Source organism: Oryza glaberrima, chromosome 2 (assembly GCF_000147395.1).
Source record: "Oryza glaberrima chromosome 2, OglaRS2, whole genome shotgun sequence".
NCBI classification, from domain to species: Eukaryota; Viridiplantae; Streptophyta; class Magnoliopsida; order Poales; family Poaceae; genus Oryza; species Oryza glaberrima.
Genome location: NC_068327.1, coordinates 14,569,084 through 14,640,311, shown reverse-complemented (window position 1 = coordinate 14,640,311; position 71,228 = coordinate 14,569,084). Strand labels below are relative to the sequence as shown.

Sequence of the window (71,228 nt, the reverse complement as noted above, 5' to 3'; positions counted from 1 at the left end):
TCTTTCAAATATAATATGGTTGGATTTATCATGTGACATGTCTGTGTGTTCCTCACCTTATCATGTCTATTTTGCAGTAAAACCATGTGTCACTAACTTATTTCAGTCAATCAAATGCACTACAATTCAGGGTTGTAAGCACAAATGAACCAACTAGGTAACAAGTAACATGGAGTCCCTAAGTCCATCGCAAACACAGTAATAAGATGTGTGCAAGATTTATGTTCCATACTTATTTCATAGCTAAGAAATTTAGAACGAAGCACTCAGCTAGTCAGCTTCCAATCAGGTACGCAGCATCCCAGCTCCACAACCCCAACAAGGCAGTCAAATTCCTCCATGGAATGAAGCAGCTGGAGGTAGCAAGTTTTACTAGGGAGTTCAGTGCTTCAATGAGGCAGTAGCAATGCACTTAAAATATTGTTGGTGACGACTGGCCACAAGACCACGCTGTGGCAGGCCTTGTGCAATGGGTGTCAAAAATGTTAGACTTCAAAACATGTTTGTTGCTACAAATATGTTATCCTTTTGCAATTTGTTCTCTAAAGTGTTGCAATTGCAACTATTCCTTCTCAATGATACAATGTTGCCCAGTAGATATTAGCTAGACTTTTTACATTTGTTGAACCAAGGGGGCATTTTGCTGCAATTTTGTTATATAAATGTTGCCGTTCAATGATTTAGAGGCACACAGTAGGATGCCTAAGACTAAATCACTCAGGGGACGATGCGACAGGAACAACTTCCTTCAGACATTTGTCAAGTCCTTCTAGTTCCAATGTAGGAAAAAAGCTAAGAGGAATCAAGGTCAACCATGAGCATCGGATTTAATCTTCTGGAAATAAAACTATGACTACATTTCCTACCCATCTGCAGGCTTGCCAAAAAAAATTACTACCATTTTTTCCCTTTATTTCATGGTTGTGCAGAAAGATGCACTTTCCGGTGACAGCAGGTCATTTGTTTTCAGGAAGCAGCAGCATGTATTTGACAAATCTCTTCAAAGGCAGCAACCATTCTGCTACCCTCCAAGCATGCAATCATCACATCCAAATATATTCAACTAGCTTAGGGGGTCACTGGTGGAAACCTGGGAGCGTTGGTTTGCAAATGCATCTGTATGACAACATGCATGCAACATTTGATCGTTTTGGGTCAATGGTGAGTGGGTAAGAGCACAGATACAGTTCTTGCTCTTGAAAAGGCTCCTTAGAGACGTACTAGTTCAAATAGCTGCATGCTAACATTGATTTTTTGTGGATGAGTGAGCACAATCACTACAAAACATTGTGCAGGTGTAACAGATGCAGCAAACTGTTTCAATTTCCTTAGCAAAAGCTAGCCTGGTAAAGTGAACATTATAATTTGACAGATATTATGTACTAGACAACAATGTTGATCAGATACATAAAAATAGGTTACAAATTCAAGTGAACTGTGGAGGGAGCGAACAAAATGAACCGTTATTATAATGAAAAAGAAAAGGTGAGATTGCACAATTTGTAGCTTTTATCTCCATCCAACAGGAGATAGATTTAGCAAATAGCAGTGGACCGTTATTGAAAACAAATTGCACCATAATTGTAGGAAGTTCCTAAAGATTTATCTACAGGTTACAGCATAGCTAAATATATCCTAACTAAGAGACTATTTATTCAAGGAAGACACATATAACCCTTTTACATATGTGATGCTGTTTTGGTGCCACTCATAAGGTGTGACAACATGATATTATCAACTACTTTCTAGAGGCTTCTTTCACTAAACAAATTACAAGAACTGGACAAAAGCACCGATATCTTAAATTGTAATAACTGAGAGACTACTTGATTAATCATGATATCTTAAATCCCAAATGAATGCAAGTTATGAAGAGAAGAAAAGGTTAACACTGACCTCTGAACAGAGCTCCTCAATCTCATGACGGAGCTTCAGGACATACTCTGAGCTAACATCCATGTTGTTCAGCGCAGTTGCAATCTCCTCACCAGTCTTCTGAACACCAACACCACCAAGAAAGAGCTTTGCACCCAAGTTTGGTTCCCTCATCCTCCATTGCAGTGCTTCCTGGTACTCATTGCTCAGTAGGCTCGCCGCCCCACCAAGCACTGCAAAAATTGAGTTTATACTTGCAGTGGATGCTGCTCTTCGGCAGCAACTCTGCAGTACGAAGAACACATCATCCACCATTGACGTTGTGAGACCATCAGGCACTGGTTCATCAATCCGGATGGCTTTCCTTACATTCTCAACCATGAAGAATTCTTCCAGGATCACATAAAACCCAGTTAAATCCTGCACCATTTTATTGAAGCTACCATTCCGGAAGGACTTCATCGCTTGTGGCCCCAGCTCAGGTTTGACATCTCGCAATCCACGAATCTTATTCACCATAAATTCAGTATAGTCTTCACCAAGCTGTGTCAGTGACAGAATCTCCTCAAGATAGAGCTCGACCTCCCTGGGGTCAGGCCCTTCATTGCCCCCTGCAGCATTGGCCACAGAACTCACCACAGAGAGGAGGTTCTTGGTATATGAGTTTATATCCGAGGCAAGATGTGCAAGTTTCCTGTAATCAGCATATCGGCGCAGTATCTGTGTGCCCCGGGAATCACACTCCTCCTGCAGCTCAATGATGGCATAGGCAACACCATCCTCACCTCTGAGTTCACGAAGCACAGCATCATTCTCCTCAACGGCCAGGACAATGTCCTTGAAGAGACGGGTAAGGCAGCCAACAAAATCAGGCCGCTCTGAAGTAGGCTGTGTTGCAGAGGTTAACTCAGCTAGGTGCTCGAAGTCGGCACGAGCGCGCAGGGCGACGACCTTCTTGAGGTAGGCGACATAGACCTGCAATCCCTCATCAGCGAGAGCGAGGAGAGGGAAGAGGCGGACGAGGCGGAGAACGGCGGGATGGTCCAGCGCGTCCACAGCATCCGCCAGCCTTCGGCGCGCGAGCCCCTCCAGCCTGCGCTTGATGTCCAGAAGGTCGCGGCGGAGGTCGTCATCGGTGGGGAACCGGGCGTCGATGGCGAGGAAGTCGTGCGCGGCGGTGGCAGCGGCCGTGAGATCATCCGCCGCCAGAGCACGGCGTGCGGCGTCGAGCGCGCGGGACCTATCGAGCGCCGCCTCGGCGCGCGCGAGGGCGGCCTCCGCCCTGGAGTGCGCGGCGTCGAGGTGGCGCACGCGGGAGGAGAGCGCCTCGGCCAGCGCGGCGGTGGAGGAGGAGGAGTCCCTGAGCGCGGCGGCGTCGGAGGCGGCGAGCGAGAGGAGCGGCGGGGCGGAGCGGAGAAGGGAGGCGGCGGCACGGTCGAGGTCGGGGCGGCGGGCGAGGAGCGCGTCGAGGCGGGCGTCGAGGGCGCGCTGGTAGGCGACGCACTCGTGGAGGAGGCGGGTGGCGGCGCCGGCGTCGGTGAGGGCGCGGAGGGCGACGAGGGAGGCCGGGTCGCCGAAGTCGAGGGACGGGGCGGTGTCGGTGGAGGCGTCGGGGGGCAGCGCGGCATCGGGGCGTGGGGAGCGCGGGATGGGCAAGGGGTAGGACGCCACAGCCATGCCGGCCAGCCGCGGCGCCGGGGATCGCCGAGATCTCGGTGGGTAATTCGCGGGATCTGGGTGCTCTCCTCTCGGTGCTCTCTACTGTGGCCTGCCTGTGGGAGGCCTAGGGGGGTAGTTTGCCGGGCTGCGGGTGAAGGGCATTTCTGCGGGGAAAATTAATTTGCCTTCGAATGTTTCATTGTTAAGCAAACTGTTTTTATTTAAATCTAGGTTGCGAGCTATTATATTCCACATTGTGAGAGCATCTCTAGCAGGGGTACTAAACACAGCCCCTAAAGAAATTTTGAGAGGTGAAACAAAAAAAATTCAGATCCAACAAAGCCCCTACTAAAGGCCCTAAAATAGGAAGGCCTCCAAATTATCCCCTCAAGTCCCCAGGCCTACGGGCCTTCTCCCTGGCCCCTATTCCACGCGCAGGAGAGAAATCCCACAGCCGCCGAGCCGCGCGCTCTTTTTTTTTTTTTGCGCGAAAACTTCTGCTAGCGCCGCCGCTAAATCCTCTCTTCCGCATGCGCACCGCCTGGATCAGCGCCGTCCTCTCCAACTAGCCAACTCCTTCCTCGCCGCACTCCTCCCTGGCGGATCATCTCCCTGGCCGGCAACCTCCTCCCTGGCAGCCTCCTGCCCTACCGGCCACCTCCCTGCCCGGCGGCCTCCTCCCTGGCGCCCTCCCTCTCGGCTGCCAGCCCGCCCGACGCCCTCCTCCCCGGCAGACCACCTCCACGTCCTGCGCCCTTCTCCCCGTCCGGCAATAGTCGAAGGTATTTTTTTTCTTTTTCCAATGGATTTGTGGATGCAATTAGATAAGACTTGTTCTTTGTTGAGATTTAGCTTGCCAGGGCGATAAAATGGATGTGTGTATTTAGAAATCTATGGTTGGAGCAAGTATTTTAATCTGTTCACTTGTTCAGAGATAAGCATGCAAAAATTTATGTTCTTTTCAGATATTAGTAGGGGAAATTAATTGGTGAGAAAGAATCTGGTGGTGATCACTTTGTTGTATTTTAGTGATCATAAAAAAAATCGACAATACCACAACTCAGTAGGCAGGGGGAATGATAAATTGGGTAGAGCTAATATGGTTTTGGGCAAAGCTCCTTCCCTTTCTATTACTGAAAAAATGAATAGTTCTTGATGCACTCTGTAAATGAATAGTTCTTCCGTGCACTGAAATCTCTAGACTACTTACATTGCACCTGTTCTGCAACAGTGCATATGCATGACTTTAAGACACTGTGCCACCTGAAATCTTGTGATCGTATTCTAGTTATATGCAGGTTCTTCGAGCAGGCTGGTACAAAAAGAGAAAAAAAAAGCTGCTTTGGGGTGCTATATGGTTTTCTTTTTAATTCAATTTTGTAGAGCTCTACCATAATCTGTTCTAAATTCTAATGATTGGAAAAATTTGCTACCATTATGCATTCTACCAACATATATTAGCTAGTATCTGCCAGTTTTCCTGAGATTGATTGGAGAAGTTGTTAATTTATCTACTTATTGCAATGACTAGATTGTGATGGCAAGTGAATGTGATTCCTTTGTGCGCACGATGTCCGAAGAGACCCATGTTGAGGCATATTCCTTGCCAATGCAAAATGAAGACCTTCATACTTCAACAAATGGTGCAAAAGGAAGAGCCAAAAGATCAAGCAACTTTAATCGTAAGGAGGACATTCAACTATGCATTTCATGGCAAAGCATTAGCTCGGATCCTATTATTGGCAATGAGCAACCAGGGAAGGCATATTGGCAAAGGATTGCAGAGCACTACCATGCTAACCGTGATTTTGAGTCTAATAGGAATGCATTCTCTCTTGAGCACCGTTGGGGTAACATTCAGAAGGAAGTAAGCAAGTTTCAGGGCTGCTACGAACAAATTGAGCGTCGACATCCAAGTGGCATACCACATCAAGAGCTTGTAAGTTAAATTTTTTATTCATTATTATTAATAACAATCTTGTATGTATGTGAACTAGCACTTGAATTTTGCTATAGGTTCTTGAAGCCGAGGCATTGTACTCATCCAATGCACCAAAGAATAGGGCATTTCAGTTTAATCATTGTTGGTTCAAGTTGAGGAATTCTCCAAAGTTTCAAACTCTAGAATCCCACAAGAGGCCAAGGTCTAGGAAGTCTTCGACCCCAATTGAGAGTGCTGGTGAAGAAGATGAAGAAGGTGATGATGCTAGGAAGAGTACAACTCCTGATTTATCACAGCCAAGTGCTAAAAAGAGACCAATGGGTAGGAAGGAAGCAAAGGAGCAGTTGAAGAATGGAGGAGAAGATGGACCATACAAGGAGGCGATGAAAGATTTGCTTGACGCCAAAGAAAAAGAAGCTAAAGTGAAAGAAGAGAGATGGAAGGAAACTAAGGAGATTCAAGAGCACAAGCTCTTATTTGCTGAGCGTAAGTTAGTGTGGGATCAAGAACAGAAGATCATGTTTTGTGATGTTTCCACCTTGGAACCGGATGTGAGAACATATGTGTTGGCTATGAGGGCACAAATTGCAGCTTCAAAGGTGGCTGCCCTCAATGGTGGATTTGATGGTAGTAGTGGCTTTGGAGATGAGTTTGGTGGTGGTAATTGAGAAGTTTGAGCACTTCGATGGAATAAGTTGGATCATATTGGATGATCCACATGTCCTTTGCTAGTAGGATATGTCATTTCCACGATTGGTTCTTGGAGTCCTTTTGTGTTAATTTTTGCAATTATCTAAGTGTCATTTGCTAGTAGGATATATATTACTTTTAGATTTGTTATTTTTATGATCGAACCATTCATTCTTGTAGGATGTGTTATTTTTAAATTATATAATGCATCTCTGCAAAATAAAAATAATGCATCACTGGGTTCACATAGCATATTGTGGTGATATGGAGACAGACAATGACATGTTAGTGAGCAATTTTTGTTTTCATTGGTGAATTATAAATCTTGGTTGCGTGTTGTTGTATATGGCATTGTGCGTACACCATATTTACATGTTTGAAACTTTTGATTTTCGATTTGAATTGTGGTGTTTGAAATTGTAAATTTAACTATGGTTAAATTATGCACGTTAGAAATATTTATGTTTAATTATTGTGGTGTTAAACATAGTGTAAAAAGGGATTGCATGCTAAAATAAAAGAGAAACAATAGTAGGGGCTAAGAAATAGGGGCTATTGCTAGAGTTGGAGGTATTTTTTGGGTCCTTGGGAGATGGGGGCAGCCCTCATTTAACTTTTAGGGGCTTTAAAATAAGGCCTATTGCTGGAGATGCTCTAATGTTATGAATATAGAACTAACCATCTACGACTCCCTGTTAGGATGTATGAGTAATTTTTAAGGCCTCCTTTAAATTATATGAATAAAGAAAACAAAGAAATAGAAAAAACGCAGTATTCTGACTAGAATAGAAGTGTTAAACTGATGATTGCAAAACATATAAAAACACAGGAATGACCGCTTGATTGGACCGTAGGAAAAACATAAGAATCGGATGAGAGAGATACACTCAAAGTAAATTTTCCAAGAGCTTTGAGCTCTTGCTGAGTTTCTTTCAAAATCTCTATAGGATTATTCATTCCATAGGAATTTCAAATGATTAGAAATGATTCAATCCTTTAATTAAAAGACATTTATAGAAATTTTTCCTATAGAATTGAAATCATCCCAAAATTCCTATATATTTCCTCTAAATCAAAGGGACCCTAAGTGAGTACCATTTACAACCAACTCCCTTTATTTCATATTATAAGTCGTTTGACCTTTTTCTTAGTCAAAATTCTTTAGCTTTGACCAAATTTATAGGAAACAAATTAGCAACATCCACGACATGAAATTAATTTTATTAAATTTAATATTAAATATATTTTGATAATATGTTTGTTTTGTATTGGAAATATTAGTATGTTTTTCTACAAACTTGGTTAAACTTTAAGAAGTTTGACTAAGAATAAAATCAAACGGCTTATAATACGAAACGAAGGGGGTACTCAAATAAAAACAGTTTGCTTAACACTTACTCCCTCCATCCCATAAAACCAACCTATAATTGAATGGGACATTATTGACGGTTATTAAGTACCAGTTTCAACTGCCAACTAGCACAACTAATAAAGGGAAACTTAGGGCCTGTTTGGGGGAGCATCTTGCTGCTGCAGCTTCTCTCAAAATCAGAAGCTCCCCCAAACAGTCCAGCTTTTGGTCCAGATTCTGAGAAGCTGTAGTTGTAGAATCTAGAAAATGAACTAGAAGCCAGAAGCTGGAAAACCCAGCTTTTCCAAATTCTCAGAAGTTAACTACCAACCAGCTGCTTCTCAGAATCTTAAGCTCCCCCAAATAGGCCCTTAGCATGTCTTACACGCATACCAATAATAAATAATGTAGTTGTATTAGGATGGGAAAATTAATGTGGATGCATGAATTATACGCCAAAGTGAAGGAGAAATTAAGCCGGCATGCAAAGAAAAACACCTCCAGTGAATCACGTGCAACCACACGGATTTAGGGGCCCTCAAGTCAGCTCAAACCGACTCAAAGTGGGACCAAACACCCGGGTACCTTCATAGGGGCCCACATGTCAGTCCCTCACCAATGTTGGTGAGCAGAGTGGTTGGATGGGTTCGGCCGAACCAATCTTGGTGCACCTGACACCCATCTTCCACATGGCGACTCCTCAGCGCTCCCCAATGACGGTTATGCGCAGTTAGCGGCCCCTAACTGCCATACAACCGTCATTACAAGGCTATAAATAGAGCTTCTCTCCCTCACATGCAACACACACCTCATGGAGCAATTCACTCTTCCGCTTTATATTCTCTATAGTTTTTAGTAGGAATTAAGCTTAGGAGTTTCAATCCTATAGTCTTCTTGGAGTTCTGGGTATGTCTCTAGTACTCTCTTCTTTGTGTAAGATTATAGTCGAATTAATAGTATTATATTCTTTATTTATATATGCTCATATTTTATTTTATATAATTCTTTATTGAGTATATTTCCTATGAGTAGTATATACTTTGTATATTTGTTTCATCCTAGGCTAGTCGATCCATGCTAAAGTAACGGTCCAATGACCTTCATAGGTTGCTCTAGCTCTAACTTGTTCATCCCCTAGGGGAGATAGTGATATTGTTTACTAGCATAAACGTGGTGTTTAGGCTAGATAAATATCGTTGGATGTGGGTGTATCCCACGGAAAGTCAGGTAGGCGGCAAGTGGTGATAGCCATGTCCATCCTTTGTATTCCTCTACGTTCGGGTATGACATAAGAGTGCATAAATGCCATAACTACGTTGGCAGACTAGCAGTGAGAGGTTTCTCTATAGTACCTGGGTGCCTGGAACTATATCCTACGTTGTAAGTATGTATATGTTAAGTATATGCGACATGATTAGTTTTGAAGTACAATTGTATCGTAATATCCTTAGGCTATTCCTACTAGACAATCTTTAGAGATGAATCTCTTGTGTGTGTACCTATCAAACCTTATCATGAACCCTATCTAGATTGCGGAAATATAAATACGATACCCTTGGGAATACTCATGGGTGAAATGCTACAACGATATCTGTGCACTTGCGGATTTATCTGTGATAATAAGAAATATCAATAGACATATCTAGTACAACGGATATAGACATACTCCTGTCCAGATTCGCTGTACTAAATATGTCCCATCCAATACTAGGTTGGTTTTTTATGGGATGGAGGGAGTATATTAATTTGTAGTGGTACACCCACAAAGTAAAATTTATAACTCTAACATGTAATATATTATAGTACGCTACTTGCACATGAATTATAACACAAGTTAGATAACATAATCTAATCTTAGGATGTGTTTGGTTGGAAGGATATAATTAAATAAAAATGTCCATGCAACTTTTATATGTGTTTGGTAAGAGTGAATGGGATGGTCAGGAGAGCTAAAGAGCTAAAATTGGATTATTCTATGAAGATGTTGGAACTCATTCGATAAAATTGACTCGATATCCATGTCCCAGGGTCTGTTTGGCACAGCTCCAGCTCCACCTCTCCTAGATCCCAGCCAAACAGTTTCAACTCCACCTAAAATGGGAGCGGAGCTAGGTGGAGCGCTCTCATAAAATGAGGCTGTTATACAACTCCACCCTAGACTTAACTCCTGAAACTAAATTTAGGAGTTAGAGTTCTACCAACAGGCCCCTAATTTTGATTATTAATAATTGATTAATAATAAGTATTACATGTTGTTAGTTAATAATTAACTTGTGAAAATTAATGTCGATTAGACATAATTAGTCAATTTTATTATTAACTAGTATAGATTATGGCAAGAATAATTATAATTAACATAGAATAATTAGTAGTTTATGTTTTCATTCAATCCGTCCTCTTCTAAAAAAATGAATGGCCATATCCACCCTATCAAAAGAAAAAAAAAGATTACTATATCCCTTATAATATGGATGCCCATATCCTATCTACAATCTTGATCATGAACTAAAGACACCCTTTTATACTCTTTGCATTTCAAAATATGGTTCTCTAATGTTTGTTGCAAGAAATAGATATGTAAATTTTGTGAACAATGTTACTATCACTTTGTCGGATGAAGAAATGACCAAAATAAAAGTTGTATGTCTTGATGAGTTCTACAACTTTTATGTTCATGACTTTTTCAGCTGAAATTATTTACTACAAAATATCATTTGAAGTTTTGAAATTCAAATTTTAGTTGATAAAACAAATTCACAAGAAAAAATGACCAAAATAATAGCATAAAAAACACAATAAAATGATAGAGCATGATTTTAGAAACATTTAGGAAAAAGAATCATCCAATTTAGAGTTCATATGAGTGAGATAAACTAGTTTCAAATTTTAAAATTTTATTTTCGCATACGGCTCCTTAAGACACCCGTATGGAAAAATTGATTTTTCTATGTGGGCTCTTAAGTGGTCCGCATGCAAAAATGAGCTTATTTTGGCGTCTTAAGGAGTCGTATGTGAAAACACCGACGCGGCAAGTTGTGGTCCGTTTGCAAAAATCATAGGGTCTCATACACAAAAATCTTTTGTGTAGTAGTGATGGGTTTTTATATTCCGATTAATATTCATCACCGTATTCATTTCGCTTATTCGCTTCGTATTTCTATTCGATAATATTCGATTTCGTTTTCATATCCGGGTTTTCGATTCCGAAAAAAATTATGAAAACGAGTATGGTAAAGCTAGTTTTTGATCGTATTCAATCCATTTTCATCCCTATATATTATTTTATATTATTACTTGCATGTGGCAGCCCTTAGTTTGGTTGAGTTTGTTTCCTCTTTTTGCAGCAATTCAATTTAGAAACTCCTGTCTTCTAGTCAAGCCACATACGCGTAAAGCAAATTCTAAACTCCCTCCTATCCTACCAAAACTTTAGTTTCATGCTTCGCACTAACATGATATCATTTTTTGAACTTATCTGACATGACAACAATATTTCCATCACTCTTACTGTAGGCTAACAAAAAATGCACTTTACAAAGTTTAAAAAGGGATATCTATGTATTGGACAACCCACCAACCACATAAAACCGAATTAAAGATGCTCCACATGTACTTTATTGCATCATCTTGCTAAAAGAAATAGATATACCTCATGACTCTAATTAAACACGTCATTCTGCATAGATAGATAAGGTAATATTTTCCTTTTTTATATATTCTCCTTTGTTTTGGGTATATAAATCCTCCTCCTCCTACATAGCTAGTCATCAGTATTGAGAAGCTAGCAGGTGACTACCATGGCATCCATGTCTACCATTGTACCACTATGTCTTAGCCTCCTCCTCTTCTTTCAAGTATCGATCGCACAATTTTCATTTGGTGGAGGCCCACTATATAGCTCACATGGGTTTAGGGGTGACTCAGTGAGCCAACACCAATGTCGTTTTGAGCATCTCGCCGCTCTCGAGGTGACTCACCGAGACAGATCTGAAGCCGGCTTTATTGAGTACTACAACACCGAGGTACGCAACGAGTTCCATTGTGCTGGAGTGAGTGTGAGGCGCTTGGTCATTGAGAATAGGGGCTTGGCTCTGCCTGTGTATGCCAATGCTCACAAGCTTCTCTACATCATCCAAGGTCTGTATACCATAGTCCAACATATTATGTGTGTACACACGACTAGTTGTTTTCGAACTACATTATTGTTCACAACATGTGAGTTTTTTTAATTGTGAGTACATGTTGTAGGTCATGGAGTGTTTGGGATGGCACTACCAGGCTGCCCGGAGACATTTCAATCGGTGCAGTCTGCATTTGAGCAGTCTAGCACCCAAAAATTGAGCGATGAGCACCAGCAGCTTCACAAGTTCCGCCAAGGGGATGTCATTGCAGTGCCAGCTGGAGTGGCCCATTGGTTGTACAACAACGGTGATTCTCCTATGGTTGCTTTTTCTGTCATCGACTTTGGAAACAATGCTAACCAGCTTGATCCAATACCAAGGGTATGCCCATATATACATCTCACAAGCATAATTAATACTATTCCATATTTCTAACTTTGGTTTAATGAGTGGTACCACTAATACATATTATATAATGCAACTCAATATATTGAGTAGGAATTTTTCTTGGCCGGAAAGCCTACGAGCTGGCAGCAAGAGCAGTATTCGTACCAGGCTGAACAACAAAGCGACAATCAAAACATCTTTGCTGGATTCAATCCAGATTTACTTGGTGAGGCCCTAGGCGTGAGTAGGCAAACCGCCATGAGGCTCCAAGAACTGAATGACCAAAGAGGGGCGATTATCAGAGTTGCGCAAGGTCTCCAAGCACTACATCCTTCTTTCCAAACTGAGCAGGTCCAAGAGGAACAGTCCCAAGAACAGCAACAGCAACCAACCTGGTCAGGCAGAGGTTGTGCGCAAAACAATGGTCTAGACGAGATTATATGTGCTTTTAAGCTGAGCAAGAACATCAATAATGCACAATCCACCGACATCTTCAACCCCCGCGGTGGAAGGATCACAAGGGCCAATAGCTAGAATTTTCCAGTTCTCAACATCATCCAGATGAGTGCCACGAGAACTGTGCTCCAGAGTATGAGTATAAACCATGACCAAGTTAATAAGATTTTTATGCACAAAATAATGTAGGCATGGTACTTATTGCACTGATCTATTTTCCTCTTCTTTGTAGAATGCTTTGCTCACTCCACATTGGACAGTGAACGCGCATATAGTGATGTATGTGACTGCTGGTCAAGGGCGCATCCAGGTGGTTCCAGGTGGTTGATCACCGTGGTAGGACTGTCTTTGATGGTGAGCTTCGCCAACAACAAATCCTGCTAATCCCACAGAACTTTGCAGTTGCAGTGAAGGCACGCCAGGAAGGATTTTCCTGGGTGTCCTGCTAATCCCACAGAACTTTGCAGTTGCAGTGAAGGCACGCCAGGAAGGATTTTCCTGGGTGTCCTTCAAGACTAGCCACAATGCCACAGACAGTCAGATCGCTGGAAAGAGATCCATTCTTCGTGCTTTGCCAGTTGATGTGGTCGCTAAAGCCTACCTACTTTCAAGGGAGGAGTCTAGGAGCTTGAAGTTCAATCATGGTGATGAGATGGCTGTCTTTTCACCAAGGCTTCACCAACAATTGTACGCTGAGTGGCAGAACAGCAAATAATTAACCAAATGTGTATTCTATCCTATGTTAGTGATTTGAATAAAGTAAAGGAGGGATCAACACCTCTTTTTCAATAAAAAAATATCAACCAAGAATCGGAAAGAATTTTATAGTGTAATTGCGTTTTTAATCTAGGACCTCTTGAGAACTCAACAGCAACTAGCAATCTTAACCCTTAGATTATCCGGGAGTCGCCACCACCACTATGAAATTTGTAGACTCGCCACCACCACTATGAAATTTGTTAGTAGAGAAATGGAAATGGGATCAGATGCTGAATTGAGGAAACCCCACGAACGCCACGAAATCAGTAATCAACGCTCCTACTCAGTTCTTGCTCCAATTCCCTCTTTTGTGCAAAAGCTCCAACTTATCCGGACTAGTCAACAGTTTTACCTGAGGCTGAGGGAGATAAACGTTCAAATGTTATACAGAGGCTGACTGCATTACTCGAGAGATGCATTTAAAGAATCACTTAGCACCACCAAAATTTATATTTAGTCTTATCTGTGAGGGACTAAACAGAGTTCAAAACAAGTGAGTCCAGCAGGTTATATACACTCATCTTCAGAAAGAACTAACCAAAATTCGTATAAAATAGTAATGAATTAGTCTTGAAATATTATGTTAGCATCAGTTGCAATGGCAGATCGACGGAGTTTGACATCCACAAACATTTTAGCACGGCTATAAAAATATGTTATCCAGCTTGGTCACTACGCCCAATGGATGGTTAACACTTCTCAAAGCTGGGATTGCAAGAACATGGCTCCATAACAAAGCTCATTAACCCCACAGAAAGAAAGCTCACCAAGGAACCTTCTATTTGTCCTGAAAAGACAAACGTCGCAGTGTAAATACAAGATAATGAAAAAACGGCAGACACTACATTTTAGCCATATGTACTTACAGACCACCAAGAGCACCTTGAATCTGTTGTGTTAAAATTAGACCACCTAGAGAACCTTGAATCTGTTGTGTTCAAATTTGTGATTTTCATTGTAAGCTATACTCAGTGCACAGCTCTAAAAGTGTATTTGCAATCTAGAATTGGGTTGTACAGGTACCACTGGTGCAATCTTCTTATGATGATTGAACTCCAAATTACAACCCACAACAGAACTCAGCAAAATGTTTTCATTTACTCACCTCAAGCTCTGGAAGGTCTAAACATTAAATGTTGAGCTCCCAGCAGGTGGAACAGCAACAACTTTTCCTACAGCAACTGTCTTACCTGCAACAATTTAAGATGAAACGTGCTTCATGGAGTCGGAATATATTGAACTTACTAAGACGGAGATAAACAACAACATACTTTATGGTCGGATTACTTGGACTTGGTGAAAAAACATGCATAGAAAACCTAAGTACAACTTTCAATAGGGTGAAAAGCAGCCAAAGAGAAGGAAACAGAGTATTTGATGACTGCTTGGTGCCTGCCCATTTTGCCTGACTAGCTATGGTTAAATTTTGCAGCCAACTGCACTTGCATTACCTTAAAGTAATATATTATTGAATTTGCGAGAAATAAACTAACAGAGATTCTGATTATATAGAATTAGTGAATGATATTAAATAGGTTCATTTAAATGAGCATTAGATACCTTAGGAAAAATAATAACAGCAGAAAGAGTATATCATCACAATCCTTCTTATAATAATTTAGATAGGCAAACACACTCAAAATCATGACTTATCTGTGTCCGATTAGACGTAATTCCTATGTTATATAATTTTAATGTCACATTTAGAAAAGAAGACTTGGTGCTACAGGTAAAAATAAAAACATCTTTGGTACATCAGTGTTGCATGATTTAAACAGAGCCAAACATTGATTTCAGAAAAGGATGTATATCCTTGCCTTCAGTCCGGAGCGTAAATCTTCCAAGCTGAGGAAACTCAGAGAAGTTCTCGATACAAATCAAATTATTGACCTAATATAAAACAGAGGTGATTAGAAAAATGTAGCCCTCAGACTTTAATACCAGAGCGATGAATCCATATGGTATCTGAGCAGTTCACTGAGGAAGTTTCAAGGATAACCTGAACACGGCAAACGACGACAGCTCCATTCTTCACAAAAAGAGGTTTCCTCTTTGACTTCTTTTTTTTTATGTCACCTTCTTTCCTCCTCTTCAAATCAATTTCTTCTATGAGTTCAACAATCTCACATTCCTCAACTACAGAGTGGATATGCAGCACTGCCTTGTAACCAGCAGTAAAAATTGCCTAGTACATCAAACATCACATTCATAAGAAATTCGAATACACAAGAAGTCAGTCCAGAGTTAAGACACCCTGGATTTGGAATTTAAAAAGAACAAGAAGGCTCATAAGACCCTTGCAATATTTTTTGTAGTAATTATATTAATGCTATCTAGATGTTCAAATATCAAAGAAACTTCATCTGGTATAAACCGTCCCGAACGGGAGTGATTATTGAATTACTAATATCCATGTGACAATAATTTCAATCTAAATAATTTTGGTTTCTGAGCTCCCAAAACAAAATTAACCAAATAGGAGACATAAACTGGAGTTTATTTACCAAATAATATCAGTCAGTTAACCTGATGCATTGACCAAATAATTGCGGCTTACTCCAATGTATATTGATCAATATACTAAAATTTGTAAACTTGAATCCACTGTGGAATATACAGTATAGAACATACACATAATGCAGGAAAATTTGTAAAACTATTGGTTTCGGAAAAAGTAAATCATGTATAATCATATTGAGCCCTATCAGTTGATAAAATAGGATGAACTAACAGTCTAAAAAGATGTCTTAACTTATAACAGGGCTATGAAGTAAGAAATATTTTAAATTCTCATGTTTTATTTTTCACTTAAAACTATAAGCCAAAAAATGCCATTCCATAAAAGTACAGTTTTTATTTTATTTTTTTTACAAATTGTCAACATCCAAAACAAAAATATGTATATCCATGTCCAACACATTCCCAAATTCATGCTCGAAAGACCAGATCACCAGTTCTAGTATTTTATACTTTCCTTTTCCAAACATATGTTTTCGTAAATAAACTATGCAGGACAAAGAAAATCAGCTGTGATTCTATCTAAGAGAAGATTGCAAACTAAGCAAGGCACTCCTGACAAATCATAGTAGGCCTTGCAGGAACCAGCATTCAAACCAAGGTATTGAACACAGAGAACTAACAAATGTCAAGTGAGAATAGTCAAGCATGAAATATCCTATGCTATCGTCTGTAAGTGTTACTTACATTGTCAAGCAACTCCAATATCTGTAGTTGAGCACGAAATTCAGATATAGCACTAACAGGATTTTCTGCAAGAACAACGTTGCCAAGAATCAGTATACTGAAAAACAACTTCCAGTGCTTGAAAAATGTCCAAGGTAAACAAACACCTAGACCATAGTCACCAGTTCATGAATAGCTAATTATTTCAGAAAGCTCAACAGTAAACATGTGCAGAAAATAATCCACCCAGGGACTGTTTGCAAACCAGCTCTTTTTTTTTTCTGAGCTAGGCTCAAAAAAGGCACTTCGGTGGGATAGTAAACCACTAAATTTAGCCAGGTTTGAGCAGATCCAACCAGAAAAAAAAAACTGGTCCAGACACAAGTTTAAAATTCTCCAGAGGCACATCTCGTCTGCACATTGGTTAATTAAACCCTTCTACATACATTTGGGTGAATAAAAACTGCTATATCACCATGTAAGAAAATGCAACTTTTTATAAATAATGTAATCTTCCATGGTAAAAACTTAGTAAGAATAAAATAAATGGTAAAATGAATGAAGAATTTCCTCTACTTTTCTGCTTCAGGAAACAAACAAAAAGGCATCATCAAAGTATCAAACAAACAAAAGAATTCAAAGACAAAAGGAGCACGGATAGACAGGATCCCTTTCAACTTGCAAAAATAGTGATATATCCTAGAACCTAAATGCATCACTTTTAACTAGAGCAATATATAATCAAGTGTTCAGAATGCACAAAGTTCAGCCAGAATCAGTACCACTTATCAAGGAGAGTACTAAAGAAAGCAGCACCAACAAAGTAATTATCTTGCTGCTCCCGACTACTTGGAAAAGACACTTACTAATGCTTGATAGCACAAAACCAGCAGTGATGTCATCCTCTTCAATTCCTGACAGTTTGACTCGGACATTCTCACCAGGTGCAGCACTTCTCACTCTATCTTCATCACAGTGTACACTAATGACTTTCACGTTGGCCTGTGAGCAAAATAGAATGTGCACCAAGATCAGATTTATAATTCCAGCAAAAGCTGATGCACTTGCTACTTGAAAACATCAACAATAAAAGATGTTACCTTGTTTGGCATAACCAACATGTTATCACCCTCCGAGATAGTTCCTGATTCAATTTTTCCCATGACCACTGTGCCCATGTCTTTGTATTTATCAATGATTGGCATCCTGCATATATATGTGCCTTACTGTTATTAGTTAAACTATCCATCATAATTATTCAAGTAAGAAAATGCAATCTGAACAGAAAGGAAATAAAAGTTTTTCTCCTAAAGAAATGCCATTTCATCTTATGAAACCAAGGTTCGGTAAGTACCACCTGACATGAACAGGGGTTTTCTTAGTCCATTTAAATTGTACTTGACAAGCTAAGAAACCTGGTCGTCTAACCTTACTGGACCTTTTGGATCTCGTAAAGGGACTTGAATGCAATCTAGAACTTCGAAAAGACATGGACCACTCCACCAGCTACAATTGCTTTTATCCATTCTTGTCTTCATATTAGTCCCCAAAAGACCAGAGATTGGCAAGAAGTGGACATCTGAAAAGAATGCCAGAAAAAGCAAGGTAAAAGTAATGTATTGTGGATAATTCCATCATTATCATAACCACAGATCATCACATCATTGTTATTACCACACTCAGTTGAGCAAGGGCTCCATTCAACAAGTGCTGGATATAATATATGACGCTATGTCAACACCCAAAAGCCAATCTCTAACTAGTAACCACACGAATACCAAAAAGCTTATTTTGTTTGGACAAAGAAAACATATGAGTTTCTTTTGATTATTATATGTAACATTTGCAGGACACAGGAAACATCATAAAAAGCATATCATATACTCCAAATGTATCCAAAAATAGTGCTTCGTGAATAAACTCCCAGCATTTTTAGTATAATTAGGGCTAAATTAGGAACAATCACAAAGCTAAACAATCTAAACCAGGAAGTCACCAAATAATGGGAAGGAAAACTATGGAATGTTACTTACTAAACTTTTTGCAGATGGCATAATAGGCAACAATAAAGAATAATATTCCTGTCTTAGAAGGAAATAACCATGTAGATGAAAGATGTCTTACCATGCTTAGAAAAAGAAGATGTGAAGCTTCAACTTTGTGATAAGCTAAGGCATCAAAGATTTAACAAGCAATGAAGCAAACCACAACAGAACTGTCTAATACCCCATCCTATTTGATCTTTTGATTTCTACAAAACTAGCCAAATACCCATGCGCTTCAATGTCTACAATGTGTTCCATAGATTCTAAACTTGGAAAATGTATATATTTTTCATTTGAACATCAATCACTAAATAATTCTATTACAAATGACATGCGCAAAGACATAACTTTTCAGAGAAGATTCTTGGATTAATAAAGCATAGGTGCAGCACGGACCGTGGATGGTAGACTCATGACCACCACTAACTTCTTTCATAATAGAATAGAAATTTCAAATTAAATTGAGAAAAATGAACAGATTTTGTGAAGAGATATCTCCAACCTAAAATTAACGCATAGAGAAAAGAGTGAAAGATGATCCCATTCATAATTATATACCTTTCTTAACATTGTACCCTGATGATTTAAGAAAAGGAACCATTTTTCCTTCTATTTCATCATATCTGAAACCACATAAGTGAAATAATGATTTTTCTTTACCCAACATGCTTATTTAAGAGGAACAAATTCTTCTCAGTGGATTTGTTATCAATGTATATACCGTTCTTTCGACCAGCCAACAGTAGATTCATCCATCTTATTTATAACCACAACCAACTTAGAAACACCCAAAGTTTTTGCCAGAAGCACATGTTCGCGAGTCTGCCCGCCTCTTTCATACCCAGTTTCAAATTCACCTTTCCGAGCAGATATCACCTGAGGGAAACAATGATACATTCATATTATATCCCAGCAGAAAAGACGGTAAATATGATTTCGAAAGATTGCGCCACTGCTTACAAGAACACCAATGTCTGCTTGAGATGCACCGCTTATCATGTTTGGAACATAACTTTTGTGGCCCTGTATGTCAGAAATATATTGAATACAACATTATATAAAAGAACACAGAAACCATTATAAAATGGATCAAATAATCATCAGAAAGTAGCATGTCTTGTAATAAGGTGTAATGACTTGGTTAGCAAAAACACCCTGAATTGTTGCTACTTTGCTACACAAAGGTGACACTCAAAAATGAGCTGTACAAGCATGAATGAAGACATAGTTTCAGTCAAACAAACAGAGCAACAAACACATACAATCCCTATAAATCAATCCTAAGACCAGTTTGAGACGGACGTAAGGTACCAAGGCAGTTGTTGCTTCCACATGAACGATTCCAATTATTTCAAAAGGGGGAAAGGAAATACATCACCATTTTATGTTTAAGTCTTCTGCTTATCTAAGTTTTACGTTCAAGTTATTTAAATGTATGAAACTATCTTAAAATATGATAGAATCACAACAGTTGCTCCATAAAGTAACACAAAATCTGTTTCAAAATATTGAAATATGAAACTATGACCTTGCATTACTATGGTATATGTAAATAAGTACAGTATATGAGGCAAAAAAAAAATTTACCGGTGCATCTAAAATGGTAAATCTTGTAGTTTCTGTCTCAAAGTGTGCTCTCCCAACTTCAACTGTCTTCCCCTGAATAGATTCAAAATAACACATTGTAAGTACAATAAGTGATATTTGACCGAATTATTCAAGCCACGACAAAAATCAAATTTCATGAATTAGAAGTATGATGACCTAGAAGCAGGATTGGAGCTGGAGTATCCATAGACACCATTTAAACTTTGTTGGATTCGGAAATGTTTGGATTTTAGTTATGTAACAGGCAGGCCATGACCATTGATTTGCATGGTTCATATTACTGGTCTATCCAATGATCCAAGAAAAACAGGTGCAATGATGTTACCCAATAATCCAAACCCAACCATCAAAATATAAGCAAGCAGATGGCAGCAAACTCTTGAAGGCAGTAGAGAGATGACCACACAAGTAATCTCAAGATATCACATGCTCATCACTGTCGAAACAGGATGTGGGAGTGGCCATCAAGGATCATCAGTACTGGAACTAGAACAAACCTTAGGTTCCATTTTGATGGATAAGTCTTTGTGGTCCTTGGTCATGGTTCTTTATTTTGCTTTTGGGTAGTTTCACCTTTTTCAGGACAGCATCTACTCCTTAAGCATATTTTCAGTTGCTAGGACAGCTGCAGTTAGTAGGACAGCAGCAGTTAGCATCTCCTTTATATCTCCTTTATGCTTTATTAAGTTTGGATGCCCTCTAGGACAGCATCCCATTCAAATTTCGAATTTTAGACTAGGAGGGTGCAGCAATAGGCTTGCAGCCAGCTATGGCTATATATATGTATCCAACCTCCCTCGGGTTGATATGGCTTTGAGTTTGCGAATGGAAGAAAACTAGAAAAATTGCCCCATCTTGAGTGCCATCCTCTTATCAATGAGAGTAACCATTGAAATTCTAACATCTGGTATCAGAGCCACACTTTCCTGTAGGCTAAACATCTACTGTTGCACCCCTTCCCAAGCTCGGTTGAGCTCTCAGCCAGCAGCAGCAGCAGTACCGGCTGCTCTTCCATCCCCTTTCCCTTCCCCCTCTCCACGCAGCAGCCCCCCGGAGGCGCGCCATGTCCGATGTTCGGTCTCGGCGTTCGGTCGCCTCGAGCACTCGGCGTCAGCAGGACGCCAAGCTCGCCGCAGCAGAAGAGCACAGGCGAGCAACGGCTCAGACCGCTGCAGCAGCAGCGAGGGCGGCCAGACTGGCGGCAGTGGAGTTGGCAGCAGCCAGGGCGGAGGCGGAAGCAGAGGCGGCAGAAGATGCGGCACGTGCGGCGGAGGTAGAGGTTGAGACCTTGCGCAGCAACATCAACGGCTCCATTGGCGACATCACCGCCGCTAGGGAGCTTGAGGAGCTAGCAAGAGGGAGGGCGCGGGAGCGGGCAGAGAGTGCTGCCCACCCCCACGGCGGTGGCGGCCCAAGGGACCGCGCGCCCGCCGATGGGAACCCAGACAGGCACGGGTGTGCCGGCGGCAGCCCGGAGCGCGCGCGCGGCGGCGGCGCTCCGGGTGGAGGTGGCTGGTTCGACAGAGAGCGCGGTCCTCGCAGGCAGCGCGGCTCTCCCTCCCCTGACCGGCGCCATGGCCACCACGGCGTCCAGACAGTGGTCAGGGACTTTGGTCCCGGCGGTGGGTGGCCTACCCTCACCAAAACCAACTATATCGAGTGGGCCGCGGTGATGAGGGTGAGGCTCCAGGTGCGGCACATGTGGGAGGCAGTCCGGTACGGCAACGTCGACTACGACGAGAATCGACGGGCGCTGGATGCCCTCATCGCTGCAGTCCCGCCCGAGATGCAGTTCTCGCTTTCCCAAAAGCGGACTGCCAAGGAGGCCTGGGACGCCATCGCTGCGGCACGCATCGATAGCAACCGCGCCCGCAAGTCCACACTGCAGGCACTCCGCAAGGAGTGGGAGAACCTGGCCTTCAAGCCAGGTGAGGATGTTGATGACTTTGCCCTCCGTCGCAACACTCTTTTGCAGAAGATGGTGCAGTACGGCGACAACCTATGACGAGGAGAGAGCCGTCGAGAAGCTGTTCCGCTGCGTCCCAGAGAAGTACAGGCAGATCGCTCACTCGATCGAGTCTCTGCTGGATCTCTCCACGATGTCGATCGAGGAGGCGATAGGTCGCCTCAAGGTCATCGACGGCGATGAGCCACAGCCTCTCTCGGGGCCTATCACCATTGGCGGGAAGCTCCATCTCACTCGGGAGCAGTGGGAGGCCAACCAGGGTGATGGGAGGAAGGGGGAGTCCTCCCCGACGGGCGGTCGCAAGCAGCGCATGGCACGCGGAGGTGTCCAGCTGCGGTGGGCGCGAAGACGTGCCGAGGGTGGCGCCCGCAGAGGCGCCCAGGGCGGCACCGCCAGCAACCACAAGCCAGCACGAGACGACGCCTGCCGCAACTGTGGCAAGCTTGGCCATTGGGCCAAAGACTGTCGACAGCCACGACGCGGCCAGACCCACGTCGCATAGGTGGAGGAGGAAGAGCCGGCTCTGCTCCTGGCACACGCAAGCATCGAGCTACCTCCGGCGGCACCGGCCGCAACGGCTTTCCTCCACCTTGATGAGCTGAAGGTACTCGTCTCCCTCTGCAACGGCTCCAGCAACGACAAGGCTGATGGGTGGTACCTCAGACACCGGCGCCACCCATCACATGACCGGCCGACGGGAGTTCTTCACCGAGTTTGACTCCAGCGTCCGAGGCTCCGTCAAGTTTGGGGACGCCTCCGGCGTGGAGATCAAGGGCGGTGGCTCCGTCACCTTCACCGCCAAGTCCGGTGAGCACAGGCTGCTCACCGGAGTTCACTACATCCCCGCGTTGAGGAACTCTATCATCAGCGTGGGACAGCTAGATGAGAACGGCTCACGCGTGCTGGTCGAGCACGGAGTCATGAGGATTTGGGATCGCCGTCATCGCCTTCTTGCCAAGGTAAACAGAGGCACTAATCGACTCTACATCCTCAGCGCGCAGGTCACACAACCAGTTTGCCTCGCCGCTCATCGGGACGACGAGGCGTGGCAGTGGCACGAGCGCTTCGGGCACCTCCACTTTGAGGCCCTGAAGTGGCTCAATGCCAAGGAGATGGTGCAAGGCCTGCCATGCCTTGACCACGTGGAGCAGCTCTGCGATGTCTGCGTGGTAACGAAGCAGAGGCGGCTCCCCTTTCCCCAGCAGACGAGCTTCCGAGCCAAGGAGTGGCTCGAGCTCGTGCACGGGGACTTGTGTGGTCCAGTGACACTGGCCACACCAGGAGGAAGACGTTACTTCCTGCTGCTCGTCGACGACCTCTCCCGCTACATGTGGGTGATGGTCCTCGGCAGCAAGGGAGAGGCTGCGGACGCCATCAGGCGCGCGCAGGCTGCTGCGGAGGCGGAGTACGGCCGCAAGCTGCGCGTGCTGCGCACCGACAACGGCGGCGAATTCACGGCGGCTAAATTCGTGTCGTACTGTGCTGATGAGGGCATTCAGCGCCACTACACCGCGCCGTACAGCCCGCAGCAGAACGGTGTCATCGAGCGGCGCAACCAGACGGTTGTGGGGATGGCTCGGGCTCTCCTCAAGCAAAGGGGGATGCCGGCCATCTTCTGGGGAGAGGCGGTGGTGACGGCCGTCTACATCCTCAACCGTTCGCCTACCAAGGCACTCGACGGCAGGACACTGTACGAGGCTTGGCATGGGCGCAAGTTGGCGGTCTCCCACCTGCGGGTCTTCGGCTGCCTCGCGTTCGCCAAGGAGCTTGGCCACATCGGCAAGCTCAACGACAGGAGCACCCCAGGGGTGTTCATCGGCTACGCAGAGGGCTCGAAGACCTACCGCATTTTTGACCCGGAGAAAGCGTGTGCGCACGGCGCGCGACTAGTGTTCGACGAAGGGCGAGGGTGGGCATGGGACAAGGCGGACGATGCTTCGACTCCGACGTACGACGACTTCACTATCGAGTATGTCCACTTCGAGGGAGCTGGGGGAGTAGGCAGCTCTTCTTCACCGAGCATGTCTACCCCAGCCCCCGAGCCTCCACTGACTCCGGCAGCGACACACCCTCGAGCAACGACTTCAACTACGACGAGCTCTTCGCCGACACCACCACAGTCGGCGACCCCACGCACTCCAGCACCAACAGCCACTCCTCCGGGCACGTCCACCCCGACGCCAGCTCGTGTTGAGCACAGCCCGGTGGAGTTCGCTACTCCGCTCTCCCACGACGAAGAGCGCATCGACGCGTACCACGACGGCGAGCTGCTACGGTACCGTACGATGGAGGACCTTCTCGGCGACCAGCCAGTGCCGGGACTGGTGCCTCGCGACCTAGAGGCGCAGTTGCACCTTGCGTGCGACGACGATGAGCCTCGGTCTTTCGCAGAGGCCGAGGGACACGCGGCATGGCATGCCGCAATGCAGTCGGAGATGGACGCGGTTGAGGAGAACCGCACCTGGGAGCTTGCTGACATCCCTCGTGGTCACCGCGCGATCACCCTTAAGTGGGTGTTCAAGCTGAAGAGGGATGAAGCCAGAGCCATCGTCAAGCACAAGGCTCGCTTGGTGGCTCATGGTTTTGTGCAGCAGGAGGGGATCGACTTCGACGATGCCTTCGCTCCCGTGGCACGGATGGAGTCCGTGCAACTCCTTGCGCTGGCTGCTCAGGAAGGCTAGTGCGTCCATCACATGGACGTCAAGTCGGCGCTTCTGAACGGCGACTTGAAAGAGGTCTATGTGCACCAGCCGTCGGGCTTTACGATCCCCGGCAAGGAGGACAAGGTGCTACGCCTGCACAAGGCCCTCTACGGCTTGCGGCAGGCACCGAGAGCGTGGATTGTCAAGCAATTTTGCTATATATTTGTCGACAAATTTTCCCCCACAAATTTGACAGATGTAATTACAGTACAACCCAACCGTAGTGTAATTACACTGTAACTTGCATGTAATTACACTGTAACTATAATATAACTTGTATGTAACTTTCAAAAATCTCTCCATAACATGTTATTTTGGTAAAATGAAGGTTGTGGGAACAATTTTTTTTCACATATGTGTGTACTGTGATTTTTTTTCTTCCTCACCAAAACAAATCTTTATAATAGATCTAATGATTTAAAATTACGTGAAACTTATATACAAGTTACACTGTAGTTACATGCAAGTTACAGTGTAATTACATACAAGTTACAGTGTAATTACACTACGATTGTACTGTAATTACATCTGTCAAATTTTTAGGAGAAAATTTGTCGACAAATGTATAGGTGGTCCCTTGTCAAGTTGGATTCCACGCTCAAGGGGATGGGCTTTGAGCAAAGCCCGCACGAGGCGGCCATCTACCAGCGGGGCAATGGAAGAAATGCCTTGCTGGTGGGTGTCTATGTCGACGACTTGATGATCACCGGCACCAAGGATGCAGAGGTGGCGGCGTTCAAGGAGGAGATGAAGGCCACCTTCCAGATGAGTGATCTGGGGCCCCTCTCCTTCTACCTGGGGATCGAGGTGCACCAGGACGACTCCGGGATCACGCTTCGACAGACCGCCTACGCCAAGCGCGTCGTTGAGCTGTTTGGGCTCACCGATTGCAATCCAGCTCTCACTCCGATGGAGGAGAGACTGGAGCTGAGCCGCGATAGCACGACGGAGGTGGATGCCACACAGTACCGGCGTCTTGTGGGGAGCCTTCGCTACCTCACCCACACACGGCCGGACTTGGCCTTCTCCGTTGGCTACATCAGTCGGTTCATGCAGCGACCGACGACGGAGCACCAGCAGGCTGTGAGGAGGATCATCCGCTACGTTGCGGGGACTCTCGACCACGGTCTCTACTACCCGAGGTGTCCTAACAAGGCACACTTTGTCGGGTACAGCGACAACGACCACGCCGGCGACATCGACGCCAGCAAGAGCACGAGCGGGATTCTCTTCTTCCTCGGCGAGTGCCTCGTTAGCTGACAGTCGGTCAAGCAGCAGGTGGTGGCCCTGTCTAGCTGCGAGGCCGAGTACATGGCAGCCTCCGCCGCTTCGACCCAGGCGCTCTGGCTTGCTCGACTGCTTAGTGATCTCCTCGGCAGAGACACTGGAGCGGTGGAGCTCAGGGTGGATAGCAAGTCCGCCCTAGCCCTGGCAAAGAACCCCGTTTTCCACGAACAGAGCAAGCACATCCGGGTGAGGTACCACTTCATCCGAAGCTACTTGGAAGAAGGGAGCATCAAGGCGAGCTACACCAACACCAAGAACCAGCTTGCGGACTTGCTCACCAAGCCTCTCGGGAGAATCAAGTTCCTCGAGCTCTGCTCCAGGATCGGGATGGCCCAACTTCCCCACAAGACGACGCACAAGACTTAGGGGGAGAATGATGGATAAGTCTTTGTGGTCCTTGGTCGTGGTTCTTTTTTTTGCTTTTGGGTAGTTTCACCTTTTTCAGGACAGCATCTACTCCTTTAGCATATTTTCAGTTGCTAGGACAGCTGCGGTTAGTAGGACAGCAGCAGTTAGCATCTCCTTTATGCCTCCTTTATGTTTTATTCAGTTTGGATGCTCTCTAGGACAGCATCCCATTCAAATTTCGAATTTTAGACTAGGAGGGTGCAGCAATAGGCTTGCAGCCAGCTATGGCTATATATATGTATCCAACCTCCCTCGGGTTGGTATGGCTTTGAGTTTGTGAATGGAAGAAAACTAAAAAAATTGCCCCATCTTGAGTGCCATCCTCTTATCAATGAGAGTAACCATTGAAATTCTAACACATTTCCCTATAGGTACATCCTGTTGCTGTGGACTTGTTACAACAGCAGTTAAAGAAAGGGTTCATGCCAGCAGCATGGTTACATCGTTGACAGAAGTTATCAATGAAAACAATGAACTCCTGTGCTGCCCATCAGCTCCAAAGTATGTAATGCAGCACTGAGGCTCCACTTTTCTATTGGGAACGAGTCAAGAAGCTCTATGTCATTAACTACAAATTGATATTCAATTGACTGTAGATTGTTTATGTCATGGATATGGATGGACATGGATTCCACCACTAAAGTTGGATTAGACATCTTGAATATTTTATTAGCATATATGTTGAACATCTCTAGTCTGGATAGTGGATACAATATCCATCCCATTCCTGCCACTAATTAGACGGTTTGCAGAATAATCCTTACTAAGAATTTTCACCCGAGTTCCAAGCGTACAAAGCCTAATGTAGGAAGCAACATATTTTTGCCATAAATGAAAAACATAAGGATGGCTAGAGCATATTCCCAAGGATGATACCTTTGCCCGTTCTTCCTCATTTGTATCCATAATGTATGCCATGTACCTGTGGTATTCATGTATATGAATGAGAATCTCACCAACATGTGATAAAAGTATCACTTTCATGCCCAAAAATGTAATCAAAATCATTTGTGCCGTATAAGCGTTAGAAAGGTCTAAAAGGTGTAATCAACATGTGATAACAATAACAATAATAAACATGTCATTTTGGACATGTCCAAAGTCAAACTTTAAACATGTATATCTTTTTACATATTTCGGTGAATTGTATAAAGTCATGTGTAAGTTTGTTATGGAAAATGTTCTCATGAGGTTAAAATATTGTTGAGTTTTTTATAAATATTGTAATATACTCCCTCCGTCCCAAAATATAGAAACTTCTGGCTATGGATCTGGACAAGAAATGTTTATATTTTGGGACAGAGGGATAAGTAGTCAATGTTTCCTTTCAAAGACCATGTCAATGCCTAAAACAAGAAGTTTTTGTGACCAGAGGGGGTAACTCTTTAACCACATAAGCTGCCAATTATGCCATATAAGCACTACAAAGATGGGTTAACCACAGAAAACCCCATACACTACCACATTTTAGAACCTTTAAGAGTGAAAAGCATCAACCAAAATACAAACCAAAGAGGAAATTGCAAATTCAAATCTATGCAGAACATAGAACAAATTAAACATGTCAGTTACAACAAAGCTTTAGCCTGCCCATTTATCTAGAGCAAAGTCAATGTGCATATGGACCTTATACAGAAAGAATTTGTGGATGAAAGAAGGGATGGAAAATAGAAAGGGATAAATTCACCAAGACCTCCTGTACACGGCTGGGGAGATTGCTCTAAAGTAAGGTTATTTTTAATGGACTCACTTTGGTTTCACTAAAGTTTCTGAGCAGCAGGAACATATTTGGTCAAGTGGCATACAAATAGTCTCTACTACAGAAATATGTTAACTATTTTCTTCTTTATTTGATTTAAATATGGATCTAACTTACAAAACAAGATTCTATGAGGCATTAAACGAGGGAACTAATTACCAGCTCTCTCGACTTTTGTCCTTTGCTTCTTTTTCATACTTCTGGATTGTCCTGTCATCCACTTGCCCACTTAAGAACAATATCTGGCCTCCAGCTGTGGACTTACCAGCATCTGGAACCATGAATAACCAATAGAAATAGGTGAGGTCATAGAAGCTTTTAGCAAAATATCAGATTGCCATAACATCTTATGCGACAATAAGACATAAGCATATGCTTGTAGCATATGTACATCAAATCTATCTAAATATACTAATTACATACTACCTGGAAATTCCTGTGTTTTGGTAAAGAAGTAAATAAATCTGGTCATCCATCTGGTCATACCAAGCTATAATTAATGGCTATGATCATTTGTCTAGACATATATGTTTAATTGTGAAGGATAAGCTATTGTAATTTCCACTAAAAAGGTATTGTAACATGAGAAGTAAACAAAAAGTAAGGACTCTTCTACTGTGTAATGTAATTTTATCTTTAATAACATACCCGTAATTGCGTCTCATTGGCTAATGATGAAAGAAAATCCAGAAGCAAGCTGCTAATAAAAAATTCTGGTAGCAATGGATGACAATCTCGCACCAGTTATAACGGTGTTCAGCCACCAGATCTTAAACCTCAACATTTAGACAAGTTCTACAAGTGGCCTCTCTCCATTTATTCATCTAGGTTTCAGACACATATATTCTTCTGCACATGCACCTATACACGTCACAAATATAAATGTGTGTTGTGTTAACAATTGGGATTGACCAGGTTGGGCGCAAGTAATCTCCTTGGCTCTCACCACTTGATTACTAGCCCATCTAGTGGCAAACTGGTTTTTATGTTGTTGTTTTGCTATCTATAACATAGACCTTCTAGTCCAGTTTTACATCCAACACAAATATAAAATTGACCATTATTAGTTATCTGTTTCTTAAAGTTATTTATGAAATCATGTTTTAAATAAAGTTTAACATTATACCATTCAGCACAGTTTCTTTCTCTGAATAATCTGCTACTCTGGTGTATGCAAAGGATAAAGAAAAATTAATCAAACAGTAGAGACAATGCAATATATCTGAGGGATAGATGCTATTTGTTTTTATGTTATTTAAACTATGAGTAATTAACTTCTAAAAGCACCCTCAGTGAAAGATGTATTTATTTTTGTGATTTGACAGTAAGATGACAAAAGAACATGACCCTCAAATATAACCAGGTACTCTTAATGATGGTCATATCCTATGCATGTATCAACCCTAGAGATCTTTAATTTAACAAATTATAATTTTGATAGACGTGCATATATCATTATGTAAAGTAACCACTGCAAATTCGTGGGTTAATGATTAGTGGTAACATTTGACTAAATAAAATGACCATCAACAATTGAATAAATGATGCAACAGTATAACTAAGTCTATAAAGGAAAATTAAGATCAGAAAATGAGGAAGACCAGATCAAACATGCACGAATATGTAAGCGCCGTCTAGACCCTTATATTACAAATAAAAATAAAAAACATGCCTATGGAGAATTTAATAATTAATGGTCAATGTAAAATTGACCAAATGTACGAAAACTGTAGCTACTTAGGAACAGAGCAAATAGGCAGCATCATACTACAGCAAGGGCACAATGGTACAATGGGCCTGTTCACTTTGATGCCAAAAAAAACCTTACCAAATTTTGGTAAAATTACCAAAAAAGTGGCTACATTTAGTTTGCTGCCAAATTTTGGTAACTATATAAGAAATCCTGCCAAAATTTTGGCAACTATACATTGCCAAAATTTGGTAAGGTTTTTTTGGCATCAAAGTGAACAAGCCCAATATATTCTACAACAAGCGCACAGTGCGCCTAATGGGTTTATTCAGCAGGTCAGCATAGTTTGTTTCTTCAAAAAGAAAAGGACTCAGGATAACTTGGTCTAGTACCAAAAAGATTACTGCAAAACAGTTAGGCAAGTACTCCCCTAACACACCAATTAGCCCCATTCAATCAGTCCTTAATGTTAATCTATGTTAAGCAAGAACTGAAAAATGCAATTTTCTAATACTACAAAAATACACTACTATCAGAAGGCAAAGCACACCATTTTTGCTCTATGGCTTTTGTCCTACAAAATTACGTCACAAAAGCAAATAATTGCTGGTAAGATTGATAAGACCAACATTCTACCACAATACCAAATCAAGGATGTAAATTGTAAGAAGACTCCAGAACACTTTTCATTCTGCAATGGACATTCAAGTCACAGTGGACCTATGTATTAAACTAGACAAAAGGATGCAAAAATTTACAGGAGCACTCACCAACATGGCCAATAAAAACAATATTCAAATGCCGTTTTCTATTCTGTTCCTCCTTTGCTTCTGTTTGAACTGCATCATGTGGCAAATCTAAAACAAGGTGAGAAAGGGCCTTAAGATCCAACACATTGTCATTAAATTGCAATTATACAGGATTTCAGAAAGCTCCACGAAAACAAAATGTAGATATCATTGCTTTTTCAATTTTAAGTTCTTGCATAACATAGATTAGCATAAGGAATAAGAACACCATCCGGACGGGTTCCAAATAAAAGCAATTTAATAGAGAAACTTCAGACACCACATAAAGATGACTTACAAATTTTTGAATGGGTTTCCAAAAAAAAAAGCAATCTGATAGAGAAACTTCAGACACCACATGAACATGAATTACGGATTTTCTCAAGAGCGCAAATTAGTGAAGGGATGAAATTCTCGAACAATTCTGATTCTTCTGAATGATCATAACCACGATGTATAGTTCAAAAGAAAGAAAGATTTCCGCCGTTCACACATACCTACTGACTGCAATTCCAGTGACTGAAGACTTGACTTGATTCCATTGACATCTGAGAGTATAATGTAGCTAACATTAGAAGACTCATTGTCTAAAAAAAAGCTAACATTAGAAGACTATGAATAAGGAGTATAATGTAGCTAACATTAGAAGACTCATTGTCTAAAAAAAGCTAACATTAGAAGACTATGAATAAGTAATAGGTAGGTAACTCGCGATTGCATAACTACATAAGATGGGACAAACAAATTATTGATTAAAAAGAGCATTCAAAGCCAACTACATAAGGTGGGCAAACAAATTATTGATTAAAAAGAGCATTCAAAGCCTACATGGGTTACCTGATTATAAACTATAAACAGAGGAATCAATGTAAGATCGTAACAACCAAAATGAGAATGGCTCCAAATTAGAAAAAGGGACCACACACCATCTGATTACTTGTTTACATTACCACCAGCATCTGACATCATTAGCAGCATTCACGTGATGGCCCATAAGACTAAATAGAAATTTCTATCAAGCATAACATAACTTTCACATTCTCTTGTGCTACAAATTTTAGTTGAAGAATAATTTCAAATGTGCTTTATTCATAGTTTTGGGAGTAACATGGGTTTGGCAACATAACTGTTCAAAATTACAATGACGGTAGGAAGTCCATACCCACATATTACTGAAACAGAAGGGCTACGCTTGACGCATTAAGACCTAGTCTGATCATATTTCTTACCTTAACTAATGAAATAATAGAAGTACAAATAAAACGACATCGATTACAAAACTACCCAACTCTACCCAGATCATCAGAACCCATGAAATACACCATTTCACCTCCCCACCCGAACCGCAGCGGCAGCAGCCCAAACAATGGAAGAAACACCCTCCGAAGTCCGAACCCACACATTACAGCATAATTAGGCACAGCCTAGTAGGCTACCGCATAATTAGACACAGATGCGATCCGCACCAGGCGAGCTCCGATCGAACGGAAGGATCCAGCAGGCACGCGAGGGGGCAAACGGAGCAGAAGAGGAATCGAGGCGGAGAGGCATGGTACCTTGGGCCGCACGGGCTCGGGGCGCCTCTCGGGCGTCGTCGTCATCGCGAGCCGCGGAATGCGGATGGGGCTTCGCTGGAGCCTCCTCGAGGTCGTCGCGGGCCGCCCAGTCGTCGTCGGCGGGTTGGAGGGAGGCGATCGCCGGCGCCGGCGCGGGCGCAGGGTCGGCGTCGTGCTCCATCTCCCGCGAGCACGAGGAGGAGGAGGAAGCGATGGGGGTTGGGTTGTTTCTGCCCTTCGCCTTTGTGCCCACTTGGGGTTTTTCTTGGCTTAGCGGAAAATTTCCGCTCTTTTCGGTGTTTTAGGGTTTTTCAGTTATTTTTCGTAGGGGGATTTTGGCCTGGGGAAATGGGGAGGAGTGGGGGGCTACGGCGGCAGTCCGAGAACGGTGGAGAGGGCAATACACGAGATGGTGCTGCTTTGGCGACTTGCGGCCCCGATCTTTTCCCAAACAAAATTTTCACAGATTGTTACATCGAATTTTTTGACACATTAAGTATTAAATATAGAAAATATAAGTATATAGTTCGTTAGAAAATTGTGAGACGAATCTTTTAAGCCTAATTACGCCATGATTTGATAATGTGGTGCTATAGTAAATATTTGCTAATGACGCATTAATTAGACTTAATAAATTTGTCTCATAGCTTTCTGGCGGAATCTGTAATTTGTTTTATTATTAGACTACGTTTAATATTTTAAATGTGTGTCCGTATATGTAATGTGACATGCAGGGGCAAAAAAATTTTCCAACTTAACAGTCCCTGCTTATCAGCCAAAATTTGAATTTTCAACATTAAATTTAGAGTTGATTTGGGGGTTTTTCATCGAAGTTTATTTTTCAGCCTTTACTTTTAGATCGCTAAGAACACATATATAAAAATTTTATTTACAAATTATTTTTCGTTTGCAAATATGCTGTTTCACATATAAGCGAAACGTTGAGGCCTTTGGCGTGCTCCCGTGCCTCGGCCCGCAAGGCGGATCGGCCTAACCGAGTAATAACTGGGCTTCTGGGTTTGGCCTTTCGGTGTCTGGCCAGGGTTGAACGTGGTATTTATGTTGACTAGTAATCATGCAATGCAGATGCAATATGAGGAAATCAATGCTTGCATGGTAATGCTCATACATCTTGACACAGTAAATTTAGATATATTCCAAGTTCATGATCAGAAGATAATATGGATTTTATAAGACAGTATGAACTTGTAAAGAGTAAGATCGGTCCTTAATTAGACGGTACAGTGTAGAATATTTCTTGCACACATTGCAAAGACAAAGTCAGTTAGAACTTAGAAACCTTGCATCCGATTGTCTTTATATGGCGAATTTGTAAAGTTTCAGTACTTGCTCCATAAGAATTCATAACAATTAGCTCAGATGAAAAAAAAAACATTGAATGCCATGCACAATAGGATGCCTCCTCTTGTAAAGACGGAAAAAAACGAACGCCTATTAGGCATGTACAAAGGACCAAGGCAAAAAAAAAAATAGCTAGTCATATATAGTACATATGGTTATTTCTGAGAAAAATACTTTTCCACATATTGGGGGTTATCTTGTGATGTAACCACAGGGAGAGGAGAGGAACTTTGTTTGCTAGATAGATGAATATTTCTGAAACAATTCTGTCTCCTGGAATGCATAGAATTTTGATCTTGCAGAAGTCTTCTTAACCGGCTCTGGTTGCTTTGGTGCACATATAAGAGCATCTTCAACAGCCTCTCCAAATATCCATATAGCTAACTCTCTATCTGATTTGGCTAGTCAAACTAGCTACTTGCTCCAACCGCCTCTCCATCTACCACCCCTATTATAAGTCTATGACAAATAGAACCCACGTGTCAGCCTCACTTCCTCTTCCTCTTCCCCTTCTCCTCCTCCTGTGTGCATCCTGGCTTCCTCTCCTCCACCCACGATGCCAACCACCAATCCGCCGCTTCCATGCCCTCCCCTTCCTCCCTCACATTCGATTAGCTTCACCGCCGCGCCTAATCGTCCCGGCGTGCTGCTCCAGGCCACCGATTCCATCCCCGTCCACCGCCATGGCGCCGGGAGAACGACGACGGCGGCGCTGGGTGGATGGCGAGGCGGGCAGGGATGGGGAAAAAGGGAGAGAGAGGAGAGAGGGTGTAGGACCCACACCGATGGCAAGCCATATCGGCTGGCTAACTTTGGCTAGTCTGGTGGGGACTTTAGCCAGCTGGATGTCTTGGAGAAGCATTTGACTAGTCTGTTGGAGTAGAATTTTTTTCTAAGTTAGCCAAATTTTGGCTTGGAGAACCATTTGGCTAGGCTCTTGGAGATGCTCTAATGCATGGTCATTTTTTACTCTTGCTGAGTTGATCTGGAGTGTTTATGTTGTTTCTAACTACTGTCCGTCCTAGAATATAGCAACCGGATACTTAAATAATCACCTAATACTATCAATTTGAATAGGTTATGTGGTGTCTAATTAAATACTAGCTAGCTGGAGTATAATGTTAAAACAGAGGGAGCATATTGGGAAGGCTATTTGACTAGGGCTGTGTATAGTTCACGCAAAAAATTGGAAGTTTGGTTAAAATTGGAACGATGTGATGAAAAAGTTGGAAGTTTATGTGTATAGGAAAGTTTTGATGTGATGGAAAAGTTGGAAGTTTATGTGTATAGGAAAGTTTTGATGTGATGGAAAAGTTAGAAGTTTGAAGAAAAACTTTGAAACTAAACATGGCCTAGATAGTATTGGATGTTTTGGTTTCCGAAGTTCCTTAAGGAACCACATCAGGCAAATTAGAATTTTACTGACCAGCACTGATGTATTTTTCGGACGTGATAACCAGCTACCACTCCATCTATGATAGACACTATTCATCTATACTTCAAATACAATTTTCTCTTAAACTACTCATCCGATCTACGATCCGATTACACCGTTGTGTTCGTAACAATTAAATCTTTATAACAAGATCTCACATGATTATATTTTGATGAAAAAAAATATAAATTACTTTTATAACATATCTAAATTACTTTTAGATTTCACTAAGTTACTTATTAGACATATAAAAGTAATTCAATAAAGCCTAAAAGTAATTTACATATACTCTAGAAGTAACTTATAACAAAAAGAAAGTAACTTCTATAATATATGTTAATTACTTTAACTTTATTGAATTTACTTTTATATGTTTAAGAAGTAACTTAGTGAAATCTAAAAGTAATTTAGATATATTATAAAAATATTTTGTGATTTTTTTATCAAAATATAATCATGTGAGATCTTGTTGTAAAGATTTAATTGTTACGAACACAACGGTGTAATCGGATCGTAGATCGGATGAGTAGTTTAAGAGAAAATTGTATTTGAAGTATAGATAGTAGGAATATTTTTTCTATTTGCTTGATCAATTAGTACTATAGTAAAGTAATATTCTTTAAGACACATATATGGACAATGGCTGATAGCATCGCTCGTTATGACTAAATCGAGAGCGCTCTCGATTTAGATTTTGTGTTTATGGACGGCTGGATTTCTGGTTGTCACGCTAGTTGAGTTTCTGCTCATAATCTAATCTAAATATAGTAATTATGTAGAAAGTCTGTTATCTTTGATGGGAGGTCGTGTCCGTCCACAATATGAGCAAGATTAATCGGTTTCTGTATCTGAAACAAGCCTGCACAACTCTAGCTCACTACTAGAAAAAGTATTTTTCCCAACGTGAGGGTTTTATTTTCGCAGATGGATATGACCCTTAAAGCCAAATGACCGCCTACAAAAATATAAATCGGGGTAAAATTTAATGCCCAGGCGGACCACTTAAGCGGCGCCTGCGAAAATAGACTTGAATATAAATAGACTTGCGGGCCCTAATTTTTTTCTAAGTCCTTACACCTCTCAGTCCTCCCCTCGCTCCACACCTCTCCTCTCTTCCTCACCGGCCTCTCCCCTCTCCTCCCCTCCCCTCTCCTCCTCTCCCCTCCCCTCACTTCTACTCTCCCCGGCGGCGGCTCCCGGCGGCGGCGGCGGGCGGTGACGGCGGAGGGCGGCAGCGGCGAGGAGGCGCGGCCGAAGTTCGGGCGGCGGCAGTGGCTCCCCTCCCCCCTCCCTCCCAGATCTGGGGGAGGCTGGCGGCGGCGGCAACGGCGTGGAGCGGCGGCGGCGCAATCCGGGCGGCTCCCATCCCCCCTCCCTCTCAGATCTGGCCGGAGGAGGGAGGGGGAGGCCAGCGGGGGCGACGGCGGTGGCTCCCCTCCCCCCTCCCTCTCAGATCTGGCCGGAGGAGGGAGCGGGAGGCCGGCGGGGGCGACGGCGGCGACGACGGCGCGGGGCGGCCGGCGGCGTCTCCCCTCCCTCGCAGATCTGGCCAGAGGAGGGAGGGGGGAGGCCAGCGGGGTCGGCGGCGGCGAAGAAGGCACGGGGCGACGACGGCATGGAGCGGCGGCGGCAGCGACGATGACGGCGGCGGCGGCTCCCCTCCCCTTTTAGATCCGGCCGGGGGAGGGCGGCGGCGGTGATGACGATGATGGCGGCGGCGGTGACGACGACGACGGCGGCGGCTCCCCTCCCCTCTCAGATCCGGCCGGGGGAGGGCGGCGGCGGCGAGGCGTGTGGTGGCGGCGAGCTGCGTGCAGCGATTTTTTTTTTGTTCGTTTTTTTTTTTACATTTTCACAGGTGGACCGTTGCCCCGACTGTCGTTGTGATGCAGGCGGATCTCCCTCCCGCCTGCGAAGATTAGTTTCTAGTAGTGGCTGGCCGGGCTAGCTACTGCTGAAACATTAAACTAAACAAAGAAAAAGGAAAATATTGCTTATATCTTCCTCGAACTGGTAGATGACTGGAGCATCTTAGTGTAATTCTCACATAGTAGTCAGGGCTACATAATCCGGCTTAAGTAGGTTTTATACCCATATAAAAATATGAATATGATCATGCATATCCCGGATATAATAATGCCCTGCAAGAATATAGAGAATAGTCAGTATAGTTGGTAATTAATCATCTCATTTTGGACTATTCTAAGAGCATGCGCGCGCATGGTGTCTAATAACGGACGCTTTCTATTGCCCTGCAAATAAATTTGGTGATGTGGAAGAAAGAGGGAAAAGGAAAGCAAAATGTCTAAACGTTTATTAATGGAAATTTTGTTTCATAAGGGTGGATTAAAGGAAAGAAGGATAATAAAAATTATTTAGTGCATTAATGGTTAAGAGGTTTTGTTGTCTCTATTATTGTAGCATGATAGTATCTAGTGCTATAAAGAGCTCGTATTAGACTCTACCTTTATATATGCCTAAAAAACTAATTTCTCAACAAAACCAATCATTAGAAAAAACCGAACAACTTACTGGATTCAAATCCTCTCAGTAAACTGAATTAAAAAAAAAAGTTACAACGCACCGGCCTGTAACTAACACCTAGGGAAAAAGAAAATATGGAAACACTTGCATACGTACCCATAAGCAATTAATCGCCGGCTGCCGCCAATCGTCGACGTCGCCTCCATCATCACCCACAAAATCGTCGTCGATGCTTTTCGTCGGCGCTCGCGGGAGGAGAAGAGGAGCCGCGGGATCGTCGGCGTCGGCGTCCTTGCCCTTGATGATGCGTATGGTGATGTAGGTCTCCCCTGGACGCAGATCCCGCGAGCGGCTAGGCGGTGGCGAGTCGTCGTCCGACGAAGAGGAGTCGTAGTAATTCCAGCGGCCCGACCTAACGGCAAACATGGCTGCAGATTTAGACGGAAAAAGCTCGCTCACAATGTGTATATATTGATATAACGTACGTACTACTACTACTGTGTAGCGCCCGCTCGTTGGAGACGAGGATCGCTGTGAAATAATTGGAATACATAGCTAAAATATGCTCCCCACCCCTAATCAGATCAGGTTTGGGTTCCGTGGAGCAGAGTTTGGATCGGATCCGTGCGGACGGCTGTAGTTATAGGGCGGTAATAAAGTCGAGGTCGCAATTGACGACGATGAGCTCGCGTCGTGTCGATGTGCCGCCCGTGCCAGGTTCCTCGTTGGGCTTGGCGGTGGTGACCGCGCGCGGCGGGCTTTGGTACGTGTGGTGAGGGTCTGGTAAGCGGAAGCATGGGCCGATCGATGGTTGGCATTGCTGGCTAACTGGGCTGTTCGGCCTTGCCCTTGCTGGGCCTGGTCAGCGTGGCTAGGCTAGGTGACTGGATAGACCTGGCCGGCGTGGTGCTGGCTCGGCCTAATCTAGCTGGCTGGTTTGAGCATGGCCGACTGGGCTAGCCCGGCAGGTTTCCGGTTCTGAAGAACTTACTTTGGGAATAAGTTCACTTGCCTTCCCTCAACTTTACATTAAGTTTGTTTCGCATACCTTACCCTCAATACTATATATCTTCAACCCTAAACTATACAAAATGCAATTTAGTTCCTATGGCAGAATTAGCAGCTGGTTTCGTTGACGTGGTATCCTAGTCAGCGAAAGAAAATAAATAACATACGGGTCCCATATGTAAGTGAGAAGAAAGAAAAAAAATATATGTGGGGCCCAACGTGTCAACGCATCTCTTTTTTACCCACCACGCATGCGAGGTCAACATCTAGGGAGGCAGCAGCGGCTGGGGCGGCTAGGAGGTGGCGGTGACAAGGCGGCTTCGGTTAGGGGCGACAAGGAGGTGGTGATGGCTAGGGGTGGTGAGGAGGTGACGGCGGTGCTACACCGGCTGTGGGGTAGCGATGAGGCGAGTTCAGCTGGGGGCAGCCGGTCTGTGCGGTGGCGAGGCAACACCGCGCTCAGGGTGCTCGCCGGTCATCCTCCTGTTGCCCAAGCACCTCGCTCGCGTTTCATCTCCTCTTCGTTGACATTGGCGAGCCAGAGCCATGACAGCGTCGGCAGCAGCGCAGGGTGGGGTAGAGGATGTAGCCTCAGATCCGGGTCGACGTCGTGAACCTCGAAGGGAGAGGAGGGGAGAGGCGGTCAGCCACGCCGGCGAGAGAGGGGGAAGAGTAGGCCAACGAACCTAGGAGGGAGAGGGGGGAGAGGCAGCCGACCGTGCGTGGTGGAGAGGGGGAGGAGGCCGATGAACCTGGGATGGAGAGGGGAAGAGAGGTGGTCGGCATCCATTTCACGCCCAGAAATTTAGCCCTAAATTTCCAGACTATTTTGTGTATTAAATCCCTGTCCAGGACCAGCCAGGGTACACAAAATGACAAGTAATAATATATAGTTCCAAACGTAAATAAAGCGTAAAATACTTACAGAAGAGGCACTTAGTCCTCACACCGAAACAAAAGCCGCAGCAGCGGAAAAAGGCGATCCTAGCGGGGCTTCAGCTCCACTCCACAGGCAAAACTCAACTGGGGTCTGAGCCTTGGTCCTCTAACTCCGTCTTCAGCTCAGAAGCACTACACTTCTGAAAAGGGGGAATAATAGTAAGGCTGAGTACAACCACCGTACTCAGCAAGCCACACCAATGATGCAGACGTGCACGGGGACACAAAGAGGGGTTTGTGGCTATTTGCGTTAAGGCAGTTGTAAAACATTTTATTGAGCAAAACAGTAAAACAATTGAGTAATTAAGGTAAGATTAAATCTCCACTGATCAACGCTAAACCACGTTGAACAGGCCCAACCAACCCACCTGAACTACAGTGCATTGAGTCGATTTATTAGGGGTGAGACTAATCACGGTGAATCTGGTCGATCGCCCATAACCGCGGGCATGGCTATTCGAATAGTTTTACTCTGGCCAGAGGTGCACAAATGTACCCACAAGACACAATCCACCGGCATGTCACAGTGTCATCATGTGCCCATGATGAACACGTCACCACGTCGAGTGATTGTGACAAGACCCTTCATATAACTCTCCCCTAACCATCCACACCACGCTAAGGTTTCACCCCCACCCCCTACCCTAGAGGTGGGCAGTCCCCTCGTGCGCTGTGGTGAATCCGGCAGCTGGACAACCGGACACCCCGGCCGACCCAACTCCATCATGTCCACCCTCGCCACGATGCCTAGGAAAGGGTCGAGCTATACTTCAGGTCAAGCAGTTACCCATTCCCACTTGTGGTAAGTACTGTAAGTCTTCCAGGGTTTCCCGTGAACCGGTCCTTAATTGCCATGGGTGCGACCAGCAAAACCATGCACCCACAGCCCACCATTCAGTCGCATTTTAGTTGGATAATTACGACCATGAAACATGGTCAAATGTCTCGAGCACGCAGCTCGTCAAGATACTAAGATGTCTAATATTATAATTATCACATCAACTGAGCTAGTGGCAATTAAGCATGGCTAAGCATATAGTTCTAGCTGTGTCACATAAGTAACATGAGCTAGTCGATTTATCACCCAAGGTTGACAAAGAACAGATATCAAGTAAACATGGCACAAGCGAGCAGATAGGTAAATCCCGATCCCATGTAATTAGCAAAACATGCATATTTATTTGCAAACGGTAAAACATTTGTAAAGTAGGATTAAAATGCTCAAGGGAAATGTGTGACTTGCCTTGCTTCTTCAAACGATCTTCCGAACTCTTTTCCTCGCGACCGCGGACTTCCGAAACGATGGATTATACACGCTGGCACGCAAAACGAGGAAAAACTCTAATAAAAACCAAGGAAACAGTACATAAAAAGTAAACAAACATGTAGAGCTCAATTTTAGATGAATTTTGCAAGTTGAATAGCTCAATTCGGAGTTCGGATAAATTAGATATGAATTTTAGAAGTTTTGAGCCATCTTAATGGATTTATAGAATTATTAATGATTTAATGCACAATTAATAATGGTTTATGACGTCACCGAGGGGAATAGGTTGCGCCGACAAGTGGGCCCCACCTGTCGGTGGCTCAAAGGAGGTCGGCGCACGGTGGACTCAGTCCACGCGCGCGCTGCCCGCGGGCGCACCACGTGGTGGCCGCGGTGGACGGGGAGGACGAGGTGGCGCCGACGTGGCACCACAGGGCAGCGACGCCAGGCGGCACGAGGAGAGCCACGTGGACGGCCCAGATCGCCCCGAAGGGGGATTGGGCGGCCACGGGCGAGCGGGAGCCGGCTCACCGGCCGGCCGGACGGGGAGCCACGGCGCATGGCCCAATGGTCGCCGGCGACGACCACCGGCGCGACGGCACGTGCGGGAGGCGGCGGAAAGAGGGGAAAGGGAGAGGAGATGGAGGGGGTCCTCACCGAGGGGCGCCGGCGACGGAACGACGACGGAAGGCGGCTGGCGGAGCTCGGGCGGAGGGAGGCGGCGCTGCTCCGGCGATGGGCGGCGCTTGGGAAGAAACGGACGAGGGTGACCGCGACCTGCGGAAGGGGAAGGAGGGATTAAGGAGGGGAGGACCAGAGCGGTGCAGCCAAAACAATGGCCGGCAGCGACAGTACTAGGTGGAGCTCACCTTGAGTGATGGGGATGGGGTTTTGGCGACGATTCACGGAGGATGAGTGGTGGCCGGGCTTGCCCCTGGGACGGCGAAGCCGGTGGAGGTGGTTGCGCGGCACGGCAACGGCTAGGACGGCAGTGGTGGTCGGCTGGAGACGGTAGAGGCGGCGGTGGCTCGGTTTTGCAGTGGGGCGGCGTTTGGGCGGTGGTTTCGAGGAGGAGAGCAGTGGCCGGGGTGGGGCTTGATGCAGCGAAGCCGCCGGCGCAAGCGGCGAGGTGCGGCGTCAACTAGCGCGGCGACAGCGGCCGGCTAAAGGTCGCCGGCGAGCGGCGGCGATGGGGAGCGGTGTGGGGAGAGCGGGAGAAGGCGAGGGAAGCGCCGGCATGGAGGGGAAACGAGAGAAGGGAGCCCGAGGATGGATTTTATAGGCTCGGGGAGGGAAAAACGTTGCCAGGAGTGGCGGATTTGGGGCGGCAATGACCGGCGACGTGGGTGACATCATGCGCGAAGTGGAGCTCGATCCCGGCACGATTTTTGGGGGAAACGTGGGGAGAGTGTAGAGGAGGTGGATGGGAACCGATTTCATGCGGTTTGGGCGTGAGGGCGTGAGCGGGAGGAGCCGGAATCGACGGTGACGTGGGCGGCTTCGGCGGTTTGGATGAGGGAGGCTGGAGGTAGAGGAAGGGTCTGACAAGCGGGTCCCGCGGCCCCACTTGTCGGCCTGAGGAGAGGGAGGAGGCGCGCAGGGAGGCAAAGCAGACTTGGGGAGGGGAGGTGCGTTGGGCCGGCGGCCCGAGGAGAGTAGGGAGGAGGGGGCGGCCAGCCTTAGAGAGAGGGAGAGCGCCCAGGCCGCGGGGAGGCAAAGGAGACTTGGGCCGAAACCGGCCCAAGGGAAGGGAAAGAAGGGGAATTTAAATTGGTTTTCTTTTTATTTTAATTGATAAAATGAACTTTGTGACTTTAAAATTACTTCTTGAGCTCCGAAAATTCGCGGAAAAATCCAGAAAGTATTTTAGGGCACAAAGAATATTACAAAATATTTCCGGCCAATAATTTTTAAGGGAAAATTTTAATTTCCCCTATAATTTCACTTGATTAAATTGCTTAAATTTTTATTTAATTTCTGGGAAATGCATTATTAAGTGATTTTTAATCCCAAACGAAAATCGGGGCGTTACAATCCAGCAGTTGCTCCTCCATCCAGTCCCCCATCGGTCCTTCTCCGCTCGGCCCCTTCCTCACCAGCGTTGCCTGTGTGCATCATCGGTGTCGTCGAGCCGGTGGAGCTCAGCCGGCCGCCTCCCCCCGGCGCCAGCGACCTCCCGAGAAGAGAAGAGAAGAAAGGAAAAAAAAGAGAAAAGAGAAGAAAGAAGAGATTTGGGTCCCACATTTTTCTCACTTACCTGTAGGTGTCATATTTTATTTATTTATTTATTTGCTGACTAGGATGTCACGTCAGCGAAACCATAGATATATACTGCTATGGGATCCAAATTGTGGTTTTGTATAGTTTAGTGGTGAAGATTTTTTTATTGGGGATTATTGACATCATATAAACTCGACGTAAAGTTGAGGGGCAGCCGTTAAACTTATTCATACTTCTACTTTGGAAGAAGAGATTTTGCGAGTTTTTTTTTTATTTCGGTTGCTCTCTACCTCTGTAGCTATCTCATAGTATACAGAGTAAATTGCCTCTGGAAAACTACTCAAAATTCATGGATACAATTAATAAACAAACCAACATTGAATAACTAAACGATGATGGTACGTTTATATGTCAACAGCATACGATGAAATGAAATGCGATACGGTGTCATAATTGCATGGGCATCTGGCCATTTTCAAGCCATAATAGTACTATATAAATTGATGCCCTATTTGGTGGGTATCTCTTATTTCTGTAAAGTTAAGGCCAAAATCTCAAACCTCGTGCTTCTACGTCATCATCAAATTGTGAACCGTTGGATGAATGTATTAGATTGCTTCTCAGACGTTGGAGGGAATGCAGCATAGAGCCTAACCCATCAGTCACCGGATGAGTCTCTTCGCCTACTCAGTGCCAACTATAGCCCACATGAACACATTGGCCCATCTCCACACACATCTACATGTATCCAGCCCGTCAATCCGTATAAAATAGTTTTATGGCTGAACACTCCTTCCGTTGACATGTGCTACCTAAATTATCTATAAATTTTGGATAAGGCTGCTAAAATGAATTTCTTTAAGAAAGCTATTTGTTTCTTTTGTTTCTTCTTGAGATTGTACCTCCTATCTAACAAATTAATATTAACCAAGTCTCACAACAATGTGCAGGAGCCCTCTAGTATTATATATATGTGCGTTCGGAAGAACCACCAAAACGAACACGATCCTTCACCCGGTCACCCCTACTGGCCAACGTGTTGTTATAGACGCTACTTCCTCTGTCACATATCAAATTCATTTGTAGCTCTTTTCATTTATCTCAAAATAAATAGTTCATATTTAGAAAATTATTGCGTTGGAATAGTTATATTGGAAGAAGATAAAGTATGAGTATTGGTATACTCCCTCCGTACTCATAAAGGAAGTTATTTTGGACAATGTTTAAGTCAAACCTTAGGAATATAAATCATTAATAACTCTTAAGTTGTTGAGTTTAAAAATATAAAAATTATATTAATAGATTTGTCTTGAAAAGTACTTTCATAAAAGTATACATATATTACTTTTCAATAAATATTTTTATAGAAATAAGAAATCAAAGTTGTGTTTTGGAGATCGTGTCGCTGTTCTAAACAACTTTTTTTACGAGTACGGAGGGAGTATGTGGGATGGATGGAAAAAAAACTTATTTTGAGATGGATGTACGATTAACATGAGTTAGTTTCAACTATATTTAGAATATGTCACGACTTAATGATGATGGGATGGCAACATTGTCAACCAGCTTTAATTACTCCTTAATCTCTTATGCTCTCTAGTCTTGCATACCTGGTGACGGTGGTGAGCCATGCGGGAACGACGAACTATCATATAAAACTTTGTTGATTTCTTAGCCCCACATGTTATAGACCCCATTAAAAATAAAATTTGGTAATAGAATATTATAAAAGTTTTCATGTTTACAAAATAATGATAAATTTATTATAATGATAATATATTTGAGAAAAAAACCGTTGCAAATCACGGAGATTATGCTAGTGTTTAAATAGCAAATCTGGTAGGCCTGCCTGAAGCCATGCTGACTAGGAGCCTGCTAGTGACAGGCTGGCTGGCAGCCACTTTGGATGCATTAAATCGACCATGAGCAAATAATAGAGAAGTTGCTCACAAAATAAGCAAAAAAAAAAAAAAACCAATACCTGTATTTATCTCAGAGCAATGGCACTCATGGAACAATTAATTTTGGTAATTTTATTTTCTAATCCTTTTAGTACTTCAATTTTATGAACATAGACCGTTGAAAACCTTTACATATCTATATTAGTCCCCACTACCAACTCCTTATTTTTCTTTAAAAAAAGAAGTTAAATGACATGGATCCACATATCAACTACTTTCACCACCAACTCCCAACTTTGTGAGAAAAAAAAAATAATGCGAGACATTAACAAATATATGCTGAAATCAAGGTATGCTATATACATAGAAAATAATGATAACAATGGGCTATATAATAATTTTTTAATTAAAATCTCATCCCAACGTATAGGTAATATGCAAGTAATCTAAATACTACTACAAAACTAAAGTTAGTGCTGAGTTCATGCAGTAAAAACTGCAAAGCTTTACTCTGCCCATGCCTCATTGCCTGCTCAAGCTTTCTGTCGTTGTGACCTGTTCTCGCTTCAGCTTTTTTTTTTTTTTTGCAAACACATTAATTGATTTATAATTAAGAGTACTACAGACAGAGCTGAAGGGAAATATCATCCGCAGTACATTGCCAGAAAAGATAAAATATATACAACAAAACCATCCATTCAGACATAAAGCCAATTGAACTAAGAAAAACTTTCTCCAAGATAATCCAAACAACAGTAATGGACGAGATCGACAAGGGACTGTGGCATTGCCGCGACGACTACGTCCACGAGCCTCTACTAAAGACATGCACACCGCTTGACATACCGGTGTTCCCTTCGGCTGCCTCCACGGAAGTGACACTCTTCGAGATTTGTTGTTGAGTCGTAGATTTTGCTTAAACTTCACCAGACCCAACAAAGGATCGCCAAGGAGTTCTCCATCAAATCTGAGGAGCACTGACCGGTCTGTACTCAACTCGAATGGAATCCTCAACTTAATTGGATACTGCTGCAAGGAGAACTGGAAAAAGTCTTCACACCCCAGCTCGTCTGAGGACGCCGATTGTCAACATTTTGTCAAATGAAGAAGAAGAAGAAGAAGAAGAAGAGAAGATTGGAATGAGGGAGAAGAAAGGTGAAATAATAGGGGCAGCATCAACCATATGAACATATATATTACATTGGTTACTGCAAAACTAATTTGGTGATATTATCAAAGACAAAAAAACTTGGTGTCAAAAGAGCAAGTGCAGACAAATTCGGTCCTACATCATCAAAATTTCCTAGTTTATTAACCAGTGGGCCAATCCTGTCTTATCAATTATTGTCAGAACTAAAAAAAATAGATTTGGAAACAAGTTCCAGGATGATTTACTTTTAAAACATCAATAAGGCCAGCTAGTGCAGAAGGTTCTTTGGGGGAAGCGCTACACAAAACGACATCCATTCATATTATTTTTAATAATTGCATTAGATCCTAGCGTTTAGTTCGAGAGTTTCTAGCCAAAAAATATTAACTCCATATCTTTAACTACATTGGGCACTCCAAAATTGATAGAAAGTTGGGAGAGTTCTTTTTCCTCAACGATAGAGGCTTGTTTTCATGCTAGCATCTTTTGAATATATAACAAAACAAGAGATCACTTGAAAGAACATTCCTATACCGTCTATTATATTTCATTTCTAACTCCCGCACTTCATATTGGGAAAAGTAAAGATGCAAACGCTGGTAGAAGCATCATATAAATGGATTACATAGACCCAAACAGAATGTAATCGTTTAAAATGATGTTTATTTAGAAAGTACTCCCTTGTTAACAACTAAATTTAGTAGCATCTGTGTCAGGAAAGAAGATTGGATCAAAGCAAAGTTGGAGGCGGAGATCGAGTTCGGAAACATAGCAGGAAACAGCTGGAGTCCAGATCGGCTACGATTAGGATCGGTTGGGTCTAAGTCGGGCTGAGTAAGCCGATACGGCCGATTCCGACAACCTAGAATATCAATCTCTAGCCTGCCTTCTAGTTGCCGATTAGAATAGCATCGGAGTTGCAGCTGATCGTATCTGATTTAACTATATCTGTTCTATATGCTTCATTGACATGTTAAATCTGCCCTTTATATCAAGATATTGCTGTATCTGAGTATATTAGGCTCTTGTCCGATATATTATTCTTACTTTAATATCCTGATATAGAGTAGTATCGGAGTATTAGCTGATACATGCTAGATCTATCTGATCGGCTATGCTATAAACATATATAGTCTTGTTATTGACATATATTTTAATTTAAATAATTTATACTGTCTCGGCATGGTGACCGATCTATCCCAATCACCTGATTTAAGTATACATTGATATAAGGAGTATATATCGTTAATATCTACAGCCGATCGAGTAGATTTAGTTCTTCTTTACTTGTTCATGACTGCTGATCGATGCACAGATGACATCGGCTTAAAGATAAATGATATATCATCGGCATCTAGCCGATCGGCTATCATTTATAGATTTAACCACGGTTTCTTTGCTTCTAGTTCTTGTTGATTACAGGATCAAATCAGCTGGCACGCTAACACATCCGAAGGCGAGCTTTGGACCTGCACTGGAGTTAAGCAGATCTCCCAGGCCACGTGTTTTCTGTCAACATCCCTCTGTTTCAGATTATAAGACGTTTTAATTTTGGTTAAAGTCAAACTACTCTAGGTTTGAATAACTCTATAGATAAAAAGTAGTAATATTTACAACACCAACATAGTTTCATTTGAGTAACTCTATAATTGATAATATTTCATAATTTATTAGTTTAGTGTTAAAAATATTACTATTTTTTTTTTTACAAAATTGGTCAAACTTAGAGTAGTTTGACTTTGATAAAACATCTTATAACCTAAAACGGAGGGAGTAGCTAATACGTGTATAATATTTTTTATACATGTATTATGCATTAGTATAACAGCCAAAAAAAAATATAGGGACGGATGAGGTTTTATGAAATATTTATCCTAAAACCTGTGATTCTTTGAAACAAGTTATAAACACATGTTACAAATTTAGCTGGACGGTTTCTAGCCAAAAATTATTAAGTCCATATCTTTCAACAAACCCGCTCCAAAATTGATAGAAACCTGGGAGAGTTCTTTTTCCTCATTGATAGAGGCTTGTTTCCATGACAGCGTCTTCTGAATATAGTATTAGCACTTGAAAGAAAATTCTACAGCAGAGAACAGCTCACTGATATACAAAACCAGAGATTATGCACTAAAATATGTAGTAACAAAATAGATTCGAGCGTCATGGGCGGCAGGCCTCTGCAAGGCTGCAATGAGCCTGTAGCTGTCGGCGTTGCCTTTCTTTGGTTCTTCGCGAAACAGAAAACGGACATGTACTACATGCCTAGCACGTTGCATTAGTTCTTAGTCAAGTGGCAGTTCCATTCTCTTCTTCTTTCGGCGTCATGACCTCTTTATAAGTGGACACATGTACAGTACTTATAAGTTCAAAGCATTCATTTAATCTTTTATTTTTTACTCCATCCATTTATTCTAAATAAGTTTATTTATAAGTAATCATCACATTGGAGTAAATAAAGGTACAAAATAAATGCATTGAAAGTAAATAAAAAAATTTTTATAGTGGGATTTGATAAAATAGATATATTCTAGTCAGTTTGGTTTTATATTGGTATGTGTAGGATGTGTGAAAAATAAACTTATTTTGGGACGGTTGGATTTTTTTTAATAATATACCATCAATAACTATAAAATTAACGTCATATTTTCAAATTATCACGCTACAATAAACATAGATGTCACATTAAATACTCCCTCCAATTTTTTGAATCTACATTAAAAGATGATTGTAGTATTAGTTAAAAGTTACGAATATTTATTAAATGCCATGCACTTACTGTATAGGTTCTTTTTTTTACATGAAGTACATTTGATAACATGAAAGAGAGAAGTGAGGATAGGGAAACCTCGTTGCTATATTTGATATTAGCTTAGAATCGAGTCCTAGCATTTACTAATACTAAAAAGAATTTGGTTGCATGGAGTGAAAAAAAAGATAATACCAAATATTTTGATACACTAATAGGTAAGAAATTTTGTTGTCTCAACTATTAAAAAGATAGTTGTATTAACAAGAGCATATATTGGAATTTACCCATGTCCATGCCCTTATCTAGATAAATAAGCAGGAGTATTTTCATTTCCCAAATTTGTCTGACCCATTTGGCCAGTTCAATCCAAAAACCAAGTGTCCAAAATGGAATGGATCCGTGCCATTGTTGCCTTAATGCCGTCCTCAGGCGATTTTCTCCGTTGTACACGCCCTGATTACACGAGTGGCAAAAAATAGCCTGATTCTTCTCTTCTTCCTTTTCACTGTGCTCCATATGCCCTCAATATCCTATCAAATCCAATAAATACCCTTGACACACTAAGAATCGAATTATAATATTTACATTTCTGCTCCTCACAGTGCTCAACTGAAATTACAGAAAATTGTCGAAGGGATCAAGCGAAAGGCTTCTTTTATGTGGAAAATGGAATAAAAGTCTCGGATTAAAGAAGCAATTGCCGTTTCAGACGAGGGTGGCAGCCATATAATTTGCTTGCGCCAAAACCAAACATAGAGCAGCAATAGAGAGGAGGAGAGGGAGATGATGGCCCATCTCCTTCTCCTCCATCCACCTGCCAGCTCGAAGATTTCTGTCTGAATCGATCGGATCAAGATCAAATCAAGGAGGGAGGAGGTTGAGCAATTCCTGACAGGGACAGATCGGGAAAGCTCTCACAGCTTTTTCTTTGTTTTTGTTTGATTTGTTCCTGCTTTTCGATTGGAAAATTGGGAGGGGAGGAAGGTGATAGCCATTGAGGTGGTGGCATTTGCTGTCACCACCTTTAGCTATCGCCTTCCTCTTCCTCGTCTCGCTCGCCCCCCGGTCTAGCTTCTTTCTGCAGGTATTCAATCGATCGAGCAATCAGTTATTTTCGTTTTTGTTCTTGTTTTTTCTTTTTTATCATGGAAGCTCTCTGTTCATCTGATTTTGGTAGTGAATCTTTAATTTGTTTGTATGGCACGATTCACCCATAAATCAATCGATAATTTTGATACGATTCAGAGAGTGATTGATTTACTGCACTGGTTTCATCCAGGGAAGAGGGGAATAAAATTACTCTTTTTGCAAAAAAAAAAATCTGAAAATAGGGAAAATAATCCAGCAAAATCGCATGTAATTTTGATGTTTGTTCATCGTTTCAAACTATACGTATTAGGAGAAACCAATCTCTACTGCTCCTGGCTGATTTTGTGATGAAAAATGGCCAGTTTCCTCTAAAACAATGACCAAATTTGACACCCTCTTGTTCTTGAAGGGCCGGACAGAAAAAACAAAACAAAAGAAGGCACCAGCCAGCCATGGCGATGGTGCTGGACTCCTTCGTCACCCGGTGCACGGCGTCGCTGGAGGACTTCGCCGGGCAGGAGGCGTGCGGCGCCCTCGGCATCGGGGACGACGTGCGGTGCCTCCTGGCCACGCTCCGGCGCGTCCAGGCCGTCGTCTCCCACGAGGAGCGCCGCGGCAGGGTGCTGAGCGCCAAGGTGGACGCCTGGGTGGCGCAGGTGAAGGACGCGATGTACGAGACCGACGACGTCCTCGACGTGTCCATGGTCGAGGGCGGCAAGATGCTCGCCGAGGGGGACAGCCCGCCGACGCCCAAGGCGCGCTGCTCCCTCATGTTCTCCTGCTTCAAGCCTGCATCCGCCCCCAAGTTCCACCACGAGATCGGCTTCACCTTCAGGGAGATCGACGCCAAGCTGAGGGAGATCGAGGAGGAAATGCCCAGGCTCCCCGCAGGATCTTTGCACTCTGAATCAAGAAGGGATTGGTTCAGTAGAGGCATCTGCAGTAACTTCTCTGACGCCATTAGGCCACTCGCGGTTGGGACACAGGTTCAGAAATCTCTGGATGGCCTTGTGCCTAGGATGATCAGAGAGGGCAAGAAGAAGGTGGATGTCTTGGCCATCGTCGGCGCAGTGGGGATCGGCAAGACAATGCTTGCTAGGGAGATTTACAACGACGAGAGGATGACCGAAACATTTCCAATTCGTGTGTGGGTGAAGATGACAAAGGATTTGACAGATGTGGATTTCTTGAAGAAGATCATCATCGGTGCCGGTGGTGGTGTCAATGTTGGTGAGATTGAGAGCAAGAAGGAGCTCCTTGGAATCGTCAGTTCTACTCTTTCGAAGAGGTTTCTCATTGTATTGGATGACTTGGACAAGCCAGGTATATGGGATGATCTGCTCAAAGATCCACTGGGAGATGGTGTGGCCCGAGGCAGAATACTAATCACAACACGGAGCGAGGAAGTGGCAACAGGCATGAAGGCCATGGTCCACCGCGTCGACAAAATGGATGCAGAGAATGGCTGGGCATTGTTGTGCAGGCAGTCTCTCCCAGAGTGCAGTTCAGAAGAGCTCGCGTCACTGAAGGATGTTGGGATCAAGATTGTGGAGAGATGTGATGGCCATCCTCTAGCAATCAAGATGGTTGCTGGTGTCCTAAGGTCTAGAGGCAAGAGCAAGGCTGAGTGGGAGATGGTTATGAGAAGTGATGTTTGGTCCATGCGGCCAATCATTCCTGAGCTGCCTCAAGCTCTCTACTTGAGTTATGTTGATCTGCCTTCTGAATTAAAGGAGTGCTTCCTCCATTGCTCTTTGTATCCAGAAGAATTACCCATTCAGAGGTTTGGTCTTATCCGACGTTGGATAGCTGAAGGCCTTGTAAGTGACAAAGACAATAAGTTACTAGAAGATTCTGCTGAAGAGTACTATGCAGAATTGGTAAGCAGAAACCTGTTACAGCTTTATGCTGGTAATCTTGATCAGTGCTGGATAACGCATGATCTTCTTCGCTCACTAGCACGCTTTCTGATAACAGATGAGAGTATCTTAATCAGCGGCCAACAGAGATTGAGCACAGACCCATTGTCATTGTCAAAGCCACGACACCTGACATTGTGCAACATGGAAAACAGATTTGATGATCCAATTTCAGTAAAGCAGCAGATGAGCCTAAGGTCATTGATGCTCTTCAATAGCCCAAATGTCAGATCAATAGATAATCTCGTCGAGTCAGCATCATGCTTGCGTGTCTTGGATCTGAGCAAGACAGCATTAGGTGCTCTCCCAAAATCCATTGGTAACCTGCTTCATTTGAGGTACCTCAATCTTGATGAAACTCAGGTCAGAGACATACCCTCTTCCATTGGCTTTCTTATAAACTTGGAGACTTTGAGCCTTCAGAATTGCCAGAGATTGCAGAGACTTCCTTGGACCGTCAGGGCATTGCTACAGCTTAGATGCCTTTCGCTCACAGGAACTTCTCTTAGTCATGTACCAAAGGGTGTTGGTGATTTGAAGAATCTGAACTATCTTGCTGGTTTAATCATTGGTCACGACAACGGTGGACCTGAGGGTTGTGATTTAAATGACCTACAGACTTTGTCAGAATTAAGGCACCTTCACATAGAGAACCTGGATAGAGCTACTTCAGGCGCTTCTGCACTTGCAAACAAGCCATTCCTCAAGGATCTACACCTCTGTGAACAGGCACCATTGATAGAGGAGCAGCAATCTGAACAAGAACAAGAGAATCAAGATGACCAAAAGGAAACAGAGGAAGAAGAGAAGGAAGTACTTGATGTAACCAATAGCCAATTTAGTAGAGAGGAATCAATCAAAGCGAGCGAAAAGATATGGAACGAACTCACCCCACCCCAGAACATTGAGAAACTAGTAATTAAGAACTACCGAGGTGGAAAGTTTCCAAACTGGTTGACAGGTCCAAAGCTGGGCATATCATTCCCTAGTCTTGTGTACTTGGATATCGACAACTGCATGTCATGCACGGCACTGCCTGCTCTTGGCCTCCTAAACCAACTCCAGTCCTTGCAAATCTCGAATGCAGACTCAGTCGTCACCATTGGTCCTGAATTCCTCGGTGCAGCTTCATCATCATCGGCCACTGCTTCCTTCCCCAAGCTTGAGATATTAAAGCTCAGAAACATGAAGAAATTGGAAGAGTGGTCATTAGCCGTGGAAGAGAATCAGATATTGTTACCATGTCTTAAATCACTGCACATACAGTTCTGCCCCAAACTTAAAGCTCTACCAGAAGGACTGAAGAATGTTTCGCTGTGTGAGCTTCATGTCGAGGGTGCATATAGCCTAACAGAAATAAAGGACCTGCCGAGAATATCTGATGATCTCCAACTCAAAGACAACAGAGCACTTCAGAGGATCTCTAGCTTGCCTGTATTGCAGTCTCTCACCATTGACAACTGCCCAAAGTTGAAGCATGTTTCAGGCCTTGACACACTGCAGCATCTCAGGCTGGCGTTCCCTCCATCCACAGAGACATTTTATTTTGATGAGCTGATCATCTTCTGGAGTATTGCATTCCCACGGTGGCTGGAGCTGTTGATCCGTAAGCGCGATGGGCTGCGCCATTTCGAGCTTCAGTGCAGCCTCTCATTGCTCAGGAGCTGCCTGGACGGTGGCAAGAACTGGAGCATCGTTCAGCAGATCCCCGAGGTGCGGATCACCAGCACCGATGGCAAGAGGTACATCCGGTACAACAAACGCCGCTGCATCTATGAGACGAATGCTCAATCTGAAGATTGAAGCCTTCGTGAAAGTCCCAGTGCAGTACGTTTTTTTTTTTTTCATCTTCATTGTGCAGTTCATCTTGTCAAGGTTCTCTTGTTCAGTTGTGTGGTGTCATTACTTACAGAAGTGTATATTTTCGTTGATTTATTGGCAGTGGTTTGGGTTGTTACAAGGACACATCTCAGTTTTCCTGGGTAGTCCTTCCATGAGTTTTGTTTGCAATATTTGCCAACACGTGCATTCACACAGGCTATTATGTAAGCCTTTGTTCTATCTTTTCTAATTACATTTGTTTTGCAAATCAAATATCCGATAAAATTTAGTTATCCCTTGGGATAAGGGACAGATTGAAAAACTGATATGCAGGTATATTTTTCTCACATAAGATTCCAACATTGATGGAAACTAGATACGATAATTTGTTCGGAGTTTCTAACAGGTCAATTCATATATCTGTATAAGCCGTAGGTATATTAAACATGTGCTGGTTTAAAAAGTTGATGATTACAAAACCTACTCCCTCCGTTCCAATAAAAACCAACCTAGGATTAGATTTGATATAATAATTGTGGAGGTTGGTCTTTTTTTTTTTTTTGGATGGAGGGAGTATTTCACAGTAATCTCACTTGCACATGTTTTTTTCCAGGTTATAGTAAAATGAAAATTGTAGACAAGACAAAACAAGTCTAAAATGGGTAGGGACGAAAACGGTATGAAAACTTCCCAGATTCCGGACCTATTTTCAGAAACAAAAACTTTCAGTCGGATTTTTTCGGAAATGGATATGTTTGAAGTGGTTCCTACCTATGCGGAACGAATGAAAATGTAGAACCTTGTACAGTTGGAAACTCGGATAAAGCAGAGTTGGTAGAGGACGATTCAGGAGCTGAATTTGTATGGATTCAAGCCGCATTTTCCCGCTAATAAGTGAACAACCATGATGATTTCGCCATGACGTTCCTGCTATATGCGATGGGATAAATGTATTGATGATATTCATGAAGGGGCATCAGCAGTTTCCGGCTTTCCCGCGGAGTGGGGCGGGAGGGAAAGGAGAGGAAGTGGGATGGGGTAGCGGAGGCGCCACCATCCACCAGGCGTCGGCAAAGCGGATGTGCTCCCTGCCGGCTCCAACCAACAGAGAGAAACGCCGCGGGTGGTGGAGCTGGGGTGAGGAAGCTGCTGAGGGTGCTGATCGAGCTTCCCTAGTAGCAGGCTAGCAGCAAGCCAAGCCTCTCCATCATTGGGACTTGGGAGGAAGAGCTATCGGTGGAGACGTAGGGAGGAGAGGCAGGCGCCACGCTGTTATGTCATGGCCTCATGGGGAGGTTACGGGAGGAGGAGGAAGCATAGCTGCCTAGAATTGGGCTTTTTGATATTGGGCCTTCCGGTCTGCACATGTGCAACCAGTTGTGATTAGGGAATTTTTTAATTTTTAATTTTTTTAATTAAAAGTTTTACAAAAAAAATTTTTATTTCAAAAAATGACAAAACTAATCTCCCCAGAGGGCGAGAAATGTGACGTGGCAGACGGCCGTTGGTTCTCGGACGATGGCCGTCAACCGAGGACAGGACATTTTGCAGGCGGGCCCCTTGCCGCCCTCGGCAAGGGCGGTTTTAAACTGTGCAGGGGCCACCTACAAGAGGGCGGCGAGAGGGCGTGGATTTTTTTTGCAGGCGGCCCCCTTGCCGCCCTCTGGGAGGGCAATTTTGTACTGTTGAGGGACCAACAGCCAAAAAAATCATAGTTGTAATGTTTTTGATTTATTTTGTTATGTTTTTGTATTGAATCGTTTGTTATAAAAATTTGCTAAATAATCATATTGAAAACGAAGAAAACATGAGTAATGTTTGTAGATTTGTTTGATGTAAAATATCGTATTTGACCGAAGAAAATTAGGTAAATAATGAGTCTGAAAACAGGAAAATTAGGTAGTTTTTTTTAAAAATTTTAGATGAATACTTTGCAGTCAAATTGGAGGCCGAGGAGGCGGTGTGTGACTTTGAAGTGTTAGGTTAATGATCTTATAGAAACAAACATAGTATGTAAAATTTTGTAAGTATTGGATGGTATATTTTTCAGCCGGATTGGAGCTAGGGATGGTGTGCTCTAGATCAAACTAAACTACATTTTACAATTAACACTATGGTCTATGTCTCAATTCCTACTAATATCTTCTGTGCCCTAGATCTATACAAATGTGTTGTGTTCTACAGATGTACTAAAATATATGGAACTAAAACTAAAATACAACATAAATTAAAAACACAATGTATTTACAGATGATGAAGTGAGCAAACCAGCAGGGCTTTGCCGCTCCCCTTCTTCTACCCCTCACCCCTCCCTTTTTCTTTTTTTTGGAATTTTGAGTGATTATAATAAAAATTCAGAGAGGGGGAAGGGGTTTTATTGTGTGTGTGTGTGGGGGGGGGGGGGGGGGGAGGGGGGTGGGGGGGGGGGGGGGGCAAAGGGGCAGCCTGCAAAATTCCAGGCCACTCGCTGCCCTTTTGCAGGCGGCCCCCTCAATTGTGTAAAATCGCTCTGTGTAAGGTCGGCAAGTGTAAGATCGCCCTTAGAGAGGGCGGCAAGGGGGCCGCCTGCAAAACTGCACGCCCCCTATTGACGACCGTCGCCCGAGAGCCAACGGTCGTCTGCCACGTCAGATTTCCCGCCCTCCGGGAGGGCGATTTTTAAAACTCGTCCTCCCAGAGGGCGGCGGGAGATTAGTTTTGTCAATTTTTAAAATAGAAAATTATTTTTGTAAACTTTTAATAAAAAATTTAAAATAAAAAAATTCTGCGATTAGGTCGGATGGCTATCATTTCATTGGTGACAATTAGATGGTTGTGGTTTTTGTTGGTGACAAGGCTTCACCACAACATAGAGAATTGCTATTAACTACACTAAGTGGGGATGCATTGTATAGGTTTATTATAGGATAACACAGGTAATCTTAAACGCTACAAGTAATAACACAGGTATACAGTAGTGTAGTACCTTGGAAAGATATAGCAAATCGTTAAATATCATATGAGTACTTAATTTTTCTTCAAATTGAGGAAAAAATGGTGGCACATTATGATAAACAAAATTGTGTTACATCCTCCTTCCGTTTCATATTATATGACTTTCTAGCATAACATATATATGAATGTTGGCAATGCTAGAAAGTCTTATAATATGAAAACGATGAAGTATACTTTTTTCTTCAAAAAAATAAAATAAAAATTCTAGATTATGTCGAGGTTCGTGGTAGAAGTTTACACGTAGGGATTGGTGACGATACATGTTGGTACCGTAATAATACATCGATGATACTTAGAGGTATGCTTGTTAGATATGGGTGATGATACACATAGGTACCAGTGGTTTCGTTGGTACGTTTTAGCTAGTATCATATAGGTGTTGGCGATGATACAACATAGGTATATATCAATGATGATACATTTAATATAAATACTAGAGACGGTGCAACATAAGTACATGATACATGTATGTACCAAGGATTATATAATAAGGTTGGTGATGATACATGTAAGTACCAGGGACAAAACATGTTGGTGAGATATACTTGTACTAGTGACGATATTTTGTCAGTTATGAACTTGTGATGCCTTAAGATATTATTACAGGTAGAGAACCCATCTTTACTCATGGTTCGCAACCCCTTTTAATCCCTGGTACACAACCAGGATAACCAATCCGGAACTAAAGATGCCCATCTTTAGTCTCGGTTGAAATAGCCGGGACTAAAGAGTTTTTTTCTTTTCTTTTTTCATTGTTTGCATATTGATTTCGTGCCAAACTCACAGATCAAATAAGAGTAAATTACACTAGCGGTCCTTAAACTTGTAACGAGGTTTCACTTAGGTCCACGAACTTGCAAGCAAAACGAGTATCGTGGAATTTTTTTTATTTTTTCTCCCTTCTTCCTTCTTTTTTTTTTCTCCCTTCTGCCATTGGCCCACCAGTCAGTGGGCCTCTCTGACCTCACATTAGCCTCTTCTCTCTATCCTCTCTCTCTCCGGCCGGTTACGCAGGATGGGCGGCCGGCTACTGAAGCAGCGACCGGCGGAGCGGTCGGCGAGAAAGGAGCAGTGCGCGGGCACCGACCGGCGGGAGGAGAGGAGCAGTGCGCGTGCACGGGCGGCGGCTGGAGAGGAGAGGAGCGGCGGGCGTGCGTGGACGGCGGTTGGCGAGAAAGGAGCGGCGCGCGTGCACGGGTGGCGGCTGGAGAGGAGAGGAGTGGTGTGCTTGCACGAACAGCGGCCGACGAGAAAGGAGCGGCGCGCGGGCGCCAGCCGACGGGAGGATGCGCGTGCACGGGCAGCGATTGGAGATGAGAGGAGCGGTGCGCGTGTGGGGGAGGCGTCGCCGACCACGCCCGGGAGGAGAGGTTGCTGACCGTGGCCACGCGTGCAGGGGGAGGCGTCGGCCATAGAGCGCGCTAGCTTGGCGGTGGAGATGAATTCGTCGCCGACCACACGTGGTAGAAGTTTACATGTAGGGATTTGTGATGATACATGTTGGTACTGTAATAATAATTACATTAGCGGTCTTTAAACTTGTAACGATGTTTCACTTAGGTCCATGAACTTGCAAGCAAAATGAGTATTGAGATCCCTAAACTTGGTTTAATGTATCATCTCGGTCCAAAGCCTCGTTTGACCGTGATCTTACCTACGTGGCATGCCACGTGGACGATGACAAGGAAATTTTTTATTTTTTCTCCCTTCTTCCTTCTTTTTTTCTCCCTTCTGCCACAGGCCCACCTATCAGTGGGCCTCTTTGACCTCACTTTTCCCTCTTCTCTCTATCCTCTCTTTCTCCGACCGGTTGAGCGAGACGGGCGGCTGGCGATGGGCGGGGCGGCCGGCGAGAAAGGAGCGGCGCGCGGGTGCCGGCCGGCGGGAGGAGAGGAGCGGCGCGCGTACACGGGCGGCGGCTGGAGAGGAGAGGAGCGTCACGTGTGCGCGAACAACGGCCGGCAAGAAAGGAGCGGCGCGCGGGTGCCGGCTGACGGGAGGACGCGCGTGCACGGGTGGCAGCCGGAGTGGAGAGGAACGGTGCACGTGCGGGGGAGGCATCGCCGAACACGCTCGGGAGTAGAGGTCGCCGACCGTGGCCACGCGTGCGGGGGAGGCGTCGGCCATAGAGCGCGCGAGCTCGGCGGTGGAGATGAAGTCGTCGCCGACCACACGTGGTAGAAGTTTACACGTAGGGATTCGTGATGATACATGTTGGTACCGTAATAATACATCGATGATACTTAGAGGTATGCTTGTTAGATACGGGTGATGATACACATAGGTACCAGTGGTTTCTTTGGTACGTTTTAGCTGGTATCATATAGGTGTTGGCGATGATACAATGTAGGTATATATCAATGATGATACATTTAATATAAATACTAGAGACGATGCGACATAAGTACATGATACATGTATGTACCAAGGATTATATAATGATGTTGGTGATGATACACGTAATTACCAGGGACGAAACCTGTTGGTGAGATATACTTGTACTGACAATATTTTGTCAGTTATGAACTTGTGATGCCTTAAGATATTATTACTGGTAGGGAACCCATCTTTACTCACGGTTCACAACCCCTTTTAATCCCGGGTACATAAACGGGACAACCAATCCAGGACTAAAGATGCCCATCTTTTGTCCCGGTTGAGCGGGATGGGCGGCCATCGACCGAAGCGGCGAAGGACGGGGCAGCCAGTGAGAAAGGAGCAGCGCGCGGGCACCGGGCTGCGGGAGGAGAGGAGCGGCACGCTTGCACGGGCGGTGGTTGGAGAGGAGAGGAGCAGCGCGCATGCGCGGATGGCGGCCGGCGAGAAAGGAGCGGCGCACGTGCATGGGCGGCGGCTGAAAATACTCCACATATATAATACCTTATTCATATTACCTTGCTATTTTTAACATAGAGAAAAGTTTCAGTAACTGAATTTAGGTGATGGCATTAAAAGGTGGTCTTTTCTCCTAAAGATGAAGACGAAGATGAAGATGAATATTAGGTTTTTTTACGCAAAACGAGGTGGTATTAATGTACGATTGATTGAGTTTTAATTATTACAAACTTGAAAAATAGATTAATATTATATTTTAGAGCAACTTTCGTATAGAAATTTTTCGCATGAAACGCACTGTTTAGCAGTTTGAAAAACGTGCCACGAAAATCCTAATCTTTATCCAACTCATGTTGGAGAAAAGAACGGGACCAAAATGTGTTGCACAATTCAGGGTGATGAGACAATACACTTCTTTTTTGTGTTGTTCCTATATTGTATTTATGCTCCCTTCACTAAGAAATGTAAGACATGGTTTGTCATGGCATTCTCCATAATTGAACTTGTCCAGATATAGTGTAGTTCTTTATGCATCAGGTGGTATTGCAAAAGGAGAAAAACATAATTAATTCTTCAGGATCTATGATGCTAAATTGGTTAGTCCATGTTTTGCACTGTTATTATCACTGATCTGGAATTATTCTCGCAGAACTCTTAAGGGTCATCCGAAGATTGAATTTGAAAGAGCAGTGGACTGATGTGCTACTTCACTTTATTACTTTGTATGCTCTGAGATCAACAATCTCTCATGATAGATAGCATATTGTGTAATGCTGGAGACGTGGATAGAGATTAGTACGTTCATTACAAGTGAACTCGTGGCATAATTCTCTTGATTTTTGTGGTGTTTGATACATGTCTTTAATGGACTGTATTTGATTATTTCAATTCAGTCCCTATCATTTGATTTAAAAATATAGCATTCATCTGTAATCTCTGGAGATAATTTTCATTTTGTAATATATATAATAGTTTGTTATATGCACATAGATCATGATTTTTTATGATGTTCAGAAGACTGGTACATGTGAATAGAAAAAAAGGGAAATGTCATGTTGTTTGGGGTGAATTGGTGATAGTTTATGGCAATGCCAATGTATTTGTACGGGAGGTATGTTATAGGGAGATCTGCAGCTCATCCATGACAAATACTATATCTAGGTATGCTTGATGTTCTAGATATTAAATTTCCATAGCATTCTTCTATCTACTACTATGTTCTAAATATTAAACACCATGAGATTGTTTTATATGCCAGAAAGCTTACACTCTGATTGTGTAGTGGTAATAGATTTTTTGTATTGAAATTAATCTGAATTAAACTACAGAACAATTTTGATTTGTAGTCTCTTCGATTTGCCAGATTTTTAACCGTGTTCAACAAATTTTCACTCAATGATTATTTAACATCTTTTCACCTCATATAATTTGAAATTGATATATATTATTTCACGTTGCAACGCACGGACACCCAGCTAGTATATATGTAATTTGTAAATATCATTTACATGTTTTAGCAATGTAATAATCATGTTGTTTACTTGAATTTATTGGAGCATTCAGTTTTGTTTGCAACCATAAATTTATTTCCTTAGCAACGCACATGCACTTAATTTGCTAGCATAATAAATTCAAAATTGCTAGACGAGCGAAAAAGTTAGTGACACACAAGAGATTCTCTTGTGTATTCGTAGGAGAGATTATATTCGTAAGAGTAACAGGAAAACTCAAACGAAATTGGCTGCAAATGAAATTTTGAGGCTTAACTTGTCATAAGTCACGGCTATTTGCTAGCTGACGAGTACTCATAATGTTGAACAGAAACTAAACAAACAAACGTCAATTAAGTTCGCCCGCCCTATATATCTGTAGAACAGTAGAAGTAGCAGATATGAATCAGGCCATTGTAAAGCGGGGTTCAGAGCCTCTCGCCACGGATCCTCCTGGCGAGCTGAACGTCTTTGGACATGATGGTGACGCGCTTGGAGTGGATGGCGCAGAGGTTGGTGTCCTCGAACAGACCCACCAGGTAGCCTCCGCCGCCTCCTGCAGCGCCAGCACCGCGTGGCTCTGGAACCTCATGTCGTGCTGCACCGCACCAAAACATCGCAAAAATCAATTAACGTACGTACAAGCATCCTTAGAATAGAATGAGTCGATCGGCATAATTTAAACGTTTGGTTACCTTGAAGTGCTGTGCGATCTCCCTGACGAGCCTCTGGAACGGCAGCTTCCTTATCAGCAGCTCCGTGTTTTTCTGATACTTTCGGATCTCCCTGCAATCGTATATATATGATATAATTCAAATAAATATAATATAATATAACTGCAGCAGAATTACTTATGGAGAGAGTTAAGCATGCATGCATATATGCTATGGAAAGATCGCTCAAACAATTAATTAATTTGCTTCATCGTTCAGTTCTTTAGAAGATAAAAAACAGCTATAGCGTGGCGCTGGGACATGTACATCTTTGACATAGATGCTGGATTGAATTCTGTCATCATTGAAGAAAAGAATCATGTATCTACCTAAGGGCTACGGTTCCAGGACGGTGTCGGCGAGGCTTCTTAACTCCGATGAACGGAACGGACTTTCGAGCGACTCCTCTGCTGGACGGAGCAGGCATAACAGCGGCTATCTGCATGTCGATCGATTAATTGTAAAGATGCATCGTTCACAAGTGAAACAAAATTAATTAGTATTGTAGTAATCATTTTTGGCAAAGCATTTGTACATACAGCACGGAGTGGCTTTCTAGGGGCCTTTCCTCCCGTGGATTTCCGAGCTGTCTGCTTAGTACGAGCCATCCTGCAATCCATATAGACAAGAATATGCACATTATCCACATTGGCTATAACGCTAAGACAACAATTTTGAAGACCCTATAATATGAACAAGAACGGCGGGAGCTCTCCGGTTTACAAACCTCACGCAGATCCAAAAACTTAATTACAACGTTCACGAAATAATAATAATGTTAATTAAGATTAGACTTAAGACCTTAATTAGCGCCAAGAACAAAAAAAAAAATTCTAATCCAGAAAAAAAAAAGAACACCTTAATTAGCGTCGTAGATGAATAATGGTGGCGCTTGATTGGCCCAACAGATTTGAAGAGGGTAGAAGAGGTGGAGGGGCGATGATTCAACGGCTAACAATTCTGGAAACAAACCGGTGACAACAGTGTTTCGGGTCTTTGGAGTAGAGGAGGAGTCCGGATCAGGAAGGGAGGTTACAAGTTGCGAAGAATTGGGAAGAAAATAGAAAAGGAGAAGGGGAAGAAGAAGGGTCAAAAAGGACAATGCGGATATTTGCCAATAAATTCTTGGAATAAATTTGGAACTCTGAAACATGGTTCGGAAAGTGTAGAGAGCAAGCCTAAAAAGTCTTTAGATATGCATGAAAGTAAGACATTTTTCGTCAAAATTGAGAAAAAAAATAAACAAATGGCCGAGCAATTATGGCTTTATAATTAATTAGTCGCAATAAATCTAATCTTGTTTAAATATCTCGATTAAGTTAAACTAAGAAAATAAACACCAATTCAAATTTTAAAAGACCCGTACAAACTAAAAAAAAAGAGGAAAACCGGGATGTTACAGACAGAGAGATGCTTATTATTAGTACAATTTACAGGAAACTAACTAGTGTGGAGATCGATTGAAGAACACGTTAATTAGTAGGACAAGGAATTTCATTAGATTAAAAAAATGATAACTTATTTTATACCTCTCACAGTTCGACGAGTGCAGCAACTGCTATGGCTGTGTTTGCCTCCGAAAATCCCCCTCAGGTATGTTTTGGTGTGCAGATCTGACCGGAGAAGAGGGCTAATTTATAGGCGATCGGGCGGGCTAATTTACCGTTCCATAAACCGACTTATTAATTAGTCTTTATTTAACGAGAGCTCGATTGATTACCGTTGCATTTAATTAATCGACGGCTGAGATGGTTTGGTTGGTGGCACGGATCGGTGTCGATGCACGCCGCACTGCTATTGGCTGGCGCTACTAACACAAGGATTTCCTGGTTCCTGCGAATTTATGATGGTAATCCTCCTTTGGATAAAAATTGTTTCCTTTCACTGTAGATTATCAAGACAAATCATGCCATATGTATCTATATCTATATCTATATCTATAATATAAAAAGGAGGAGTTGCCCACCTCCAATCCTACATGCCAAATCATTCGGATTGATCCCTACCGTCCATCTGTGCGCGTGATTTCACCACCACACGATCCATCCATCCACGCCGAATACGCCGAATACTTCGCTCCTCCTCCTACACCCGCGAAGACATCACCCCACGCGCGAATACTTCGCTTCTCCAGTTCTCCTCCTCCTCGCTCGCTTGCTCCTCCTCCCCGCATGTTCTACCGCCGCGCCGCCGCATCCTCTCTAGAGATCTTCCCCGCGTGGATTGCCGCCGCCAGAGCCTCTGATTCTTCCCCGCCGCCGGAGCCGGTGCTTCTTCCCCGCGTGGACTGTCGCCACATCCCCGCCGCCGGCGCCGCTGATTCTTCCCCATCGCCGGAGCCGGTGCTTCTTCCCCGCGTAGACTGTCGCCGCATCCCCGCTGCCGGAGCCGCTGCTTCTTCCCTGCCGCCGGAGCCGCCGTGGCCGGTTCCGACCTCAACTCCATCCGCCGGTGCCGGCGCCTAGATCCACTGCCGCGGCCGAAGCCGACTTTCCACCGCTTCCTTGAGACGCTCAACGAGAGAGACGACTGCCGGTGCGACACTTCAACATTATGCTCTACCACAACGCTACAGAGTACAGACCAGGTTCGGCACAATACTAGGTTTCCTCGCTTTTAACTTCACAATTGCTTCTGTTCCTTCTGGTGTTTGTTCCCACAAAATGCATGTGGCATGGAAGATGCTTGATGGAATACTCAATTGATTATTCGATACAGTATCATTTGTTGCAGTTTTTAGATCTTCCAATTAACTAGCGCAACAACAACAGATTCTGGTTCCTCTTTCTTTATTTTCTGCTTGCCATTTATATTTATATTTATGTTCGTTAAAAGAAATTCAGCACTGAAGTATAAATGTTCACCCATTTCTCTGTGATATCAGGCTTGTTAACAACAATGTTTTTGTGCAGGAATTCCTATTTATTAAAAAGCTATGGTATGTTAGCTACATTTTAAACGAACAGGATATGATTATCTGAGCTTTGTCCATCTCCAGTCTCTAAAGATGGGATGTTCAGTTTGTAATCATAGAACACACGCGCAACAATCTTGCAGTGGGGAATACCATGATGCACAGGTTAGAATGAGAGAGGGATGGCATTGGAATTGTCAAAGATTTCTCATACTCCTAAGCCAAAGCCCTTTCCTCTTTTGGTCTTTCCTTCTTTCTATGTAACAAGGGAATGATCTGGTCACAGAATACTGCAGCGGTTTGATCAACGAAAAGCAGGTGATAAATGTTGGTGTTTGACTTATGCCCAGGTTACTGTCACGCCCAGAAATTCACGAACCAGAATTTCTAAGCTGAATGTGCATTAAATCCCTGTCTAGGACCAGCCAGGGTATACAAACGACAATTGTTGACATACAGATCCACGTCTTACAAAAATAGAAAAGATTACAAATGCAACGGAAAAGATAAAAGCGAGCTAAACCGGGAAGCTTGACTTCAGCAGCGGGGCGACTCCACTCCACAGGCAATCCTTGACGGCGGCGACGAAACCAACTTCGACAAGACAGCTCCCACTAGGAAGATCTTCAGTTCTGGTGTGGGGAAAAAGAGAGCAAGACTGAGTACTACCCACTGTACTCAGCAAGTCATACCGGAAGAGGAGGTATGATGCAGGATATAACCAAAGGAGGCTAGGGGTTCATTTGCATAAAGCAGGCATTTAAAAGTAGAAGTTGAAAACAGTAAAACAATTATAGTAATTAATCAACATTAACCAATCACTGTCCAATGCTACACCACGTTGCAACAAGCCCAACCAACCACCTGAACTACACCAGTTCATTAAGCTAAACTAGGGGTGAGACTAATCACGGTGAATCTGGTTGATCGCCCATAACCACGGGCACGGCTATTCGAATAGTTTTACTCTGGCCAGAGGTGTACAACTGTACTCACAAGACACAATTCCACACATGTTGCCATGCCCCGAAGTATCACCATGATACTGCAAAGGGGGAAATCGTGACAAGATCCTCCGCATAACCCTCCCCTAACCATCCACACCACACTAAGGTTTCACCCCCACCCCCAACGGGCAGTGGGCAGTCCCCTCTTGCGCCGCGGTGAATCCGGCAGCTGGACAACCGGACACCCCGGCCGACCCAACTCCATCATGCCCACCCTCGCCACTGGTGCCTAGGAAAGGGTCGAGCTATACTTCAGATCAAGCAGTTACCCACTCCCGCTTGTGGTAAGCACGATAAGTCTCCCAGGGTTTCCCGTGAACCGGTCCTTAATTGCCATGGGTGCGACCAGAAAAACCATGCACCCACAGCCCACCCTTCAGTGTATTTTAATTAACTAACACCAATGCGGTGGCACCAATCCAAAGCTATGCTCATAGTCAAAGTCTATGTAATAATGTGATCCCCATTTGTGTACTAGTTGAACTACGCATAGCTAAGCATTTCCTAAACCAACATCTAGTCATTTGGACACTCAAGTTATCAATAGCATAAGGTAAACAATATATGGCTGAGTAATGGTACCCATCCCACATGACATTGTAAAAGAATGCAACATTTAATAGAAATACGGGATATTTGTAAATTGGGTACAATATGATCAATTGTAACACATGACTTGCCTTGCTCTCGCACTGATGAGCCCACATCAACGTCTTCGTGGAACCGCGGATCGACGAAACGGCCGAAATCTACGCGACAAACAAAACACACAAGCAAAACACACTATAAGACTACTGAAACAGGAAACAAAACCATTTTTAATGGATTCTAGGGATTTTTATGAATTTACTGAGACTTGAATGGACTTAAACGGAGCTCGGATGAATTAGTTATGAATTTTAGAAGATAAACTGTGTTTTTACTACTAAAAAAAAGGCCTTAATTAATTATTGCGCAATAAATCCCCAGGGCTGACGTCATCAAGGGAGGGGGCGGCGCCGGCAAGCGGGCCCCGCATCTCAGCGGCTCGAGGCGGCCGGTCCACCGTGGACCAGGACCACACGAGTGGTCCACCGCCGGTCCACGGGACCGACGGTATAGATCGGCCCAAGGCCAATCGGATGGCGTAGGTGAGGCTAGGCATGGCTCGGCTCGGCACAAAGCCGGCCGGCCGGCCATGGGGAGCGGCGACGGCGAGCGCGCGCCGGCAACGGCAAGCGGCAGTGTGGGAGGCAGCGGCGGACATCTCAATGGCCGGCGGCAGCGGCCGAAGGCGATGGCGAGCGCAGAGAGCGGCGGCGCGTGCGTGTCACACCCTGAAGCTTTTCCCCTTTTTCTTGCTTTAAAAATTGGTTAAATAAATTGCCCGAAGAAATTATCTTAATTAACCTAGAGCTAAATCCCTAATTAATAAATGCATTTAATAATCAAATTCGGCATGGTAGAATTTTTCTTGGTTCCACATGTCACAATACATTAACAGGATTTTTAGTGGAATTTTCAGAGCCTTAGAAATAATTTTAACCAATTAAAAATGAGCAAGCGCAATATTTTTAATCCCAGGAAAATCCTTTTTCTCTTTTTCTTCTCTTTTCCCTCCTTTTTCTTTGTTGGGCCGTCGGCCTATCCCTCTCCCGCGGCCCCTCCTCCTTGTGGGCCGGCCCAAGCCGTCCCTCCCTCCTCTCTCGGGACGCCGACAGGTGGGCCCCACCTGTCGGTCGTCTCCCACCTCCGGCTGTTGGAGCCGGAGCTCCAACCGCTGCCGCCGAAACCGCCGCGCCGCCGCCTCCTCCGCTCCTCCCGCGCCCACGCCGCACCGCTCCCGCGTCCTCCCCACGTCGCCGCCCTCTCCCCCGCATCTCCCGGCCCTCGCGCGCGCTCGCAAGGGGCGGGATTCGAATTTGAATCTCCCCCCATTCTCGCTCTCTCCACCCTCACGTCGCCGGCCAAATCGGCCACCTCCCTGGCCACGTCCGCCCCCTCCCGCACCTATAAATCGCTCCCCACGTCCCCCTCTCTCGTTTTTCGCACTCGCCGCGCCCTCCCGTGCTTCCTATCGTCGCCGCGCCGTTCGCCCCTTGCGCCGCCGCCTACCGCCGTCTCCGGCCGCGCGCCACCGCCGCTAGAGCCGCTGCCGCGCCGTGAAGCCGCCGTCGTCGCGTATCACGCCCGGAATTTCTATCCAAAATTCCAAACGCTTACATGTGTGTAAACCCTCGTCCAGGAATCAGCCGAGGCACACAATAACAAATTGATAATAGAGTACAATTATTACTCTTAATTAATAAGCGAATAAAATATCATTACGGAGGTGGATAGTTCCTCTCAATCAATAAAGATCTAAGCAGCGGAAAATAAAATAAACGGCGCAGACGACTCCACTCCACAGGCAGCTTGACCAGGGCTACACCTAATCCTCCACACCATCAGCATCACTGTAGAGCTCCTCCTCTGATGAATGATTGCAAGGTGAGTATATGACATACTCAGCAAGCCACGCAGCAAATATGCAAATGCACAGGATAACAAAGGATGGCATAGTAGGGTTTCATTTGCATAAACAGCATTTAATAGACATTTCAGAATTTAATAAAACAGTTAAGTAATAATTAAACATTATTAATCCAACGCTATACAACATACCCTGTTGCATAGGCCCAACCATTCTGAACAACCAATCCCGGCTGCACAGTTCTATCTCCAAACCAGGAATATACCATTCCAAACCAGGAGCTAATCAAATTATTACCAGTTATAGCATCTTTTATAATGGTGAGAGGTGTGAGACTAATCACGAAAGACATTGTTAGACCCGCCCATAACCGCGGGCACGGCTATTCGAATAGTTTTACTCTGGCCAGAGGTGTACCACTGTACCCACAAGACACAGCCCCACGACATGTCACCATGCGCCTTGATACCACCACGGTACCTCGGAAAGGAGCTGTGATAGTACCCCTCGCACAACACAATCCACCATAGCGCACCGTTCCTGGATCATAATCACCCCCTTATAAACAAGGCATGGACTCCCCAGCGACCCCCGTGGGCTTATCTCCGCCACTTCTCAGTCTGGTGCCCCGCAATGAACCATGCTATACAAAAGGTAAAGCCGTTGCCCACGCTGGCTTGTGGTTGGCACGGTTAATGTTTCACAACCGAAACTCGTGAACCGGTCCTTAATTGTCATGAGCACGACCATCAAAACCATATGCTCACAACCCACCATTATCAGGTTTTAGTTGGCAAATTAATTAATTAACCAATTATGATTAACCATCATGAGCTATCATTAAGCCATCATTAAATAATAGTGAATCATAAGTTATCCCAATAGTGTGCTAAAGTTTCTAAGCATGGCTAAGCAATCACATCTAATATCTAGCTGAACCAATATATAAAGCCCAACTAGTCAAGTTATAATAACCCAAGGTATCAAGGAATAAAGTAATTAAGAACAAAGGGGCTATAACAAACAATAGGTTAATTCCACCCAATGACATTCGAAAATAAAGGCAATAGTTGAATAGAAACAATAGCTTTAAACGGGATCAACATGCTCAAAGGGTTGTTTGGGATCTGTGTGACTTGCCTTGCTGGCCTTGGAACTCCTCAAATTCTTCTCCTGCAAAAACGAACTCTCCGGAAACGTCGGAATCTAAAGAGAAAAGAGCAAAATCACCCAAACAGCACATAAACAAGCATGAACAGTACATGTGGATATTTTTAACATGTAGATCTCAATTTTAGAAAAATTTAGAGACTTGAACCAACTAAATCCGAGCTAAGATGAATTAGTTATGAATTTTTAAAGATTAAATCGGATTAAAACACTTATATGGATTTTAATTGAATTATGACGCAATAATGAATTATTTTTGAAAAGGAAAAGAGGATTTATTGCATCAGCGGCTAGGGTTTGCGGTGGACCGGGTGCACGGCGACGGTTCACAGGAACGAACGGCCGAGATCGATCCATCCAAAACGAACGGCCGAGATCGACCGGTCCACGGCCGGACCACGGCGGTCGGCACCGATGGCGTCAGCGGTGACGTCATCTCTGGCGGCGGCTCGGGCGCGCATGCTCGCCGGCAAACGACGGCGTGGCGGCGCGAACGGAGAGCACCTACGGGTAGCGGACGGCACGACGAACTCACCGGCGACCAAAGCAACGGCGGACGATGACCGGACGACGTCGGCGACGAGGAAGAAGCGGCGGCAACCTTCGGCTTGACGACGGCGACGGAGTTCCGGCGGTCGACAGCGACGGCGGAGGGGCGGACGAGGACGGCGACGCGACGGCGACCACGACGGCGGCCTTCCCGAGCGACGACGACGACCGGAGCGACGGCGGCGCACGGCTGGAGCGACAGCGGCGACGGCGGCGCTAGACTGCACGGGGCTAGGGCGCTACGAGCGGCGAGGGACGAAGGCGAGGGTGGCGGCGGGTAGCGGAGACACCGGGGATCCTTTTATAGTGGCTAGGACGCGGCGACGGAGGCCCACGGCGACCGGCGGTGGGATGGAAAGTCTAGGGTTCGGAGGAGAGAGACCGATCCGATTCAACCTCGAATCCACGAATTTCCAAACGATTTTAGCCGATGATTCCAAAAGAGAAAAGATAGAGGAGATCGAGAAGATCATTTCCCCTCTATCGATTTCATCGGAAACGGAAAGGATCGGCCGGATTTGGAAGGAGACGGCGGCGGCGCGGCGCTAGGGTTTCGGGTGGCGGCGGCGCGAGGAAGACGAAGAGTCCGACAGGTGGGCTCCACCTGTCAGCGGGCGGACGCGCGCGCGCGAGCGGCGGCTCGGCTGCGGGCTGGGCCGGCTTGGGCCGAGGGGGAGAGAGAGAGGGTTTTGGGCCGACTTTCGGCCCAAAGCCAAAGGAGACTTTTAAAAACCTTTTTCAATTTAAATTATTCATGAAATGTAATTCCATTTATTAAAAATACTTCCTTAGCTCAAATAAATCCCAGAAAAATCTAGGAATTATAGAATTAAGCAAAGTATTTAATGAAATTTTATCTGGCCCTATTTTATATTGGAATTTTTTATTTAAAAATAGATCTTCTTTTCAAGGCTTTTAAAATCAATTCTAATAATTCCAATTAAACAAAAATTTATATTTTTTGGATTTTTAGGATGTGACATCGCGCTCGCAGGTGCTGTTCGCTCCTCGGCCGCCGCTTGGTTGCCGCCAATCACCCCCGAAGCCCAGTTTCCCTCGCTCGCCGGTGAGCTCTCCTTTTTCATCCATCTCCGGCCGGCCACTTTGGTCGTCGCGGTCGTCCTCTCCACCCCTAATCTCTCTCCTCCTTTCCTATAGGTGTCGCCGCCGCCCGTCCACCCCTCCTCGTCGCCGGGTCACCGCCGCCTTTCATCCTCCGCTCTGGTCGCCGTGCTCGCCGGTGAGGCTCCCCTCTGCTCCCCTTTTTCCCTCTCTCCCGTGTGCGCCGCCGTCCTTCGCGCGTGCGCCGTCGCCTTCGGCCGCCGCCGCCGCTTTTCGCGCCGCCCGCCGCCGCCTCCAACGCCGCCGGTTGCTATCGCCCGCGACCGCATGCCGTCGCCGTTCGCCATGCTTGCCGGCCGGCTTGAAGCCGAGGCCGAGCCCGGCGGCTGCTCCCCGCACCGTCCGATCGGCTCGGGCCGATCCAGACCCTTGGTCTCGTGGACCGGCCGCCTTGAGCCGCTGA

At 44.2% G+C, this 71,228-nt stretch overlaps 5 protein-coding genes and 1 pseudogene across 6 annotated transcripts in view; 3 read left to right on the top strand and 3 right to left on the bottom strand.

The window, feature by feature from the left end:
- The window catches only part of LOC127763626 (conserved oligomeric Golgi complex subunit 4), a 4,844-nt gene extending 1,163 nt beyond the window's left edge, over window positions 1-3,681 (bottom strand). Inside the window, exon 1 of the mRNA XM_052288390.1 lies at window positions 1,897-3,681. Within this exon, the coding sequence (XP_052144350.1) occupies window positions 1,897-3,552 (1,656 nt within the window). The 5' untranslated portion in view covers window positions 3,553-3,681. The remainder of the gene's footprint in view (window positions 1-1,896) is intronic.
- A 1,423-nt stretch (window positions 3,682-5,104) lies between these two features.
- On the top strand, window positions 5,105-6,144 carry LOC127762523 (glutathione S-transferase T3-like). Its single transcript, XM_052287032.1, has 2 exons — window positions 5,105-5,473; window positions 5,551-6,144. Exons 1-2 carry the CDS (start codon window positions 5,105-5,107, stop codon window positions 6,142-6,144), a joined length of 963 nt encoding a protein of 320 aa, XP_052142992.1.
- A 5,144-nt stretch (window positions 6,145-11,288) lies between these two features.
- On the top strand, window positions 11,289-13,315 carry LOC127763088 (glutelin type-B 5-like). The gene is made up of 4 exons (XM_052287679.1): window positions 11,289-11,654; window positions 11,766-12,019; window positions 12,137-12,614; window positions 12,714-13,315. The coding sequence occupies exons 1-3, from the start codon at window positions 11,315-11,317 to the stop codon at window positions 12,557-12,559; spliced, it is 1,017 nt and encodes a 338-aa protein (XP_052143639.1). The 5' UTR covers window positions 11,289-11,314; the 3' UTR covers window positions 12,560-12,614; window positions 12,714-13,315.
- Window positions 13,316-13,670: 355 nt separating this feature from the next.
- LOC127763087 (uncharacterized) lies at window positions 13,671-32,517 on the bottom strand. 2 transcript variants are annotated; one of them, XM_052287677.1, is made up of 17 exons: window positions 32,233-32,517; window positions 31,174-31,224; window positions 30,659-30,745; window positions 28,358-28,469; window positions 27,316-27,361; window positions 20,056-20,127; window positions 19,429-19,491; window positions 19,190-19,344; window positions 19,027-19,091; window positions 17,852-18,002; window positions 17,524-17,629; window positions 17,290-17,425; window positions 16,445-16,509; window positions 15,240-15,425; window positions 15,058-15,130; window positions 14,346-14,430; window positions 13,671-14,027 (listed from the first exon to the last, which is right to left on the bottom strand). In XM_052287677.1, the coding sequence occupies exons 1-16, from the start codon at window positions 32,411-32,413 to the stop codon at window positions 14,363-14,365; spliced, it is 1,617 nt and encodes a 538-aa protein (XP_052143637.1). In that variant the 5' UTR covers window positions 32,414-32,517; the 3' UTR covers window positions 13,671-14,027; window positions 14,346-14,362. The 2 variants fall into 2 exon arrangements, with proteins under 2 accessions (XP_052143637.1, XP_052143638.1); XM_052287678.1 differs by having other exon boundaries at window positions 30,659-30,727.
- A 16,956-nt stretch (window positions 32,518-49,473) lies between these two features.
- On the top strand, window positions 49,474-53,819 carry LOC127762855 (putative disease resistance RPP13-like protein 1). The gene is made up of 2 exons (XM_052287358.1): window positions 49,474-49,834; window positions 50,249-53,819. Exon 2 carries the CDS (start codon window positions 50,292-50,294, stop codon window positions 53,559-53,561), a length of 3,270 nt encoding a protein of 1,089 aa, XP_052143318.1. The 5' UTR covers window positions 49,474-49,834; window positions 50,249-50,291; the 3' UTR covers window positions 53,562-53,819.
- Window positions 53,820-61,155: 7,336 nt separating this feature from the next.
- LOC127764783 (histone H3.3-like) lies at window positions 61,156-63,206 on the bottom strand (annotated as a pseudogene).
- Window positions 63,207-71,228: the final 8,022 nt, after the last annotated feature.

Excerpts from the sequence above, each read along its gene's own strand:
- LOC127762523 (XM_052287032.1), top strand. The coding sequence starts at position 5,105 with ATGTCCGAAGAGACCCATGTTGAGGCATATTCCTTGCCAATGCAAAAT. Across the intron at positions 5,474-5,550 it reads GCATACCACATCAAGAGCTT|GTTCTTGAAGCCGAGGCATT; the intron begins GTAAGTTAAATT and ends ATTTTGCTATAG.
- LOC127763088 (XM_052287679.1), top strand. The coding sequence starts at position 11,315 with ATGGCATCCATGTCTACCATTGTACCACTATGTCTTAGCCTCCTCCTC. Across the intron at positions 11,655-11,765 it reads GCTTCTCTACATCATCCAAG|GTCATGGAGTGTTTGGGATG; the intron begins GTCTGTATACCA and ends TACATGTTGTAG. Across the intron at positions 12,020-12,136 it reads AGCTTGATCCAATACCAAGG|GAATTTTTCTTGGCCGGAAA; the intron begins GTATGCCCATAT and ends TATATTGAGTAG.
- LOC127763087 (XM_052287677.1), bottom strand. The coding sequence starts at position 32,413 with ATGGAGCACGACGCCGACCCTGCGCCCGCGCCGGCGCCGGCGATCGCC. Across the intron at positions 28,470-30,658 it reads TGTTTTTATTGGCCATGTTG|ATGCTGGTAAGTCCACAGCT; the intron begins GTGAGTGCTCCT and ends TCATGGTTCCAG. Across the intron at positions 15,131-15,239 it reads TCGTCGTTTGCCGTGTTCAG|GTCAATAATTTGATTTGTAT; the intron begins GTTATCCTTGAA and ends GTTTTATATTAG.
- LOC127762855 (XM_052287358.1), top strand. The coding sequence starts at position 50,292 with ATGGCGATGGTGCTGGACTCCTTCGTCACCCGGTGCACGGCGTCGCTG.